The sequence below is a fragment of the Salmo trutta genome, chromosome 28, assembly GCF_901001165.1.
Source record: "Salmo trutta chromosome 28, fSalTru1.1, whole genome shotgun sequence".
Classification (NCBI taxonomy): Eukaryota; Metazoa; Chordata; class Actinopteri; order Salmoniformes; family Salmonidae; genus Salmo; species Salmo trutta.
In genome coordinates this window covers 34,672,756-34,744,844 of record NC_042984.1, presented here as the reverse complement: position 1 = coordinate 34,744,844, position 72,089 = coordinate 34,672,756, and the positions used below count along the sequence as shown (strand labels likewise).

General features: G+C 43.1%; 1 protein-coding gene across 2 annotated transcripts; it reads right to left on the bottom strand.

The window, feature by feature from the left end:
• Positions 1–33,961: 33,961 nt before the first annotated feature.
• LOC115166088 (chemokine-like protein TAFA-5) lies at positions 33,962–71,731 on the bottom strand. Of its 2 annotated transcripts, none has more exons than XM_029719757.1 (5): positions 71,073–71,731; positions 60,814–60,963; positions 56,016–56,143; positions 36,965–37,011; positions 33,962–34,043 (listed from the first exon to the last, which is right to left on the bottom strand). In XM_029719757.1, the coding sequence occupies exons 1-4, from the start codon at positions 71,173–71,175 to the stop codon at positions 36,988–36,990; spliced, it is 405 nt and encodes a 134-aa protein (XP_029575617.1). In that variant the 5' UTR covers positions 71,176–71,731; the 3' UTR covers positions 33,962–34,043; positions 36,965–36,987. The 2 variants fall into 2 exon arrangements, with proteins under 2 accessions (XP_029575617.1, XP_029575618.1); XM_029719758.1 differs by having other exon boundaries at positions 33,998–34,043; positions 36,969–37,011.
• Between the last annotated feature and the right edge of the window lie 358 nt (positions 71,732–72,089).

Sequence of the window (72,089 nt, the reverse complement as noted above, 5' to 3'; positions counted from 1 at the left end):
ACCCCTACAACTCATCCAGAACGCCGCAGACCGTCTGGTGTTCAACCTTCCCAAGTTCTCTCACGTCACCCCGCTCCTCCGCACACTCCACTGGCTTCCAGTTGAAGCTCGCATCTGCTACAAGACCATGGTGCTTGCCTACGGAGCTGTGAGGGGAACGGCACCTCCGTACCTTCAGGCTCTGATCAGTCCCTACACCCAAAGAAGGGCACTGCGTTCATCCACCTCTGGCCTGCTCGCCTCCCTACCTCTGCGGAAGCACAGTTCCCGCTCAGCCCAGTCAAAACTGTTCGCTGCTCTGGCACCCCAATGGTGGAACAAGCTCCCTCACGACGCCAGGACAGCGGAGTCAATCACCACCTTCCGGAGACACCTGAAACCCCACCTCTTTAAGGAATACCTGGGATAGGATTAAGTAATCCTTCTAACCCCCACCCTTCCCCCCCCAAAAGATATAGATGTACTATTGTAAAGTGGTTGTTCCAGTGGATATCATAAGGTGAATGCACCAATCTGTAAGTCGCTCTGGATAAGAGAGTCTGCTAAATGACGTAAATGTAAATGTAAATAAAATCTTTGCTTGTAAGCAGGAATCAGGAGGATAGAATTATGGTCAGATTTGCCAATTGGAGGGTGAGGGAGAGCTTTGTACGTGTCTCTGTGTGTGAAGTAAAGGTGGTCTAGAGTTTTTTTCCCTCTGGTTGCACATTTAACATTTGGAAATTTGGTAAAACAGATTTAAGTTTCCCTGCATTAAAGTCACCGGCCACTAGGAGTGCCGCCTCTGGATGAGCATTTTCCTGTTTGCTTATGGCGGTATACAGCTCATTGAGTGCGGTCTTAGTGCCAGCATCGGTCTGTGGTGGTAAATAGACAGCTACAAAAAATACAGATGAAAACTCTCTAGGTAGATAGTGTGGTCTACAGCTTATCATGAGATTCTCTATCCCAGTCGAGCAAAACTTCAAGACTTCCTTAGATATTGTGCACCAGCTGTTGTTTACAAATATACATAGACCGCCACCCCTTGCCTTACCAGAGGCTGCTGTTCTATCCTGCCGATACAGTGTAAAACCCACCAGCTGTATGCTGTTCATGTCGTCGTTCAGCCACAACTTGGTGAAACATAAGATATTATAGTTTTTCATTTCCTGTTGGTAGTTTCATCTTGCTCGTAGGTCATCGACCTCCTCCCCCTTTTTCACCATCTTCTCTTCACGCAAATGACTGGGATTTGGGCCTGTTCCCGGGAAAGCAGTATATCCTTCACGTCGGACTCGTTAAAGCAAAAAACTTCTACCAGTTTGTGGTGAGAAATCGCTGTTCTGATGTCCAGAAGTTATTTTCGGTCATAATAGACGGTAGCACCAACATTATGTATAAAATAAGTAAAAAAATAAGTTACAAACAACATAGATTAAAAAAAATAGATTAAAAAATAACACAGTTGGTTAGGAGCACGTAAAACATCAGCCATCCTCCACGGCGCCATTCTACACAGATACATCAATATAGTTTGCGATACTTTATGACAAGTTATGAATAACACTGTGTACAGGCAGCAATTCTGAGCGGTTGCCAAGAGGATTCAGTCTACTCTTGAAATAGTTCAGATATTGAACACAAGATGGAGACAAAGCATTAAATAACATTATGGGTGGTCTCTTACTCGGAAGAAGTATCTATCTCTGTGTGTGTGTGTGTGAGTGTGAGTGTGAGTGTGAGTGTGAGAGAGAGAGAGAGAGAGAGAGAGAGAGAGAGAAGGGGGGGGACAGTGAGGGAGAGAGGAGCGACAGAGAGATAATTATCTGATGACCCATTTAGAAGGTTAAACTTAAACATTCTTTTTCTGATGTAGCCTTGTATATACACTTACGGTATACCCATTTACAGCCAGTTAAGCTATCTTGCTTTTATAACTAGATATATGTAAGCCTGTAGCAGTTTAAATAATTCAGTTAGTCTTTAACTGAGATGTTTCAGCAATAATTCAGTAATGTAAACAGAGGAAATATATACAGTACCAGTCAAAAGTTTGGACACACCTACTCATTCAAGGGTTTTTCTTTATTTTGACTATTTTCTACATTGTAGAATAATAGTGAAGACATAAAAACTATGAAATAACACATATGGAATCATGTAGTAACCAAAAAAAGTGTTAAACAAATCAAAATATATTTTATATTAAAGAATCTTCACAGTAGCCACCTGGAATGCATTTCAATTAACAGGTGTGCCTTGTTCAAAATTATTTTGTTGGAATTTCTTTCCTTCTTAATGCGTTTGAGCCAATCAGTTGTGTTGTGACAAGGTAGGGGTTTTATACCGAAGATAGCCCTATTTGTTAAAAGACCAAGTCCATATTATGGCAAGAACAGCTCAAATAAGCAAAGAGAAACGACAGTCCATCATTACTTTCAGACATGAAGGTCAGTCAATGCGGAACATTTCAAGAACTTTGAAAGATTCTTCAAGTGCAGTCGCAAAAACCATCATGCGCTATGATGAAACTGGCTCTCATGAGGACCGCCACAGGAAAGGAAGACCCAGATTTACCTGCTGCAGAGGACAAGTTCATTAGAGTTAACTGCACCTCAGATTGAAGCCCAAATAAAAGCTTCACAGGGTTCGAGTAACAGACACATCTCAACATCAACTGTTCAGAGGAGACTGTGTGAATCAGGTCTTCATGGTCGAGTTGCTGCAAAGAAACCACTCCTAAAGGACACCAATAAGAAGAGACTTGCTTGGGCCAAGAAACATGAGCATAACTGGTGGAAATCTGTCCTTTGGTCTGATGAGTCCAAATTTGAGATTTTTGGTTCCAACCGCCTTGTCTTTGTGAGACGCAGAGTAGGTTAACGGATGATCTTCGCATGTGTGGTTCCCACCATGAAGCATGGAGGTGGAGGTGTGATGGTGCTTTGCTGGTGACACTGTCAGTAATTTATTTAGAATTCAAGGCACACTTAACCAGAATGGCTACCACAGCATTCTACAGCGTTACGCCATCCCATCTGGTTTGTGCATAGTGAGACTATCATTTGTTATTCAACAGGACAATGACCCAACACAAGGAAAAGCAGCCAACAAGTGCTCAGCATATGTGGGAACTCCTTCAAGACTGTTGGAAAAGCATTCCAGGTGAAGCTGGTTGAGAGAATGCCAAGATTGTGCAAAGCTGTCATCGAGGCAAAGGGTGGTTACTTTGAAGAATGAAAAATATATTTTGATTTGTTTAGCACTTTTTTGGTTACTACATGATTCCATTTTTGTTATCTCATAATTTTGATGCCTTTACTATTATTCTACGATTTAGAAAATAGTCAAATTAAAGAAAAACCCTTCAAATCAAATTTTATTGGTCACATGCACATGGTTAGCAGATGTTAATGGGAGTGTAGCGAAATGCTTGTGCTTCAAGTTCCGACCGTGCAGTAATAAATAACAAGTAATCTAACAATTTCACAACAACTACCTCATACACACAAGTGTAAAGGAATGAATAAGAATATGTACATATATATAAATATATGGATGCAGTAGATGGCAAGATGCAGTAGATGGTATAGAGTACAGTATATACATATGAGATGAGTAGGTATGTCCAAACTTTTGATAGGTAGTGTGTGTGTGTGTGTGTGTGTGTATGTATATATATATGTGTATGTATATATATATGTGTATGTATATATATGTGTATGTGTATATATATATATATATATATGTGTATGTGTGTGTGTGTGTATGTATATTTATATATATGTATATGTATATATATAAACAACACAATGTAACTCCAAGTCAATCACACTTCTGTGAAATCAAAGTGTCCACTTAGGAAGCAACACTGATTGACAATAAATTTCACATGCTGTTGTGCAAATGGAATAGACAACAGGTGGAAATTATAGGCAATTAGCAAGACACCCCCAATAAAGGAGTGGTTCTGCAGGTGGTGACCACAGACCACTTCTCAGTTCCTATGCTTCCTGGCTGATGTTTTGGTCACTTTTAAATGCTGGCGGTGCTTTCACTCTAGTGGTAGCATGAGACGGAGTCTACAACCCACACAAGTGGCTCAGGTAGTGCAGCTCATCCAGGATGGCACATCAATGCGAGCTGTGGCAAGAAGGTTTGCTGTGTCTGTCAGCGTAGTGTCCAGAGCATGGAGGCGCTACCAGGAGACAGGCCAGTACATCAGGAGATGTGGAGGAGGCCGTAGGAGGGCAACAACCCAGCAGCAGGACCGCTACCTCCGCCTTTGTGCAAGGAGGAGCAGGAGGAGCACTGCCAGAGCCCTGCAAAATGACCTCCAGCAGGCCACAAATGTGCATGTGTCTGCTCAAACGGTCAGAAATAGACTCCATGAGGGTGGTATGAGGGCCGGACGTCCACAGGTGGGGGTTGTGCTTACAGCCCAACACCGTGTAGGACGTTTGGCATTTGCCAGAGAACACCAAGATTGGCAAATTCGCCACTGGCGCCCTGTGCTCTTCACAGATGAAAGCAGGTTCACACTGAGCACATGTGACAGACGTGACAGAGTCTGGAGACACCGTGGAGAACGTTCTGCTGCCTGCAACATCCTCCAGCATGACTGGTTTGGCGGTGGGTCAGTCATGGTGTGGGGTGGCATTTCTTTGGGGGGCCGCACAGCCCTCCATGTGCTCGCCAGAGGTAGCCTGACTGCCATTAGGTACCGAGATGAGATCCTCAGACCCCTTGTGAGACCATATGCTGGTGCGGTTGGCCCTGGGTTCCTCCTAATGCAAGACAATGCTAGACCTCATGTGGCGGGAGTGTGTCAGCAGTTCCTGCAAGAGGAAGGCATTGATGCTATGGACTGGCCCGTCCGTTCCCCAGACCTGAATCCAATTGAGCACATCTGGGACATCATGTCTCGCTCCATCCACCAAAGCCACGTTGCACCACAGACTGTCCAGGTGTTGGCGGATGCTTTAGTCCAGGTCTGGGAGGAGATCCCTCAGGAGACCATCCGCCACCTCATCAGGAGCATGCCCAGGCGTTGTAGGGAGGTCATACAGGCACGTGGAGGCCACACACACTACTGAGCCTCATTTTGACTTGTTTTAAGGACATTACATCAAAGTTGGATCAGCCTGTAGTGTGGTTTTCCACTTTAATTTTGAGTGTGACTCCAAATCCAGACCTCCATGGGTTGATAAATTGGATTTCCATTGATTATTTTTGTGTGATTTTGTTGTCAGCACATTCAACTATGTAAAGAAAAATGTATTTAATAAGATTATTTCATTCATTCAGATCTAGGATGTGTTATTTTAGTGTTCCCTTTATTTTTTTGAGCAGTATATATATATATATATATATATATATATATATATATATATATATATGCTTCCCCTTTTGTTTCTGGCTGAGGAATGCTGGAAGGTAACTCTAACCCTAAGGTGGAGAATTCATGGATATTGTTAAGTTTTCCTTTAGAGCACAGCATTTAAGCAGTTTGAGTTTGCCTTTATTTAACCAGGTAAGTTGTAGAGAACATATCTTTTACCACTTAATGACCTGACCAGCAAGGATCAATGAATCATGCTGCAAAGCAGCGTACAGAGAAACCTGCTGATACATTGGTTGCTGGGCGCATTTGAAATGTAAGAGCCGGCCGGAGACATTAATTGAAGTGTATCAATTAATTAAATGTTTAGTCTACATTAGGCTTAGGCTATTTTTGTGTGAAATTGTGTATTTAGAATCAGAAACATTATGGTCTCTCTGGCACTACAGTTCATCCACTGGGCACCTCATTCTGATGACAGTATAATTGCTCTCGTCATTTTCACTCTCATTACTCAGCTTCACTCATTTTGTATGAGGCTCTGGTTCACACACACCAGACTAATTAGTCCCTATCCCAATATCTTGTTGCTATATGAAGCTTAAAGGGGCAATCTGCAGTTACCCCTTTAACAAAGCTGTCACCTGTTACTGTTTTGTTAAAAAGCTGAGAGAGAAATTGAAAGAGAGATAGAGGTTGAGCGAGAAGGTAGCCCACCGTTTCATGAAAGGGCACAATGAGAGGAAAGACATCCATTCTCTACAGTACATGCCAAGGGGCCACGGCCCCTAATGAGGCTTCCCAAATAAATTAAAGGTGTCCTCTCAAAGGCGCTCCTCTCGTTCGCTACTTAAAGATAATTAATTATTGGTATCAAATCAATGATTCTATCGCTCAGTGCCTCTTGGTTAAGGCGGGGCAGACGAGTTAATCCCAAATGGCACCCTATTTACTTAATAGTGCACTACTTTTAACGAGGGCCAATAGAGGAGTGCATTATGTATAGGTAACAGGGTGCCATTTGGGACACTGCCAGGGAGACAGTGGCATTTAGATCTGATTAATGAAGTGAACTTCCCTACAGCCTCCGCTGTGTCACCGAAAATCTATTCCATTTCAAAGTGACCTCGGGGGTTCGAGGGAACAGCTTATGCACTCAGCATCCAAATGCACGAAACATTAGCCCCCAGAGCGGGTAGCTATGATTGTTGTCCTGCTGCAGAAGCAAATTATTTGTACTTCTTGTTTTCATTAATCAGGTTTTTTTGAGAGTAAAGTACGTTGGATGAAAAAAATCTGACATGCCTGATGGAAACAGCTAACGCCATTCAAGTTTCCAAATGTCAACAAAACACGCCAGACAAGATGGGATCTTCTAAAATGAATTATGCGAGAAATGGCAGTGGAAATGACTTGATGCCTAAATATTTATATAATAACCATCCTATCAAAGTCAATTTGGAGTCACAAGGTGATATGTTGTGTGGTCCTCCCACTACGACTTGGGAAAGCATGCAGTTTATTAGATTACAGATTAAATAAATTATGAACTTCACAGTGTGGTGAAAGTGCAAGGTGATGAGCTTGATGCTCCTATCTAATAAATATTGAGGCTCATATTCTGGTGACATGATGATATATGCTTGGCTGATGTTTTATAAATAAAAATAATCACTCTTTTGCCTGTAATTATGTCATTATGTAAGCTAACCTACCTGTATTGCATATCTGCAGAGTGGGCACATTCACTATATCACACCATTTTTTTGTGTGTGACAAAACCATCAGTGGAGTTGAACATGTGATGGAAACCCATTTAAGTCATTTTTTCTATTCGGTACTTGGGAATTTAACCGTGAAAGTTATTTGATGTGCACTACGTCATCAAACGAACAGTCTTATCTGCAATAAGTCAATTTGATGGAAAATGTGCATATTGTTTTATACCGATTTTAGAATATTTGCATGTAAATCTGCCTGTCAATTGGAATGGAAACCTAGCTACAGACATAATACGAGGCAAGCTATAATGACACTAAAACCAACTCAAATGCCTTTTCTCTGTCTATAAGGGGATGACGATTAAAGTTGATTGGAATGGTGATACAGATGAAGGCTATTTGTAGGACTTCTAAGAAGACTGCCAGTGGTTATATTATGACTGTAGTAAAACAGTACTTATTTAACATGCATTCAACAGGGCCCTGTAGAACAATTTGGCCCTTTCCATGTCTCATATCAGTCATAATATGCACTGGGCATGAATGGTTGAGTACCATCTAGCAAAAATGATTCCCCCCGTCTTGCACATATCTAATTCATTTTAATAGATAAACATTTGGTTATAGAGGGATAACAAATCACACGTTGTACGAACGTACACACACTTTATGGTCACTCACAATTCCGCTAAGAACCGGTGTCAGAGATGAGAAAACTCTGGTTCTTATGTGGCCCAGTGCAATTTCAGGAAGGATGAACGACACAATTAACAATACTTTATTTGGAAAATGTAGGAAGTAGCTCTTAAAAATGGTGGTACAAAAATGTGCAATGTCTCTTAAAAAAAAAAATATAAAACTCTCCTCAAAAATAGCAATTCCTCCCAAAAAAGGAACTACTGCGTAAAATCCCAAAATCAACATTCAATTTCCAACAGTCAATACTCATCCACATGTAGCCTCTGTTGTCGACTCCGCCCGTGGCGTCAGTTCCTCCACTTTTGGTGAGGCCCTTTCTCCTTAGCTTTCCTTTGAATCTCTTTCTCTCCTCACGTTCGTCCTCTGGAAGAAGAAGACACCGTAACATTGGGTTTTCACCAACAAAGAATTCAGCAGGAGAAGTTCCACCCCCATTAGTTTTCAATGAGGGCCCGCAGAGAAATGTGTTGGGGATTGTGGCGAGGAACCCTTCTAGCGGAGCAGTAGAAAAAGTTGAGCTCTGCTCTATTTTATGCAAATTTCAAGCGAAGCGAAGAGGAGGCGTCGCCTCTGGTGTAAACCCACTGTAAGTATCCGAGTCAGATAGGTAGCACAGTTTCCCCATATTAATTCCCTTTTACTTCTATATCTTTCAGCTCAGTGTTTGCATATATCCTGCATAATCATAAGTTATCCAAAGTGCACACCTTACAGAAGTTAGTTGATCCGTAGGTGATAACGTCGAGAGCGAGAGGAAAAGGGTACTTCCCTTTGGTTCGTCGTTTGTGTTGGGAGCGACGAGTGTTCAGAGACAGGCGTGGATACTGGCTCTGTGCATCCTAAGAATGGGTGGCCACCGGATAGCTGTGAGAGAGGCGCGCTCACTGGCTGTGCGCTTCCGTCTTTTAGGGTGTCCTATTCATTTCCTTCACCTGTGCACAATTAAGAGTGGAAAGAGAGGCACGCAGGAATGCCACCTCTCCATTTGGATTAGAGGATATCAGTGGTGAACGAGTTCAATAGATGGCACTCGTGAGAATTAGGGACACGTGAGATTACCCACTAAAATCATTGAACATCACCCGTGAATAGGTTGGCACAGCAAACATATTTAAAAGATGTGAACACCGCAAACGTGAGGGGGGAAAAAAGGAAGCTCTTTGTTACCAGGCGACACCAACACTATCAACACACGAGTTATCACCCACTCTTCGTTACGCTAGTCTGTTGCCCAGATCTTTGCCTACCTGGCCAACCAATAGCATGGCTCACTCTTGAGGAGGCCCTACTGTGCTGCTTTACTCAGCCTGGCAGGCATGTACGTAGCTTAGCTGGTCCATCCTTTGTCTTATTTGCTCATTCATGTTGGTAGTGGAGTAGTGCATGAGATATTTTAGCATACCACAGTTTTTTTTTTTTTACTATATGCCCACTGGTAAATCAATACATTTTAATCGGTTGTGTGGTCTGAAATGTGTTCCTGTGTATGATCTCCTGTTTGTGTGTGTGTGTGTGTGTGTGTGTGTGTGTGTGTGTGTGTGTGTGTGTGTGTGTGTGTGTGTGTGTGTGTGTGTGTGTGTGTGTGTGTGTGTGTGTGTGTTGGCGAGCATGTGTCACAGTGTGTTAGCATCCAATTGAGAAAACGTGTTACTTCCGCTTGTCATCCTCCCTCGTCCGCTGTCAGGCGTGAGGAGACAGTGATGCAATGCGTCCCGCTCCCTGTCCCAGAAGCCCTGTCACCTGAAGGAAGTGGCATTAACCACCCTGGACAGCCAGCCACCACTGGTAGTTCTACTACTCACATTAGACTCGACTCTTGTTCTCCCTCCCTCTCTCTCTCTCTCTCGCCCTCCCTTGCTTTTTCACTACTGTCCCCCCTCTCTCTGTCTCCCTCCCCCATCTATCTTTCTCTCCCCATCTCTCTCATCTCCCCATCTATCCCGTTGCTCTCCCTTCTGTCCCACTCCACCCTCCTTCCCCTCTCCATCCCCCTCTCTGGTCCTGTCCAATGGCCCAAAACACACAAGTTTTGAATGGCATAGAGAGGGAGCCAACTGTCATCATTTATCATAGTTAATATTAGATTTGCTAATGATGAATAATCCTTATCCAACATAATAAATACGATATGCAACAATAGTGCATCAGCAAATGAAACCCATGTAGCCATCTTGCTCCAAATCAAAGGCTACAACACCACATATCCATCAAGAAGTGTGCCTCGAACAAAACAGATCCCTGCAATAACATGTGAACAGCAGGCAGCACCCAGTCAAGATAATCCACTGATATGCCATTCACTCCCATGAATGACAAATAGTAGTTTTATTATCTCACATTTACATTCCAGATGTGCCTAGCTTTATTACACACTTTCTCTTCTTCTCCTGCTATCAAAGTGTTGCATCATTAAGCGGGATAATGCCATTTTTACAAAGCTGACAGACTCTTTTGTTTTTTTTACAATTCATTTTATGAGCACCAGGGCTGCTGTTGTGGAATCGTGATGAAACCATATGGAGACTGGGCGGCGTAAATGACTTCTTAGGAGTGCAGCGAGATGTGAAGGACGGACTGACAGGAGACGGGAGCGCGGCAAGCACACTAATGAGCTACATGCTTCACACTGAGACACGGGGGAGAGAGAGAACGAGAGGGAGAGAGAGAGAGGGGGAGGGAGGGAAATTGGTAGTGAGAGGAGGACAGAAAAAAGAGAGTGAGAGAAAGGGAGAGAGAAGAGAGAGGGGGATGAGGGAAGGAATGAGGACGAGAGTGAGTGGTGGAGAGGAGGGGTGAGAAAGAAAGGGGGAGAGAAGAAGAGAAAGATGGGATGGAACAGTAAAGTTAGTTGTGTGGGCATGACATTTCGCAACATAAGCATCCAACAAAATACCTTTGAGACTTTAAGTGCATTATGTTTTGTCTCTCCAAAGTGTTCATGCTGTCTGTATAGTTGGGAACAGGTTGTTAAAAGAGAAGGTGTACTATATAGCCATCTCATGCTAAATATAGGTGAGTGATGAGTAGTCACAGAATCTGGCTGACAGACTAGTGTAATGAAGAGTGGGTGGTAATGGGTGTGTTGATTGTGTTTGCTCTTAGTGGAATAGTGAGTGACCATAAAGTGTGTGTGTGTGTGTGTGTGTGTGTGTGTGTGTGTGTGTGTGTGTGTGTGTGTGTGTGTGTGTGTGTGTGTGTGTGTGTGTGTGTGTGGTGTGTGTGTTTGTTATCCATCTGTCACCAAAACTTTATCTATAAAAAATTAATTAGATATGTGCCATACAGGCGGAATAATTTTTTGCTCAATATTACAATTTCTATTTGAAGCCATCTCCTCTGAGCTGATGAATGTAGCCATTTAAATCTCTCTCTCTTCCTCTTTTACTGGCGATAAGAGTTCATTACTATAAGGACTCTCTTATTCACTCATTAATGTAGAAGTCCTCCATTTCAAGCCAGAGAGCTTGGCTAAGTCGCAAATTGCTTGTCCCCGTAATACTTTATTAGGATCTGTAAGTGTGCACTCTCTCTTTTAAACTCACTTTCAGTATAACTCAGTCAATCAATCACATACTCTGTCTCTCGCTCGCTTGTGCCCACGCACGGACACGCATACCCACACGTGCACGCACGCACAGACGCATGCACGCACCTCTTAATCGGTGACTGCTGTAGACCAGGAAAACCACACGGTGCTATCCTTTTCCTCTGCACATTGTGCTATCATCAGAGAGAGAGAGAGAGAGAGAGAGAGAGAGAGAGAGAGAGAGAGAGCGAGAGAGAGAGAGAAATGCCAAGGGCTTCAGCTAGATTTTGACAGAGTATGGGGGGAGTCTAATGTAGTTGGGATTAAACTGCATATTTCTGTCAACAGCTTGAGGCAGGCTGCTGTAAGTGATGAAACACAAAGCTAAGACAATGGAACAGATTAAGATCAGGGGCCTTTATGTGCACCACCTTGCAATGATCATGACTCTGGAAATTGGAAATTGAGTCAAGAGTGATGGACAGATGGATGATGAACTGAAAAGATAGCACTATTTGGAAAACCTTTTTCGGTTCCAGCTAGAACCTTTTCACCCAACGCAGAACCCTTTTAGAACCCTTTGATGAAACAATCAATACGCGTGATAATCAGCAGGAAAGTTTGTCCGCATGGGTGAGAGCGGATGTTCAATTGAAGCGGAAGCTATGCCGTTTTAAGAGTTGTCACCGCCATGTCAAAATTCCAAATCTACTATCTCTTCTAGCTCTATAGCAATGATCTGACCCTGTCGGTGTCGAGATTCAACTGGGGAGAGCTGACAAAAGAGACAAAAGAGAGTGCCAGGTACTGCAGACGCTTTGATCCCATAGTGTGGGAGAATGGTGGGATCTCCTCGGACACAAAATGGACTCCCTGCGGTCTCAATTACCCAGCAACCCATTGATATTATGGCTGCCTCTCCTCTCCACCGTGCTACAGCAACACCAGGACTGCTCAGGCTCACTCATTGACTCCGCCTCTATACCACAGAGATCAAACACACTCGGTATTTCATGATAGTGGATCTCCTGAAGGAATTGGTGATGACTAATACTGCTGCTCATCATCGTCTCACTGCTCAGCCCAGATAACTTCGACTGACCCAAGGTGCATCAGAAGCAACAACCGATCACAATTATCCAGAACCTGGAAGGAAGATACCATCAAAGTAATGTTTTGATGTTTTTTCGACAGAACATACACGACCAACAACCAAAAACACATCAGGGTTTTTATTAGCTTTGGACAACACTGGGGTTTGGATAAATCAATCGACTTGTGTAACAGGGTAGATTCTGTCCATTCCTCACTGGACTCGAACCAGAAATCTCCTGTTCCCAACAATAACTCAGCACTCTAATCAACGTTACTTGTCATCCCACAAAAGACTTGGCCTTTGCAGAGCAAGGGAAACAACTACTTCTTAGTCTCGGAGCTGGTGATGTCTCCGATTGGACGCTACTACTGCACCCACAGCTGACTTGCAAGCCATGACACGTTATCTGCTACACTTGAATTTCTCATGATCTCTTTATGCTGCTTAGTGGTTATTTTCTACTCCAACTCCATGTGATAGAAAATAATTGCAGATATGGACTTTCAAAGGAGTACTTACACTGAGAACACTTGAAGGTCAAGTGAGAGTGTGGGGAAGCCATTTTAAAAAGACCACCGTCTAGTCCTTATTGAAAATCATTTATACAACTTTGGTCTGTGAGGCTTTTCAGAGATAAAATTGTCATGCTAATTCATTTTGATTGCTACATTGGAGTGGCTAAACAAAATGAATCACTGGGCCAGATGCGACCACTGAGGCGTAAAGGGGATATTTCATAGTGAATTAGCCTGATCGACTTGTGGCATGGATCTTTGTGCATTTCTGATCAAATATTCACACATGGGAAATTGCGAACCATATTTTTTTTGTAGCATTAATTTGGATGTTGAATAATTGCCCCATGAGAACTCCGAGAAGGCTGTAATGTTGAATTAACTTTCTCAGTGAAAAAATATGAAATGATGCTGTAACAAGTACGGACACTCTACAAGTCGGAGGTTTACATACACTTAGGTTGGAGTCATTAAAACTCGTTTTTCAACCACTCCACAATTTTCTTGTTAACAAACTATAGTTTTGGCAGGTGGTTAGGACATCTACTTTGTGCATGACACAAGTAATCTTTCCAACAATTGTTTACAGACAGATTATTATAATTCACTGTATCACAATTCCAGCGGGTCAGAAGTTTACATACACTAAGTTGACTGTGCCTTTAAACAGCTTGGAAAATTCCAGAAAATGATGTCATGGCTTTTAGAAGCTTCTGATAGGCTAATTGACATAATTTGAGTCAATTGGAGGTGTACCTGTGGATGTATTTCAAGGCCTACCTTCAAACTCAGTGCCTCTTTGCTTGACATCATGGGAAAATCAAAAGAAATCAGCCAAGACCTTGTAGACCTCCTCAAGTCTGGTTCATCCTTGGGAGCAAACACCTGAAGGTACCATGTTCATTTGTACAAACAGTAGTACGCAAGTATAAACACCATGGGACCACGCAGCCGTCATACCGCTCAGGAAGAAGACGCGTTCTGTCTCCTAGAGAAGAACGTACTTTGGTGCAAAAAGTGCAAATCAATCCCAGAACAACAGCAAAGGACCTTGTGAAGATGCTGGAGGAAACAGGTACAAAAGTATCTCTATCCACAGTAAAACGAGTCCTATATTGACATAACCTGAAAGGCCGCTCAGCAAGGAAGAAGCCACTGCTCCAAAACTGCCATAAATAGCCAGACTATGGTTTGCAACTGCACATGGGGACAAAGATCGTACCTTTTGGAAAAATGTCCCCTGGTCTGATGAAACAAAAATAGAACTGTTTGGCCATAATGACCATCATTGTGTTTGGAGGAGAAAGGGGGAGGCTTGCAAGCCGAAGAACACCATTCCAACCGTGAAGCACGGGGGTGGCAGCATCATGTTGTGGGGGTGCTTTGCTGCAGGAAGGACTGGTGCACTTCACAAAATAGATGGCATCATGATGTGAATATATTGAAGCAACATCTCAAGACATCAGTCAGGAAGTTAAAGCTTGGTCGCAAATGGGTCTTCCAAATGGACAATGACCCCAAGCAAACTTCCAAAGTTGTGGCAAAATGGCTTAAGGACAACAAAGTCAAGGTATTGGAGTGGCCATCACAAAGCCCTGACCTCAATCTTATAGAAAATGTGTGGGCAGAACTGAAAAAGTGTGTGCGAGCAAGGAGGCCTACAAACCTGACTCAGTTACACCAGCTCTGTCAGTAGGAATCTTCCAAAATTCACCCAACTTATTGTGGGAAGCATGTGGAAGGCTACTGAAAATGTTTGACCCAAGTTAAACAATTTAAAGGCAATGCTACCAAATACTAATTGAGTGTATGTAAACTTCTGACCCACTGGGAATGTGATGAAAGAAATACAAGCTGAAATAAATCATTCTCTCTAGTATTATTCTGACATTTCACATTCTTAAAATAAAGTGGTGATCCTAACTGACCTAAGACAGGGAATCTTTGCTAGGATTAAATGTCAGGAATTGTGAAAAACTGAGTTTAAATGTATTTGGCTAAGGTGTATGTAAACTTCCGACTTCAACTGTATATCTCTCTCTGACCCTTAGGCCTACCTCAGGGAGGAAATATTCCAAGGAAAAATATAATCATGAACTAAAAAGTCTAGCTCTGATTCCTTCAACTAGTCATTTTGCACCTGCTATTTTTGTTTGTTGATAATGTATTGATCTGAATAGTTTTCTCTCTATAAGCTGATAAAAATATATTATTACGAGTTGGAGACATAACATCCAAATTCATTCAATAGCACAACCATTTGTTGCATTATAAAAAATAAATCAAAGTTGAGAAGAAAAATGTTGTTTTTGTCATCCCAATATAATCTTCATTCTACCACAAGTAGGGGAAAACCCCATTCCAAACCATATTGTCCTGGCCATCTAACACATAACCACTTAGAGACCAACGACTGTGTCATACATCTCCAGACCAATTAGCAGACAGCTCTGTCATAAAGTCCTCAATGGTGCATAGGGAGCAGTGTTCTGCTGGATGAGACAAGAACAGCTTTCCAGTGAGCCATCTGGACAGAGCCCACCCTGGGGACAGAGGGCAACGCATTTTGGATCTCTCCTTCTACTTCTTTTTCTCTCTCGTCCGTCCGTCCATCCCCCCACCGCTCTCTCTCGGTCTCTCTCTCTTTCTCTGTCCCTCTCTCTGGTAGGCTGCATCACATAACACTCACCATGCGAGACAGAGAAAAAGCCTAACTGGGAAGCATCTCCCACTCACTGGCAACAAGTCGTTGACAGTATCTGTTTGATGTTTTATCCCCCATGTCTATCTCTCTCTATCACTCTCCATCTCTCTGTCACTCTCTCTCCCTCTCGGTCAGTTGTGGGGCTGTTGGGGCCCTTAGGGTATTGATATGAGCAGTGGGAGACTTGTGATTCGCAGACAGGCTCCCGCCTCGGTATTCAGTGAGCCTCAACCCCCCCCTCCCCTCCACACTCTTTAGGCACTCCTGACACCCTCAATCTGTCACAGTTGAAACCCAAGGGACCTGCGCCTCAAATGGGACGGCTTGGACAATGCACGGAGCTGAGAGTTGAGCTAATCGGGATTGGCATGACAAATCTCCTGGAATGCCGACTTTGTTTACTTTTCAGACATTTTACAGTGGAGAATATCTATTTTGTTTGGTTTTGAAGCACTGAAAGACAGTTTGTCCCAGAGGGAAGCATGTGATGTGTTCAATCACCCATATGATGTTAGTGAACAGAAAGAGATAAAGGGAGATGGAAAGGAGAGACAGTGTTTTGGCTCTCCTGGTATTTGTGTTGCATACTACTTACAGCTATCACATAAGCTTACACCAGAAATGAGCTCATATGGACAAGTGAACATTGCAGACTATGTTTAGCCAAAAAGAACAAGAGATCAACCTCAATTACATTCCTATTCATTGCAATTTACTCTCTGAACCTAAGTGTCAACACAGTTAGAGGGTACTTCCTGTCACCTGGTTTAAAGCAGCAGCCTATCACAATAGTTCAGTCGATCTGTGAGAGAGAGATTGACATATTTCAGATGGATAGACACACAGGGGAACAACCATCATTAATTTACCCAAGAGTTAAATGGTGCCACTCAACCTTTAAAATCCAATACAAAAGTCAATAGTCACACAGTGATTTGGACATTATCACTTCCATACTCCATAACCAGGCCAAATGTCACTGCGATCCTATGGGCCACAGGGCCAGTATAGGAATGTCTAGTCCTTGACCAAAAAAAACCACTTGCAATACAGATTTTCCAGTGAGCATGCTTTTTAGCAGCCCTTCGAAGAAGTGGCATTGGAGAGTACTACAGAATGTGTGCATTAAATGTAACGTCTTCTAGGTCAGTGTTGTTTCGCTTATAATACGTTTAATTTCTTATATATTATCTTTATTTTTAACGTGTCCTTTTCTTTAGCATAGGTCTATTAGTCGGGTCTCTTTGAAAATCAGGCCACTTTCAGATAGGAACTTTGTGGTATTACGCGAAAGACTCTTATGTACCTCGCAGAGGTGCAACTTTCACTGGGGATGAGGGGGATCATTGTCATGTGTGCTCCCTCTCTGGCCTTTAGGTCACCAGGCTGCTCGTTATGGCGCACACCTGTCACCATCGTTACACGCAACAGCACATTATGACACTCACCTGGACTCCATCACCTCCTTGATTACCTGCCCTTTATATGTCACTCCCTTCGGTTTCTTCCCCAGTAGTCACTGTTTCTGTTTCATGTCTGTGCGTTGTTCGTGTTTCTTGTTTTGTATTATGTTTTCATTTATTTATTAAACGATTCAATCTCCCTGAACTTGCTCCCCGACTCCCAGCGCACACGTTACAGAATGATGCCTCACCAAAGGGAAGCATCATGGAGTGTTTTTTGTTGTTGTTGTTGTTGTTTTTGTTTTGGAGGTGTTGTCAGGTCCGGGTGTCAAAACCGGAGCTACCTGGGAGGCCTAAGCCGGTTTGTCGGATTCCCATGCCTCGGTGGGTTCGACGGGTTCCCCTGCCTCAGCTGGCTTGATTGGTTTCCATACCTCAGCGGGATCAATAGGCTCCCATGCCTCAGCTGGGTGAACAGGTTCCCGTGCCTTGACCGAGGCATCTGGGGAGGTCTCAGCCGGCTCATCAGGCTCTCACGCCTCATCCGGTCCGTCATGTTTCTGCGCCTAAGCGGAGGTGACCGGTCTGCTCCGGATCCCCGGGATCGTCCCTGTGGTTGGCGTCCTACAGCTGGAGCCGAACGCGCTGGGGAGGGGGTACTGTCACGTATGCTCTCTCTCCGGCGCTCTAGGTTGCCATGCTCCCATGCCTCAGCTGGATCGACAGGTTTCCCGCTCCTCAGCAGAGGTAACCGGTCCGCTCCTGATTCCCAGGATCGTCATTTTGGCCGACGTCCTGCGGCTGGACTCATGTGTGCTCCCTCTCCGGCCTCTAGGTCACCAGGCTGCTTGTTGAACAGAGGCAGCTGCTGTCAGTGTGTTGCGCTATTTCTTTGAGTTGTAAAAGCAAGCAGAAACTGGCTACTCTTTAGTTGACTGATGTAGCTGGCAAGGTAACTGCTGTTTAACTTAAGAGAAAAAAACTAAACTACTGTACTGTTTTTTTTCCCAGTGCTGAGCTATTAGCTAGTGCAACTGACATGTAACGTTAGCTAATGTTTTATCCCCTCTCGACTGAGGTGAATGAATTAGCTAGCTAGAAGCTAACGTACCACAGCCAGTTCAGATCTAACCTCTAGCCATCTGTCAGATAGTAATAAAAGCCACCTCATATCGCTATCTAACAGCTGTTTGTATGGCCATTTTTTGTAGCCTTTGTTTTGTACTGTTTCAACGTAAGTAAATTAACTTGGCTAGCTTTCGCCAGTTGATGTACCGTTAGTGTCACGTCTGCCCCTGCTCCCCCATCATTACTCACACCTGTCACCGTCATTATGCGCATTAGCGCGTCATTGGACTCACCTGGACTCCTTCACTTTGTTGATTGCCCACTCTATATCTGTCTGTTCCTCAGTTTGATCCCCGTGTCAGCATTATTGTCGTTATGTTTCCCCTGTCCAGATGCTGTCCTTGTTTGTTTCATGTAGGTTATTTATTAAATGTTCACTCCCTGTACTTGCTTCTTGTTTCCCAGCATCTGTCCTTATAGTTAGTGAGAGACCTGGCCAAAAGTTGGCTAACGTTAGCTTTTATTTTTACCTCAACCACACTAGACCTGAATCAAATGATGAATCCAGTGACCAAAGGATTGAAGAACAATATTCTGATTTCCCTAGCTAATTTCCTACTTTTCACACAAACACAGTAATAAACAGCTCAACAGGCTTCACTGTCATTGTAGAAAAGGCCCATGGAGTTGGTGGAAGAATCCTTTAATTCATGGCCACTTGCTCAGCTGGGCCAGGGGAGCTTTAATTAGGTCAGGTGGAAATGTCAGACAGATCTCAACTCCATAAAAGGAGGAAATTGCCATCGCCCGATCTCGCTGCTTTCTCTACCTTAACTCTGTCTAATCCATTAGTTCTTTGTTTCCATGAATCCACCACACACTACTTAGTAAATATACCACTTCATGGTTAAAGTAATTCCTGCCTCAGTCTCATCCATTCTTCTGTCACCTGACCTGTGACCACCTGTTCACCTTCACTGTCAGTCATCCTACCTGTCCAGCTACCCACACAGATTCCACTAATCTTTCAATGGTCCTTCGAGCCGGATGATGACAGAACCAAAGACAGGTGAAAAGGAAATGGAGGAGAAGGAAGAATTGTCTCCACTGGAAGGAAGAAGAGAGGAGGAGAGATCAGCTGAGGGAAAGGTATTGGAACAAAGAAAAGATCCAGGAGCTAAGCCTAAAGCAACAAAGAAGGCTTCATCCTCAACCACCAGCAGCACCAGAAGAACCAGGAGGCACGGATGGTCTCATCCTTCCTGGAGAGGAACGAACAGGGAGTTGACCTGACCACCCCTCCACATGGACCTGACCTGTATACCTTTCTTTCCCAATCTGCCCCTCTGGTACAACATGGCACACAGTCCCCGGAGGCTCCGAGGTCAACAGCCAACATGGAGCACGGGGGACAGGCCGCTCCGCCAACGCCCTCAATGCCAGTGACACAAGTTAGCATTCCTCCTTCATCTAGACAAAGCATCACTCCTTTGCCTTTCCGTCAATTACCAACCACGGCAAATCGTTCTTCTCGTCCAGGGCCTGGGCCAGGCCAGTCATCAAACATCAGGTGGGAGGGCTCTCACCCAATTCCGGCTGCCACCAATGGAGGGTATGAGACAGTAGGGGACAGGCCCAATGAGGCCACAGTGAGCTCATCAGCAGTCCCGGGTTTATCCTTCACGCAACCAGAAGAGGGAGCCAACATTATGAAACTGCTAGTAGCCTCAGCCTATGGAATTCCCAGACCCAAACTGCCATACTTTGAGAGCGGAAAGGAGAGTGAATTTGTCCTTTTGGAAATGGCATTGGAGAGCCTACTGGGTATTCACAGTCATCTGTCAGAACTCTCCAAGTACCAAGTACTGATGGATCAATTGCGGTTTCCCAGTGCATACAAGCTGGCCCAATCCTTTATGCACTCCGCAACACCATATACTGCCACTCTCCAGGCCCTGAAAGCGAGATATGGTGAGCCACGCCAGCTAGTCCAGAATGAACTAAACAACATCCTGAACACGTCTCCAATTAAAATGGGAGATCATGCTGCCTTCCAAGAGTTCTCCCTGGCTGTCCAATTCCTAACCTCGATACTCCAATCCGTTGAGGAGAAGACGGGAACGAGCTGAAATGTGGCTCCCACGTGGACAGGCTTCTTAGCAAGCTTCCAGCGTACCTCAGAGACAGTTTCATTGAACATTGTTTGAACAAGAGCATCCTGAAAGAGGGCTCAAGAAGCACCTATGCTCTCAGAGACCTGGCCGCATGGTTGCAGGTGAAGGCGAGGGCGAAGAGCATCGCTCACCAGGCCACAATCTCAGCCATAGCTTCCGGGGGAAGGAAGGAGTTTGAATGCCAGGAGGGACAGAAAAGGACAAGAGCCCACTCTAGGACTGAGATGGAGCTGCATACTGGATACCCTGGGGTACAAGCACCGCTCAGCCCTGAGTACCGAAACCCCCACTCTGCGCACCATCTATCGGACCCTGGCCAGTCAATACGATCCCCTTGGGTATATCCTGCCATACACAATCCGGGCCAAAATCTTAGTCCAGGACCTGTGGCAGACCAAGAGGTACTGGGATGAACCTAGTGGAACTATGGATCTGTTGGGAAACAGAGTTATCGGAGCTCTCTGAAGTCCAAATGCCAAGATGTTATGTACCACCCTGTGCTGATCAACTGGGATCATGCCTGGAACTGCATGTGTTCTGTGACGCTTCAGAGCGAGCTTATGGGGCGGTTTCCTATCTAAGAGTGGAGGATAAGGCAGGCCACATCCATGTCTCCTTTGTCATGGCCAGGTCCAGGGTCACACCCAAGAAGCAGTTGTCAATGCCTAGGCTGGAACTCAGTGCTGCCCTTTCCGGAGCCCAGGTGGCCTCTACCTTGCGAGCCGAGCTCACCTTGTCAATTCAAAGGGTCATCTACTGGAGTGATTCGACCACTGTATTGACCTGGCTCAAGTCGGAGTCCTGTAGGTGTTCGTCGGAACTCACATTGCAGAAATCCAAGACCTAACAGAAGTCCAGGACTAGAGGTATGTTGTCAGCGTAAACAATCCTGCTGATGACATTAGGGTAAGGGTAAAACCCTTAAGGAACTGGCTCAACCCCATCGCTGGAGCTTGGGACCACCATTCTTGTCCCAACCAGAGAACGAGTGGCCGACAGCCCCTGGGCGTGCGGCCCCTCCGCAACCAACTGAAGCTCATGAGTTAAGGAAGTCTGCCCAATGCTACAGTATCTCTACGGAACCAACAACCGCTCTCCCTGACCTAGTACAATCCAAAACACTGCCGGATCTGATCGCCGCCACAAACCAGACCTCAGATGTGGTGGCTTCCATACCCACCTCCCTCGCGGCAGAGACACTACTCCTCCAGCATGCACAAGCAGTTAGCTTCCCTGAGGAGCTAAAAGCTCTGAAAGCCAGTAGGGAAATGGCTAAGGACAGCCGTCATCTCTCTGTTACCCCAGAATATGACCAAATCCTCGGAGTGATCAGAGTCGGAGGGAGACTGCACCAAGCAGAAGTCTTGGATCCCGATGCTATCCACCCAATTATCCTTGACTCCAGACACCCTATTACCAGCTTCCTCATCAGAGTTATGATGAGAGGCTTCTCCACCCAGGGCCAGAGAGAGTCTATGGGGAGATGAGGCAGAAGTACTGGATACTTGGAGGACGAGGAGCCATTCATAAGCACCAAAATACCAGAGATGGCGGGCCGGAGCCACTGTGCCCAAAATATGCAGATTTACCCCCTGCTCGTTTGCGCCTCCTCAAACCACCCTTCTGGTCAACAGGAGTAGATTGTTTTGGCCCTTTGACAATCAAACTAGGTCGTCGAGTGGAAAAGCTCTGGGGCATTCTATTCAAGTGTTTGACAACTATATGTGTCCACCTGGACCTACTGGAGAGTTTGGATACTGAAGCCTTCCTCATGGCCCTGCGGCGGTTTATCCCCCAATGGGGGAAACCCTACGAGATCCTCGCTGACAGGGGCACAAACTTCAAGGCAGGAGAAGCCAGGCTGGAGGAAGCCTTCCAAGCCATGGAAACCAGCCTCCAGGATCAGCTGATGGGCCAACAAATCTCATTCAAATTTACCCTCCAGGAGCTCCTCATTTTGGAGGAACATGGGAGCGAGAGATCAAATCTGTAAAGACGGCCTTACGAGTCGTCCTGGGGGACCAAACTGTCACTGAAACTGTCTTGCGGACTGTCCTGATAGACGTGGAAGGGATACTGAACTCCAAACCCTTGGGATATCTCTCTGCAGACATCGCTGACCCCGATCCGGTTACACCGAATATGCCCTTGATGGGATGCCGAGATGCGTCACTTCCTCAAGTCATGTATGCTGATACCAACCTCATTGGCAGATGCCGGTGGCGACACAGCCAGATCTTGGCTGACCATTTCTGGGCCCGATTAATTCGGGATTACCTACCAAGCTTATAGCACAGAGAGAAATGGCGGAGAGAAATGGCCAGCCTGGAAACTGGCCAAGTCATAATGATGGTGGACCCTCAGCTGCCTTGAGCCTCCTGGCCGGTGGGCCGTATCACTAAGACCATGCCTGGGACCGATGGTCGTGTTAGATCAGTGGAGATCCAGGTAAACAACCGGACGTATATCCGGCCAGTCGCCTGACTAATTCCTCTCCCTGAGATGACAGAGGACGAGGAGCAATGAGCCTTTTTGAGGAGTGTGGAATTTAACACATTTCTGGGGTGGCTGTAGAAAAGGCCCATGGAGTTGGTGGAATTCATGGCCACTTGCTCAGCTGGGCCAGGGGCGCTTTAATTAGGTCAGGTGGAAATGTCTGACAGATCTCAACTCCATAAAAGGAGGAAATCGCCATCGCCCGATCTCGCTGCTTTCTTTCCCGTAACTCCGTCTAATCCAAAAGTTCTTTGTTTCCATGAATCCTATGACTACTTAGAAAATATACCACTTTATGGTTAAAGGAATTCCTGCCTCAGTCTCATCCATTCCTCTGTCACCTGACCACCTGTTCACCTTCACTGTCAGTCATACTACCTGTCCAGCCACCCATTCAGATTCCACTAATCTTTCAGTCATTGTGCACAGTCGGTACACAACACTATGCTCATCATACCTTAGCAGGATCAGATGGTGACAGGTGTCCCAGCAGGGTCAGAGGGAAGACCAGTCTACGGAGCTCAGGTGAATTATGCGGTATATTAGCAATATCAGTGAATGATCCAAAGTTCCATCTTGAGTTGATGGGTAGACCTACAGTAGCTTCAGGACAGCAGCTTAAGCTTATCGCTACGGTCTTGGATCTGGGAATAATGGTCATTTCAATTATTGAACCATTGATTCTATCCTTGGATAATATAATGTATATCTGTACACCAAGGTATTTCTTTGTCATGCCTCATCTGAGCAGGATCAGATGGTGACAAGGGTGTCAGAAGGGTCAGGCAGCCAGGGAAGACCAGTCTGTGATGGAGCTGAGTTGAATTTTTGCAGAAACAATACTTTATTATCTCTGTGCAGCAAACAATGGACAAGCCAGATGCTTCAAATATTGAAAACATTTTAAGGCAGTCTGACAGACTCCTAAAGTTGATTTCCAAACTGTATCAATGGTTGATAGAGGCTTTTGCCGATGACACAATACATGCAAAACAAAAATGTGAGGAAGACCTGGTAGAAGCTATTGATGATGATGATGAATGCATTTACATTTACATTTACGTCATTTAGCAGACGCTCTTATCCAGAGTGACTTACAAGTTGGTGCATTCACCTTATGATATCCAGGGGAACAACCACTTTACAATAGTACATCTATATCTTTTTTTTGTGGGGGGGGGGGTAGAAGGATTACTTTATCCTATCCCAGGTATTCCTTAAATAGGTGGGGTTTCAGGTGTCTCCGGAAGGTGGTGATTGACTCCGCTGTCCTGGCGTTGTGAGGGAGCTTGTTCCACCATTGGGGTGCCAGAACAGCGAACAGTTTTGACTGGGCTGAGCGGGAAATGTGCTTCCGCAGAGGTAGGGAGGCGAGCAGGCCAGAGGTGGATGAGCGCAGTGCCCTTCTTTGGGTGTAGGGACTGATCAGAGCCTGAAGGTACGGAGGTGCCGTTCCCCTCACAGCTCCGCAGGCAAGCACCATAGTCTTGTAGCAGATGCGAGCTTCAACTGGAAGCCAGTGGAGTGTGCGGAGGAGCAGGGTGACGTGCGAGAACTTGGGAAGGTTGAACATCAGACGGGCTGCGGCGTTCTGGATGAGTTGTAAGGGTTTAATGGCACAGGCAGGGAGCCCCGCCAGCAGCGAGTTGCAGTAATCCAGACGGGAGATGACAAGTGCCTGGATTAGGACCTGCGCTGCTTCCTGTGTAAGGCAGGGTCGTACTCTGCGAATGTTGTAGAGCATGAACCTACAGGATCGGGTCACCACCTTGATGTTAGCTGAGAACGACAGGGTGTTGTCCAGGGTCACGCCAAGGCTCTTAGCACTCTGGGAGGAGGACACAATGGAGTTGTCAACCGTGATGGCGAGATCATGGAACGGGCAGTCCTTCCCCGGGAGGAAGAGCAGCTCCGTCTTGCCGAGGTTCAGCTTGAGGTGGTGATCCGTCATCCACACTGATATGTATGCCAGACATGCAGAGATGCGATTCGCCACCTGGTTATCAGAAGGGGGAAAGGAGAAGATTAATTGTGTGTCGTCTGCGTAGCAATGATAGGAGAGACCATGTGAGGATATGACAGAGCCAAGTGACTTGGTGTATAGCGAATGGATGTTTGAATGCCCAGTCATGTTCACATCATCTCAGACATAAATTACTGCAGTTTAAGATCATCCAGAGAACATACTATATGCCAGTGAAACTGGAGTACATGCACTCAGAAATGTCATTCCTCTGCTGGAGGTGTAAAACACAAAAGGGGACATATTTGCATATGTTATGGTCTTGTGAAGGCTTGCTGAATTCTGGCAAAGAGTATGTTCTTTTATCTCAGCATGTCTACAGATTCTCTCTTCTCCCTGTTTTTGTTTGCTTGGAAATGTTGATACTGGAGACTGTTATCAGAAGAAACTGTGTAACCTAGCATTTATAGGGGCTTACAAATGCATTGCCATTAATTGGAAGGTTGGTTATCCTCCCACAATGTCACAATGGATTGCAGAAATGTCAAGTTATGTATCACTAGATTTGATTTATTACACAATTAAAGGTTTACTGTGCAACTTTCATAAGTTGCACAGTATATAAGAGTATACTGGAATACAGTATGAAAAAAGGAGTCTTTATTTAAAACATGCCCACGTCAGGGGAGATACCTATTTAAGTAGTCCCTAGCTGCTGGGCTGCTCAGTCCTGGCTCTGGTGGTCTGCCGTCCTGTGGGTTGTCACTCTGGCCTTGGCCTAACACCCAAAACCAATAATTCATGTTTCACTAAGATCCTAAAGCTGAGTGGGGTGTGTTGGGTTTGAACCCCCTAGGGGCAGGACGGGGTGACCCAGCTAGATTGTGTGCAAGTAAAAAGAGCTCTACAGTACTATTAGGCATATGATATTAATTATACTGACCAAAAATATAAATGCAACATGCAACAATTTCAAAGATTCTACTGAGTTAGAGTTCATAGAAGGAAATAAGTTGATGGAAATCAATTTATTAGTGCAATGCTTTCTTTAGGAGAAGTAACAGAGTCAGGCGCAGGACACAGGGATGAGTGCAAACAAAACATTTTACTCAAAACTATAATCAAACTTCACCCACAGTAATAAAACATAGCTGGGAGAAACACCTCCAACAACTACAAAATAGAAAACAATCACGGACAAGACAAACAGGAAAGCCAGAGGGTTAAATAATGAACATAATCAGGGAATATGAAACAGGTGTGTATAATTAAGACAAAAGCAAACGAACAGGGAAACATAGATCGGTGGTAACTAGTAAGCCGGTGACGTCGACCGCCGAACGCCGCCGAACAAGGAGAGGGGGTGACTTCGGCGGAAGTCGTGACAATTAGGCCCTAATCTATGGATTTCATATGAATAGGCAGGGGCGCAGCCATGGGTGGGTCTGGAAGGGCATAGGCCCACTCACTGGGGACCCAGGCCCAGCCAATCAGAATACATTTTTCCCCACAAAAGGGCTTAATTACAGACTGAAATACTCCTCAGCACCCCATCCTATGCTGTTTAATCAGCTTCTTGATATGCCACACCTGTCAGGTGGATGGATTATCTTGACAAAGGATAAAATGCTCACTAACGGTGCACAACATTTGAGAGAAATAAGATTTTTGTGTGTGTGGAACATTTCTGGGATCTTTTATTTCAGCTCATGAAACATGGGACCAACACTTTACATGTTGCATATATTTTTTCTGTGTTTATGGAGGATTTGCTGTTTCTGTGTGTTAATGTATATTTGAGGTATATGTGTTTTTTTTTTTTTTTTTTAACTTTTGTTTCCATACCTTTCCCTTGGGAAGGTGGGAAGGAAATTGTGTTTGGAGAGAGTTGAGTTATGTACTAGACAGTGTGCAGGCTCACTGGGTAGTCTGGCTGAAATTTGATATAGAGGATGTCTTAATAAAGACAATCAAAAGTCTTAGTATTTTTTTAAAGAATTGTTCATTTGTTAGGCTATTGGTTCGAGGTGCAACACAATATTGATTATTAATAATTTTGTATCTAGTTTAGTCTTATCAGTCACTTAAACATATTGAATAATGATCTCTTACCTAGCTGGATGACTGTGGGCATTTTTGCTTACTTTACAACATATTGGATTGTGTAGAAATGCGGGAAATGAACTTTAGATTGCCAAAAAAAGTCACCCCCCAGACCCCTCGCCACCCAACTTTCTAAAAATCAAAGCTGCGCCCCTGGTACTTTGTACCAATGGAGCAGCTTGTCCCATTACAGGGACAATCTGGGATTCTGAAAAATAAACAACAAAGCCACTTGTTTTGGTCCAAAACAGGATGTACCAATCCAGGATTGCCCCTTTCAGGCCCCCAAATGCAACCAATAAATGAGAATCAGTCAATGGGTTGAATGAGCACATCATGGCACACTATAAACATCCAAATACTACAGCTTGAATCCCCACTAGGGTGGGGATCCTTATAGCATGAGACCAATTAGGAGACAGTTTATGAGGAACTGGGATTGCAATGGCATGTATACCAACAGAACTGGGATGGCAGAAGCATGTATACCAACAGAACTGGGATGGCAGAAGCATGTATACCAACAGAACTGGGATGGCAGAAGCATGTATACCAACAGAACTGGGATGGCAGAAGCATGTATACCAACAGAACTGGGATGGCAGAAGCATGTATACCAACAGAACTGGGATGGCAGAAGCATGTATACCAACAGAACTGGGATGGCAGAAGCATGTATACAAACAGAACTGGGATGACAGAAGCATGCATACCAACAGAACTGGGATGGCAGAAGCATGCATACCAACAGAACTGGGATGGCAGAAGCATGCATACCAACAGAACTGGGATGGCAGAAGCATGTATACCAACAGAACTGGGATGGCAGAAGCATGCATACCAACAGAACTGGGATGGCAGAAGCATGTATACCAACATAACTGGGATGGCAGAAGCATGTATACCAACAGAACTGGGATGGCAGAAGCATGCATACCAACAGAACTGGGATGGCAGAACATGTATACCAACAGAACTGGGATGGCAGAAGCATGTATACCAACAGAACTGGGATGGCAGAAGCATGTATACCAACAGAACTGGGATGGCAGAAGCATGTATACCAACAGAACTGGGATGGCAGAAGCATGTATACCAACAGAACTGGGATGGCAGAAGCGTGTATACCAACAGAACTGGGATGGCAGAAGCATGTATACCAACAGAACTGGGATGGCATGGTGAGTAACTTACAAACAGAAACAGCTCGTGGTTTTAAAATTATTGAAATGACTGGTCTGGGATTTTAGACTAGTGCTTTTGGTTGAGAACATTTTTGAATACCATTCTCATATCATTAAATTGTGTGTGTGTGGTCATGTTTTTGAATCCACACCTAAATACTTTGTGTGTCATGCTCAAAAGGACAGCGATGCTGCAGTACACAGGCTAAATTCAGCCCAGCCTCTCCTTGACTCACTAAGTGAGGGGAGTGGAGGATGTTGTGCTCTGCATAAACGCTTGCAGCTAAATAGACTTTATAGAGACCCATAAAAAAATACCATTAAAATTCACAACCCAAGGAGCGTCGCCTGACCCCTTGAGAATGATAAATTAGCCATGTTGCTTGTGCAAAACGACCATTTTACACCGCTATCTTCTTTCTATTCTTCCCAGTCTCACTGCACACTGAAAATGCCCCTATACACGCTATACTCCAGCATTTTGGATTTGAGGCGATAGCACAGAATGTCACCTTTAATTTGAGGGTATTTTTTATATATCTGTTTCACCGTTTAGAAATTAAAGTACTTTATGTGTCTAGTCCCCCCATTTGAGTTTTTTTTTCATAAGTATTTGGACAAATTCACTTATAGTGTATTAAAGTAGACAAAAGTTGTATATTTGGTTACATATTCCTAGCACACAATGACCACATCAAGCTTGTGACTCTACAAACTTGTTGGATGCATTTGCAGTTTGTTTTGGTTTGTGTTTTAGATTATGTTTTGCCCAATAGGAATTGAATGGTGAACAATGTATTGGGCCATTTTGGAGTCACTTTTATTGTAGATAAGAACAGAAGATGTTTCTGAACATTATGGATAATCATGAATGAATCGTGAGAAGGTTAGAGGAATAAATAAAGGCTAACCTCCCTACCCTGCCTGCCTGGTAATGGTGAGAAGTTTGATATCAGACCATTTCTTACCTGAATATGTTACTTTACTTTGATTTGTCTTGCCTTCCAGGTTACCCACTTGGTCATTTTGTAAATATATATTATGTTCTGGAAGCATTACATGCACCCATCTCATGGTTATTTAATTATTAGAGATATACAAATGTTGTTTTTTTGCACCCATCATGCGTCATGTCCACAATGGTCATGTGAGGTGAAATGTGTATATTTTGGGACGTGAACACTCAGTGTGTTTGACCTAACGAAGAGCCGTTTGGGATGGAAACGTTGTCAATAAAGAGGTGAATTGGGAGCTTTAACAGTGTGCGGGCCTTCTTGTTCTATAATGGTGAGAAGTTGGCATTTCTTGGGGGGTATAATCTTTGTTCAGATATGTATGAAAATACCCTAAAATAAAAGGTTACATTATGTACTGGCGCCTTACAATGAACAATTGAGCTCAAATGCTAAAGAATGGAGCCAAATGTTCAAATTGTAGCTTCTCTGTCCAAATACACTGAGTGTACAAAACATGATGTAGATTGACCAGGTGAATCCAGGTGAAGGCTATGATCCCTTATTGATGTCACCTGTTAAATCCTCTTCAATCAGTGTAGTTGAAGGGAAGGAGACAGGTTAAAGAAGGATTTTTAAGCCTTGAGACAAGTGAAACATGGATTGTGTATGCGTGCCATCCAGAGGGTGAATGGGCAAGACAAAATATTTAAGTGCCTTTGAACAGGGTATGGTAGTAGGTACCAGGCGCACCGGTTTGAGTGTGTCAAGAACTGCAGTGCCGCTGGGTTTTTCACACTCAACAGTTTCCCGTGTGTATCACGAATGGGTCAACACCCAAAGGACATCAAGCCAACTTGCAACAACTGTGGGAAGCATTGGAGTCACTTTCGACACCATGAAGTCCATGCCCCGGCAAATTGAGGCTGTTCTGAGGAGAAAGGGGGGTGCAACTCAATATTATGAATGTGTTCCTAATGTTTTGTACACTCAGTGTAAATACAGAGCGGATATAGCTATAATCAGGCTGGTTGTATGTTTTGAAGCAAGGTTTTAAACTGAAAGGTTCGCTGCTTTCTTCTCATTTCTTCCCAAGTAGAACAGGGTGGTGGTGGACCACATTTAAAGTCGCAAACAATTGTAATAAATGCAACAGTTGGACAATAGATGAAAATACTCCAAACTTTTAGAATAATCTTATAATCCATCAGATATTGACTGAATCATTTCACATAAAACATTTCACTGGCATGGATAAATAATTAAGCTCAGATATTTTGGTGGGAATTCAGGTATTACATTTACTTAGAATGCGCTCATACATTTTCTTATTGTTTCAGGTATTTTTTTATGTTCTGTGTTAAAATAAAGAAAATGACATGTGCCTCATTTGCATAAATACAGCAGGTGTATTTGCATAGGCTATATGAATATATTTACATAAAGGGGAGAACAGGGCTGCAACCACCAAATAATTACTCTGTCTAGGCCTACCTGAACTCACCTGTTCTGTCTAGGCCTACCTGAACTCACCTGCTCTGTCTATGCCTACCTGAACTCACCTGCTCTGTCTAGGCCTACCTGAACTTACCTGCTCTGCCTAGGCCTACCTGAACTCACCTGCTCTGTCTACCCTACCTGAACTCACTTCCTCTGTCTAGGCCTTCCTGAACTCACCTGCTCTGTTTAGGCCTACCTGAACTCACCTGCTCTGTCTAGGCCTACCTGAACTCACCTGCTCTGTCTAGGCCTACCTGAACTTACCTGCTCTGTCTAGGCCTACCTGAACTCACCTGCTCTGTCTAGGCCTACCTGAACTCACCTGTGCTGTCTAGACTGTTCTGTTGCATAATTCAACAAGTGTGTCAATAGCAGGATACCGTTGGATTAAAACATCAACAGGCTTGGCTCTAGATTACACCTATCCAAACATACTTCACATTGTTTGCGAGATCAAACATGATCACTATAATCCGAGTGTTCATTTTCGAAAATTGTGTTCATTTCAGCGCATCTAATTTGTAAACATTTCAATTGTAGCAAATTCTAACTTTTTTCAATTCCACCAAAAAATGAACAACCACCAAAATAAAGTTCTTTCATCTCTTTCTTGCGATGTAAGTGTCGAGACGGTGCATTAAATGCCCGACGAAGCTTTAGTGTTCTTACCGAGTCAACGGAAAGACAATTCCATTGAGCCCGTTTCAGCTATTATTAGAGTGTGTTTGACAGGTCATTACAAATGTTTCCGCGGTCGTAATGTTAACGGGGGGAAAACAACAGGCACACGCAAGAGTATGAAGAGTCGCAGGAATGAAATCAAAGCAATCAATCCAGCGAGATTGAAGTGACGCGGATGTTGCATCCCTCATAGAAAAAGGAGATACCTCAGAGAAAGTGAAACGAAATACTTTGTTCTCTAACTTTGATTGCTACCATATCTTCTCTTCAAGACTACATAGAATAGGGATCATCAAGTAGATTCAGCAGAGGGCTGACTTGTTCTTGAGCGGATGGTCAGGGGGCGGGAGAACATAATTACAAATCATTTGTAGACTGCAAATTGACCGCAAGAAGTCTAAACCGATAGCATTTGACTAAAACATAATCAATTCAAACCTTGCTTATATTTGTATATGATCACATACATCTCTCTGTAACGCTCAGAAAACTTTTGGGGCCAAATAAAATCACCCGCAGGCCAAATTCAGCCCGTGGGCAAGCCAGCTAGGGAACCCGGTCATAGAACTTTCATTGTGTCATGCATCTGATGTGGATTCAGAGATTCATCCATGGAATCAGATCAAATCAAGGGGACATTTTATTTGTGTTGGTTAAAAAAACCTAAGACAAAATAGTGAAAGAAAAGGACATGGGTACAGATGGGAGTAATTAAAGTGTAATTAGATGAGAATTGTGGCGCTCTCTTCACACACCAATCAAGCACACACAAATGGACACAGTGAACACGTGCACACACACCCACACCTGCGCTCATAGACATGCACACACACATACACGCAAGCACACACACACACTCATGCACACCTACACACATATATGCACGCACACCACACACACTTAAAGGCAATTACATTAGCCCCCTGGATGGAAGGCCCTTTTCATTCCCATGTCATTCAAAGGAGCATCCACTATATGAACATACAGTATATTAACATACAGTATATCAACATACAGTAAGTATATCTTTCTGGTGAAAAATAATAACTCCATGTCAGTGATATACAATGTCCTTATGGTCTCATTCTTTCTGTGACACTCACTCTCGTAATCTCGTAACATAAATTAAGTTCAGAATATCCATGGGACATTATACACTGAATGTATACATTACACACAATATAAACAGCAGCACTTTGCAAGTAGCATACCTCCATACATCAATTTCATATAAAAAGATAGGCAATTTAAAACATAACTTTGAAATAATGAATCAGTACTACACATTGACAACTATTACTGCTTTTAACTTATGTGACATAGATCTTTCAATATAAATACACTTCTGTATTAAAAACACATGGTTCCTCTGTATGATGCTTTAAAGCTGAAATCCGCATAAGGTGAAACAGCTCCATCTCGACCCAGAGCTTTTGTTAGCGTTTTTTGTTTTGTTGATGAAACGGAGGAGATGAGCATCTAGCATTGTGGTAAAAGACATTTTACATTTTTACATTTTAGTCATTTAGCAGACGCTCTTATCCAGAGCGACTTACAGTAGTGAATGCATACATTTCATTAAAAAAAAATTCTCCGTACTTACTCCGTAAGACAATTGCAGTAAATACTCTGCTGTTCTGTCGGGCGTGCAATGATGTGCAGTGATGTCCGAGGGAAAAAACAGTGCTCATTGTTTGAAGTAACTTTCTTTTAATATCGCAAACGGACGTGGCAGCTCCACCAAGTACAGATTCCAGCTTTAAATCATTGAGCATCCCCTAAAACATGATTATACCAGTTTGCAAGATAGTGAGCTTCAGGTACAGTTCTGACAGAAGTACAGTACAGGATGTGTCAAACTTAAGAACAAGATTGTGTCAACTATTTCCTATTTCACAGTGTATATCAGGAGGCACAGACACCCAGACGCACGCACACACACACAAAATAATTAGAACACAGGATAAAGAGCCAGGCAGGTGTAGTCTGTCAGTAAGTGTCTCATAAAGATCTCCTATAGTAGTGATGTCACGTGGGTGGTTTCTCCACAGACAGTATTAGGGAATCCTTACTTGCAACGGTCCCATCAGTCGTAGGCACCAGATAAACAAAGCTGTCAAGTTAGATAGTCACTGACAATCCATCCAAAAGTTTCTCCTCCAGAACTGTAAATGTATATCATATATTTGATCCTTCTTTCACTGTAGAGAATGACAACAAGAGAAGAGCATGATACTCTTCTCTTGAGATTTCCTCATTTTCTCTATATATTTTCATCCCAAAACCTCTTGGAACCCAATCCCTCAGATAGCCAAGACAGGTGGTGGTGTTTCTAGGAGGATGGAGAAATATGGCTAAAGACTGGCACCCATTGGCATCATATCCTGGTTTCACTAACCTCCTGTGTCCACCAAACCTATCATGGCTCTTCAATATGACAAACTCACGCCTTAACCAAACAGACTATTTACATGAGTGAAAAGACCCTGAATGGTTCTCGTATCAGTACTCATAAAATAACTGTAGACTAGTTTAAACCAAGTTACCAAAAATGCCTTCACATTGTGTTCCATAGGGGTAGGTGGCGAAATGGTTTCCTTACACATGTTTCGACTCCCAGTCCTATCCTGCTTGCCGTCCTGAAACAACACAGGTTATATACAGTATACAGTAGGATTTGTCATTCAGTTTGTGATATGGTTCCAATAACGATGCTGTGGCGAGTTGCTTTCATGGGCAGGTACGGACTTTTGGACCAATGAGGGAGCAGAGGAGTGTCACTGTCACATAGTAGGGCTCCTCTGATTGGTGGTGGTGGTGTGGGGGGAGGGGGGGGGGAAGTAGTGGTTTGAGCACAAAATTGGCGAATGGACACAAACTGTGCTTGCCTGGTCATTGGTCTCTGTTCCCCTTCTGCCATGACTGGCAATAAACCTGGGATGGGGGTAGGGGGGTTAGAGAGAGAGAGAGAAAGGGGGGTAAAAATGGAGTTGAGTAAACAAGGCACTCATGGTTGTTCACTGTCATTTCAGGATTACTTTGAATCTTGAGCGCAATATGGACTCATAATAAGAAAAAAGAAAGAAAATTCACAAGTAAGATGAATATACAAAACACTCATATTAATATAAGTACTGTATAATGAAGGCTAGCACAGTTTATGTAGAATAACTTTGAACAGGTCTCTCTATTAAAATAGTCTGTACCTCAACGAGATTAACCTGTATAAATAAAGGTTATAACCTGTATAAATAAAGGTTAAATCAAATATCCTGTTTTAGTCATCCATATCTATTTTTGCATGCTAAAATAATTACATTGAGTTCAATAACAATAAAACCATATACAGTTGGAGTCTGAAGTTTACATACACTTATGTTGGAGTCATTAAAACTCATTTTTCAACCACTCCACACATTTCTTGTTAACAAACTATAGTTTTGGCAAGTCGGTTAGGACATCTACTTTGTTCATGACAAGTAATTTTTCCAACAATTGTTTACAGACAGATTATTTTACTTATAATTAACTGTATCACAATTCCAGTGGGTCAGAAGTTTACATACACTAAGTTGACTGTGCCTTTAAACAGCTTGGAAAAATCCAGAAAATGATGTCATGGCTTTAGAAGCCATGTAGCCAAAATTGTAGACCTCCACAAGTCTGGTTCATCCTTGGGAGCAATTTCCAAACACCTGAAAGTACCATGTTCATCTGTACAAACAATAGTATGCAAGTATAAACACCATGGCATCAAGCAGCCGTCATACCGCTCAGGAAGGAGATGCGTTCTGTCTCCCAGAGATGAACGTACCTTGGTGCGAAAAGTGCAAATTAATCCCAGAACAACAGCAAAGGACTTTGTGAAGATGCTGGAGGAAACAAGAACAAAAATATCTATATCCACAGTAAAACGAGTCCTATATCGACATAACCTGAAAGGCCGCTCAGCAAGGAAGAAGCCACTGCTCCAAAACTGCCATAAAAAAGCCAGACTACGGTTTGCAACTGCACATGGGGACAAAGATCGTACTTTTTGGAGAAATGTCCTCTGGTCTGATGAAACAAAAATAGAACTGTTTGGCCATAATGACCATCGTTATGTTTGGAGGAAAAAGGGGGATGCATGCAAGCCGAAGAACACCATCCCAACCGTGAAGCAAGGGGGTGGCAGTATCATGTTGGGGGGTGCTTTGCTGCAGGAGGGACTGGTGCACTTCACAAAATAGATGGCATCATGAGGCAGGAAAATCATGTGGATATATTGAAGCAACATCTCAAGACATCAGTCAGGAAGTTAAAGCTTGGTCGCAAATGGGTCTTCCAAATGGAGAATGACACCAAGCATACTTCCAAAGTTGTGGCAAAATGGCTTAAGGACAACAAAGTCAAGGCAGAACTGAAAAAGCTTGTACGAGCAAGGTCTACAAACCTGACTCCGTTACACCAGCTCTGTCAGGAGGAATGGGCCAAAATTCACCCAACTTATTGTGAATGTGATTAAAGAAATACAAGCTGAAATAAATCACTCTACTATTATTCTGACATTTCACATTCTTAAAATAAAGTGGTGATCCTAACTGACCTAAGACAGGTAATTTTTACTAGGATTAAATGTCAGGAATTGTGAAAAACTGAGTTTAAATATATTTGGCTAAGGTGTATGTAAACTTCCGACTTCAACTGTAAATATGCCATACATTTAAATGTATAATTCCACGTAATAAATGATCTGTCGTGTCTGCACACTCGTATGTCTGTCTGTCTGTTTGGTTTGTATTTCTGGTATATCTGTATGGTCTGTCTCTCTGTCCGTCCGTCTGGCGTGTCTGTCGTCTGTTGTGTCTGTCTGTCTGTCGTGTCTGTCTGTCTGTCTGTCCGAGTGCCAATTCACTGTGGCAATGGTAAACTTTTACACCCTAGATTGTCCATATGAATCTTTAATATGAGTCTGCAAAGAATTTCATGAATTTAAAGCCACCCGGAAAATTAATATTTATGATGCCCCCAATTCTCATTCTCTCCCTGTCTCTGGTAATTGTCTGTGATTCATTTTGTTTTCTCTGTGGAAGAAGGTAAATCCATCTTAGAATATAGACTGTGACACATAGGCATGGAGATTCGGCAATATCACCCACTTTTACGGCCATTGTCTTTTTCTAGGCTGGTATTCACACAACACTGCACTATGGACAAACAACATTGTTATTGTTACACATAAAAGGTATTTTCATGGAATAAATTAACAAAATAAGCAATCAGATGAATTGCAGTATCCAATGTTTACCGTGAAACAAAACAAGAGTTCAGATACAGTATGTTTCCCCAGTTCAGGTTTTCTGCGGTGGTGTGCTTGTTTGACTTAATATGGCTCTTTAGTTTTCTTTCCTTCTCAGTCCAAAAATAACTAATTCTCTCAACTCCACCTGGTATTTCCCTAGTCCTCTTAAACAACGCAGCCATTTGAAGTAACATCATCCTTTGAAGTAGCCTCTTTGGGCTTTGTTAATTTGTAACCCTCTGCATTAGGTTACTTTGTACCACTATATCTCCCTTTGATCTTTCTTTTGGTCTTTATTTTTTGCATGCATCAAAGCCATTTTCTCACAGGAAAATGCAGCCACCAATTGTGTATTTTCGATGTAAAAGAAAAAAATGTAAACCATGAGTAGGTGGGAGTTGTCCTTTACTATAAGCACCATGGAAGTTTTACCTTTTGAACTCCAGTGATTAGTTAGTATTGGGAGACGTAACAGTCTCAGATGTGCAATTCTGCTTACCCCACAGACTAGACAGCTGGCAGTGCAAAAAAGAAACAACATCCACTTTGAGAGAATGAATGGAGCCAGACTCACCTACCCACTGAGTTCTTAATTCCTTACGATGGCTCCTTAGGCAAGGGCTAGAAAGAAGATACAAGAAAAGAAGAGGTTGAAAGGCAAAGAAACATCAGGACAGACAGTTCTCCTTTATCAAAGTATAAACTATCATGCTTTTCTTTCCAGTAAAATGGCCAGGAGCATACAACATGTCCATTTTGAAGCAAAGATGGCAAATTATATCTGAGGCTAGATGATAGAAACTTAAGGACTTATCAAATGTTGTATTTTTTCTGACCTTCAAACTATACAATACCAGGAAGTACTAGCAGGTAAGGTGGGTCCATACGGGTCTCTGAGCCATGGGTTCCTGAGGAACTTCCTTCCAGTGTCATAATAGAACAATTACAATATACTGTATGTCCAGTTAAAATCTATACTATAAATCTATATTATAAATCTGTAGCAAAACAAAAATAGTTATATATATATATATATATATAAAAATACAATCATACAACTACAAAAAACAATCTATATCTAGAAAACGATATGCTCGCTGCAGGTAGTTTAATAGTAAAATATAACTTTTTCTTTCCATTTTACTCTAGTATTTTTGTGTCTCTCATTCATTCCCCACAGCTAGAAAGCACTTGCTGTTGTTTCCTTCCCATTTTCGAAGAAACTCGTGACGGCATCTAAACTGGTAGAGGGGGCCGGGGGGGGGAGATACTTCTGAGGAGCTAATGGCTAAGCTGAGCATAATCAGGAAGCTAATGGGCTGTGCAGCCAGTCGAGGCCGTGGTGCAGTGGTAAATGCCCCCTCCCGCAAGGTCCGAGCAAGGTCACCCCCCCACGTCTCTGTGGGGCACCCTGCGGGGGGTGTGCTACGCCAGTTGCCATGGCATTCCCCGGAGCCTCTCTGCTCTGCTGTTCTGAGCTCCTGCAGCAACAACGGGTACAGCTGGTATTCTATTGCCCACCCGTCTGTCGGCTGGTTGGTCAGCCATGTCGCTCTGTCAATGTTCTCTGTCGTGTCTGCCCACCTGCATGTCTGTCTTGTCGGTCTGGTCTGTCCGTCCGTCCGGCGTGTCTGTCTGGGTACCCTACCTAGTGTTATCAGAGAAACACTCCTCCGAGTGGTGCTGATCCATCGCACCTCTCTGACAATGTCATCTAAATGCTAAATACTTCTACTGCATCTTTGAATCAAAACAAGAAAAGGGGTGAGAGGGGGGAAAAAAGCTTATAGTATCTATTGAGCACAAGGTTTCTTGATTTTATTTATTTTTCTTCAGTTGAAGGCTGAATGCCTAGAACATTCTCTACTGGTGGTGTGTGAGAAGAATTCCAAGACCTTGCTATCTATTATTAAAGTACAAGAATCGAGGAGAAAGCGAAGTATTGATATACCTGACTTTGGCACTTTTCCATAATTTGCTGTGAAAGAAGCAACCCCCCTCCCCCCTGCCCAAAAGGCGAATCATGATTGCCCTGGTACTTCAACAATAGAGTGGCCTTCTCTTGCTACCGCTCTTAGAAATCGATTGTGGGGGATACTAACTCAGGCTAAAGTGCTGAAGTGGCAGTGGTGCTAGCTTGGCACCATTAACTGCTCACACTAATTAAAAGGCTAGTTGGGCCCAGAAGAGGAGGAGGTGTGGGAGAGACAGTGGACGGCACTACCGCCAGCCAAACAAACAGCTTAGCAATGCCTACTGTTCACAGGACAAGAAACCCATGGACATCACAGACAAAGTCCTCTCCTTAGGCTACAAAGAGATAAAAAGAAAGATTGGGAGAGGGACAGACAAAGATAAAGATACAACAAATGTACGAATGAGTTTTTTCACTAATTAGCTATGATTTTGTTTTATTTAACGGCATAAACCCTGTCCCTGAGCTCCAGGGGCTGTATGTGTCAAGCGTCCAAGAAAGGGCTGATCCATGTAATATTATTCATTTCGATCTAAAAAAGAAAACTGATCCTAGATCTGTACTCATACACTGAGATACTTTGTGAATATAGGCCATTAGCTGTTCCATGGCTCAGCTGTTGTTGAAAAAGTATACTGACGCTTAGCACTCTCTGAGGAGTTGGATCACAGAAAAGATTCAGTAATAAATGTAAAAAAAATCATAACCTTAAAAAAACGGCTTCACTGTGCTGCTAACAGCTTTGCTTCTTCAACTGTCCCCTTACCAGGCTCGACCCAATGGTCCTCTGATCGCTAACACACGTGACCACCCACTTGACAATTTACAAAATAATCTGATTCAGCACCATTGGTGACATTTCTAGCTCTGGGGTGATTGTATCTGGTACGATCTCACTCCGTTACATTACAAATACTGCTACATTAAATCCAGTATTTCTATCTGTTTACTCAAGTTAGAATGCTGTTCATCGACTACAGCTCAGCCTTCAACACCATAGTGCCCTCCAAGCTCATCATTAAGCTCTGACCCTGGGTCTGAACTCCCTGTGCAACTGTGTCCTGGACTTCCTGACAGACCGACCCCCATTGGGGAAGGTAGTCAACAACACCTCCGCTGATCCTCAACACGGGGTCCCCACAGGGGTGCGTGCTCAGCCCCCTCCTGTACTTCTCGTTTACCCATGACTGCGTGGCTACACACAAAGGAGCTGATCGAGGACTACAGGAGACAGCAGAGAAAGCACAACCCCATCCACATCGACGGGGCTGTAGTGGAGAGGGTCAAAAGCTTGTGATTAAACAGTTTCACCACTAGCTGTCTCCACCCAGTACCCTGACCTGAACCTCAAAACCTGTTACTTGACGGCTACCACCCAGTACTCTACCCGGCACCTTAGAGACTGCTGCCCAATGTACATTGAGTCATTCAACACTGGTCACTTTAATAATGTTTACATACTGTTTTACCAACTTTATATGTACACTGAACAAAAATATAAATGCAACATCTAAAAAGTGTTGGTCTCATGTTTTATGAGCTGAAATAAAATATCCCAGACATTTTTCATACGCACAAAAAGCTTATTTCTCTCAAATTTGGTGCGCAAATTAGTTTACATCCCTGTTAGTGAGCATTACTCCTTTGCCAAGATAATCCATCCACCTGACAGGTGTGGCTGGCATATCAAGAAGATGATTAAACAGCATGATCATTACACAGGTGCACCTTGTGCTGGGGACAATGAAAAGCCACTCTAAAATGGGCAGTTTTGTCACACAAGGTTTGAGGGAGCATGTAATTGGCATCCTGACTACAGGAATGTCCACCTGAGCTGTTGCCAGAGAATTGAATGTTCATTTCTCTACCATAAGCTGGCCTCCAAAGTCGTTTTAGAGTACTTGGCAGTACGTCCAACCGGCTTCACAACCGCAGACCACATGTATGGCGTTGTGTGGGCGAGCGGTTTGCTGATGTCAAAGTTGTGAACAGAGTGCCCCATGGGGTTATGGTATGGGCAGGCATAAGCTACGGACAACAAACAATTACATTTTATCGATGGCAATTTGAATGCACAGAGATCCTCATACTCATTGTCGTACCATTCCTCCGCAGCCATCACCTCCTGTTTCAGCATAACGCACAGCCCCATGTCGCAAGGAACTGTACACAATTCCTGCAATCTGAAAATGTCCCACTTCTTCCATAGCATGCATATTCACCAGACATGTCACCCATTGAGCATGTTTGGGATGCTCTGGATCGATGTGTACAAAAGCGTGTTTCAGTTCCCACCATTATCCAGCAACTTTGCACAGCCATTGAAGAGGAGTGGGACAACATTCCACAGGCCACAATCAACAGCCTGATCAACTCTATGCGAAGGATATGTGTCACGCTGCATGAGGCAAATGGTGGTCACTCCCGATATTGACTGGTTTTCTGCTCGACACCCCTACCTAAAAAAAAATATTTAAAAAAGACTGACCAACAGATGCATACATGTATTGCCAGTCATGTGAAATCCATAGATTAGGGCCTAATTCATTTATTTCAATTGACTGATTTCCTTATATGAACTGTAACTCAGTAAAATCGTAGAAATTGTTGCGTTCATATTTTTGTTCACTATACAGTATTCTAATCATGGCTCATCCTATATAACTAGTGCTATACACACACACCTTTTCTATTCACATACTGTCCATACACATCATTTTATTACGTTATAGTGCTACTCTAAAATTGATTAAATTGTCCCCCCCAATCAATCTACACACAACACCCCATAATGACAAAGCAAAAACAGGTTTTTAGAAATGTTTGCAAATTTATTACAAATAAAAAAACGTTATATTACATTTACATAAGTATTCAGACCCTTTACTCAGTGCTTTGTTAAAGCACTTTTGGCAGCGATTACAGCCTTGAGTCTTCTTGGGTATGGAGCTACTGTGATGTGGTAAGGTTGGACCCAGCTGTAGAGAAGAGACCAGACGAGGAATCAGTGGTTAAGGATAAACATAATACTTTACTGAGAAACGGTAGTCGCAGGAACACAGTGCACTCGAAAACTCACTCAGGAAACAATCGCACACGGTAAACAATTCAAGCTTCTGTAAAAGGACAACATAAAACACACCTCTTTTAACAGGTAAATCATAATGAGTAAACTGGACACAACGGAGTGTCGTTAATGTCTCTAGGACGGTCTCTGCCACCCTCTGGTAACAGGTGGAACCATGACAGCTACGAGCTTGGCACACCTGTATTTCGGGAGTTTCTCCCATTCTTCTCTGCAGATCTTCTCAAGCTCTGTCAGGTTGGATGGGGAGCGTCACTGCACAGCTATTTTCAGGTCTCTCCAGAGATGTTCAAATCGGGCTCAAGTCTAGGCTCTGGCTGGGCCACTCAAGGACATTCAGAGACTTGTCCCGAAGCCACTCCTGCATTGTCTTAGCTGTGAACGTAGGGTTGTTGTCCTGTTGGAAGGTGAGTCTGAGGTCCTGAGTGCTCTGGAGCAGATTTTCATCATGGACCTCTGTACCATGCTCCGTTCATCTTTCCCTCTTTCCTGACTAGTCTCCCAGTCCCTGCAGCTGAAAACATCCCCACAGCATGATGCTGCCACCACCATGCTTCACCATAGGGAAGGTGACAGGTTTCCTCCAGATATGACGCTTGGCATTCAGGCCAAAGAGTTCAATCTTGGTTTCATCAGACCAGAGAATCTTGTTTCTCATGGTCTGAGAGTCTTTAGGTGCCTTTTGGCAAACTCAGAGCGGGCTGTTATGTGCCTTTTACTGAGGAGTGGCTTCCGTCTGACCACTCTACTATAAAGGCCTGATTCATGGAGTGCTGCAGAGATGGTTGTTCTTCTGGAAGGTTCTCCCATCTCCACAGAGGAACTCTGGAGCTCTGTCAAAGTGATCATTGGGTTCTTGGTCACCTCCCTGACCAAGGTCCTTCTCCCCCGATTGCTCAGTTTGGTCGGGCGGCCAGCTCTAGGAAGAGTCTTGGTGGTTCCAAACTTTTTCCATTTAAGAATGGAGGCCATGGTGTTTTTGGGGACCTTCAATACTGCAGATTTTTTTTTGTACCCTTCCCCAGATCTGTGCCTCGACACAATCCTGTCACCTTTCCAAATCATGTCCAATCAATTGAATTTACCACAGGTGGACTCCAATCAAGTTGTAGAAAAATCTCAAGGATGATCAATGGAAACAGGATGCACCCGAGCTCAATTTTGAGTCTTATGACAAAAGGTCTGTATAGTTATGTAAATAAGGTACTTCTGTTTTAAAATGTTTATACATTTGCAAAAATGTCCAAAAACCTGTTTTCACTTAATCATTATGGGGTACTGTGTGTAGATTGATGAGGAAAACAAATAATTTAATCAATTTTAGAATAAGGCTGTAACGTAACAAAATGTGGAAAAAGGGAAGGGGTCTGAATACTTTACGAATGCACAGTATATTATTTATATTCCGGACTCAGGTCCGGAAGCAAATTTCCTACATTTCTATCCATTTTGCCATGTGGTTTTGTACTGTGTATTTACAGTACATACTATATTCTCGAGATAGCTCAGTCTAATATTTATACTACTGAACATTGCATTTTATTTACACTGTTCATTTATTTATATACTGGATTCTTGACATAGCTCACTCTAATATATCTACTGCTGAACATATCATTATTAGTATATCTCCTGCTGAACATATCATTCTTAGTATATCTACTGCTGGACATATCATTCTTAGTATATCTACTGCTGAACATTTCATTCTTAGTATATCTACTGCTGAACATTTCATTCTTAGTATATCTACTGCTGAACATATCATTCTTAGTATATCTACTGCTGAACATATCATTCTTAGTATATCTACTGCTGAACATATCCTTCTTAGTATATCTACTGCTGGACATATCATTCTTAGTATATCTACTGCTGGACATATCATTCTTAGTATATCTACTGCTGGACATATCATTCTTAGTATATCTACTGCTGAACATATCATTCTTAGTATATCTACTGCTGAACATATCATTCTTAGTATATCTACTGCTGGACATATCATTCTTAGTATATCTACTGCTGGACATATCATTCTTAGTATATCTACTGCTGGACATGTCATTCTTAGTATATCTGCTGCTGAATATATCATTCTTAGTATATCTGCTCTAAATTCATCTAGTGTATATGTGGTGTATATACACGTATAGATTGCATATGGATTACTGTTACAGTGCTATTTGGGTTGTTAATTGTATTCGTTCTGACATTTCTTAATTTCTTTCTTTTAACTTTTTGTATTATGTGTGTATTGTTTTGTAATGCTAGGTATTACTACACTGTTGGAGATAGAAATACAAGCATTTCACTGCCCCGGCGATAACGTCAGCAAATCTGTGTACGTGACCAATACAGTTAGATTTGATGTACCCCTAACAGCATGGTTGCATACTGCGTAGGGGTATACTGCGTATGCAGTATGCAGTACTGCGCCAGAGTTTGGGCAGCACTATATTAACACCTGTGGCGACCTGTCATTTAGGTCAGAGCCCCAGCTCTTTTGAGCCCCACCTGTTTAGTTCTGAGATAATAAAGCCACATACAAACATGATCTCTTTCTTGAGTAAGGCAGCTTCAAAATGCAGGTGTTTCAGCCTAGCTCAGTGCTTTCTGTGGTGGAGGCGCAGCCAGCAAAAGCACAGAGCGTAGGCGTTGGTAATCTTCTCTAGTTGCGCAGTGATTGGTTCAGTCTTCTGCTACTCATGGGGACATTACGTCACCGCAGAATCTACAGGGAGAGCTAGGCAGTTCAAGCCCCCTTGGGTGCTGCCATAAATTGACAGTATAAGTGCTGGTCCAAGAAGACTCAAGGTCATTGGCCACAGATACAATTATGTCAAATCACGGTATACCTAGCTTTGATTGGACATCACACTTTCAAAACCTTAGCTAGACAAGCAGTCGACATCATGAATCACGTCGACAATCTATTGGCAAATATTCAACAATGAGTGGTTTGGAAGGAATCAGTGGCTAACTGCATGCATTGCAAAGCAATCACTACTCTGCGTCCCCTGCCTGCTATTCAGTGGCAATGGTGTGTTGTCCAAGTCTGGGTTTAAGGGTTTAAAACATCTGTCAGAAAGGGTCTCTTTTCCAAGCTTAAAAGGATAAACATTCACACGCAACACCATGGGCCAGAAAAGGTTGAATACAATGGCCATGCTGTCAATCTAGCATGACTTCATCCAGAGAATGCCAGACATTGATGTCACAAGAAGGACCTTCCTGTTCAAGTGAGCACAGCACAACAACGGTGAGTCCCAAAAGGGATATACTGTATGTATACTGTAGCTAAGAAAGTAATACGAAGTGTATATTGTGTAGTAAGCTGTTAGTAGCCCATGTGTCTCATCTTAAGATTTTGGTCCCTCTCCCCTTCAGAACATAGCCTACTGTTCTGACTTGGTGGTGCACATGTAGCCTATAGCCTGTTTTAGGGAGCTTTCATTGTCTGCTTATATGCCCCCATTATAGAATACTGTAAGAACATCCCATGTCCTGACTTCTGTCGCTGTCCATTTCAAAAGTCCTGAACAAATAGGTATATCGACTACCTCGTTCAAATGTCTTAATAGAAATTACAGCATGCCTCTTATACGCTCATCGTTCCCTTATGCCATAGTTTGTACATCTCAATTGTTATTTTTATATATACAGTGAGGGAAAAAAGTATTTGATCCCCTGCTGATTTTGTACGTTTGCCCACTGACAAAGAAATGATCAGTCTATAATTTTAATGGTAGGTTTATTTGAACAGTGAGAGACAGAATAACAACAAAAGAATCCAGAAAAACGCATGTCAAAAATGTTATAAATTGATTTGCATTTTAATGAGGGAAATAAGTATTTGACCCCCTCTTAATCAGAAAGTTCTGTCTCCCAGGTGTCTTTTATACAGGTAACGAGCTGAGATTAGGAGCACACTCTTAAAGGGAGTGCTCCTAATCTCAGCTTTTACCTGTATAAAAGACACCTGTCCACAGAAGCAATCAATCAGATTCCAAACTCTCCACCATGGCCAAGACCAAAGAGCTCTCCAAGGATGTCAGGGACAAGATTGTAGACCTACACAAGGCTGGAATGGGCAACAAGCCCATCGCCAAGCAGCTTGGTGAGAAGGTGACAACAGTTGGTGCGATTATTTGCAAATGGAAGAAACACAAAAGAACTGTCAATCTCCCTCGGCCTGGGGCTCCATGCAAGAGCTCACCTCGTGGAGTTGCAATGATCATGAGAATGGTGAGGAATCAGCCCAGAACTACACGGGAGGATCTTGTCAATGATCTCAAGGCAGCTGGGACCATAGTCACCAAGAAAACAATTGGTAACACACTACGCCGTGAAGGACTGAAATCCTGCAGCGCCCGCAAGGTCCCCCTGCTCAAGAAAGCACATATACATGCCCGTCTGAAGTTTGCCAATGAACATCTGAATGATTCAGAGGACAACTGGGTGAAAGTGTTGTGGTCAGATGAGACCAAAATGGATCTCTTTGGCATCAACTCAACTCGCCGTGTTTGGAGGAGGAGGAATGCTGCCTATGACCCCAAGAACACCATCCCCACCGTCAAACATGGAGGTGGAAACATTATGCTTTGGGGGTGTTTTTCTGCTAACGGGACAGGACAACTTCACCGCATCAAAGGGACGATGGACGGGGCCATGTACCGTCAAATCTTGGGTGAGAACCTCCTTCCCTCAGTCAGGGCATTGAAAATGGGTCGTGGATGGGTATTCCAGCATGACAATGACCCAAAACACACGGCCAAGGCAACAAAGGAGTGGCTCAAGAAGAACATTAAGGTCCTGGAGTGGCCTAGCCAGTCTCCAGACCTTAATCCCATAGAAAATCTGTGGCGGGAGCTGAAGGTTCGATTTGCCAAACGTCAGCCTCGAAACCTTAATGACTTGGAGAAGATCTGCAAAGAGGAGTGGGACAAAATCCCTCCTGAGATGTGTGCAAACCTGGTGGCCAACTACAAGAAACGTCTGACCTCTGATTGCCAACAAGGGTTTTGCCACCAAGTACTAAGTCATGTTTTGCAGAGGGGTCAAATACTTATTTCCCTCATTAAAATGCAAATCAGTATATAACATTTTCGACATGCGTTTTTCTGGACTTTTTTGCTGTTATTCTGTCTCTTACTGTTCAAATAAACCTACCATTAAAATTATAGACTGATCATTTCTTTGTCAGTGGGCAAATGTACAAAATCAGCAGGGGATCAAATACTTTTTTCCCATATATATATATATATATATATATATATATATATATATATATATATATATATATAAATATATATATAAAATATATATATATATAAAATAAATAAAATATATATATAAAATATATATAAATATATATATATAAAATATATATAAATATATATATAAAATATATAAAATATATATATATATAAAATAAATAAAATATATATATATATAAAATATATATAAATATATATATATAAAATATATATAAATATATATATATATATATAAAATATATATAAATATATATATATAAAATATATATATAAAATATATAAAATATATATATAAAATATATATATATATAAAATATATATATATATAAAATATATAATATATATATATATATATATACACCATTATATAGTATCCCTTCCTCATGGTTACAGACCCAACAACATTATGTAGTATCCCTTCCTCATGGTTACAGACCCAACAACATTATATAGTATCCCCTCCTCATGGTTACAGACCCAACAACATTATATAGTATCCCCTCCTCATGGTTACAGACCCAACAACATTATATAGTATCCCCTCCTCATGGTTACAGACCCAACAACATTATATAGTATCCCCTCCTCATGGTTACAGACCCAACAACATTATATAGTATCCCTTCCTCATGGTTACAGACCCAACAACATTATATAGTATCCCTTCCTCATGGTTACAGACCCAACAACATTATATAGTATCCCTCCTCATGGTTACAGACCCAACAACATTATATAGTATCCCCTCCTCATGGTTACAGACCCAACAACATTATATAGTATCCCCTCCTCATGGTTACAGACCCAACAACATTATATAGTATCCCTTCCTCGTGTGGAAACGCACAAGCTAAATTATAATACACAAAGTAAGCAAAACCAATTAAATGCATCATTCCAACATTGCCTAAAATGATTAATAAGATACTAATGAGATAATATATATATATATATTAATTATAGATAGATATATATTAATTATAGATAGATAGAGATATATATCTATCTATCTATCTATCTATCTATCTAAATATATAAATTATAGGTATATCTCATTAGTGGATACTATATAATGTTGTTGGGTCTGTAACCATGAGGAAGGGATACTATATAATGTTGTTGGGTCTGTAACCATGAGGAGGGGATACTATATAATGTTGTTGGGTCTGTAACCATGAGGAAGGGATACTATATAATGTTGTTGGGTCTGTAACCATGAGGAGGGGATACTATATAATGTTGTTGGGTCTGTAACCATGAGGAAGGGATACTATATAATGTTGTTGGGTCTGTAACCATGAGGAAGGGATACTATATAATGTTGTTGGGTCTGTAACCATGAGGAGGGGATACTATATAATGTTGTTGGGTCTGTAACCATGAGGAGTGATACTATATAATGTTGTTGGGTCTGTAACCATGAGGAGGGATACTATATAATGTTGTTGGGTCTGTAACCATGAGGAGGGGATACTATATAATGTTGTTGGGTCTGTAACCATGTTTGCCAGTGACAGTCTCTTCCCATTCCAATAATAATTTTTTTTTAAACAAAAAGTTCAGTAATAGAACCATGCAATTCCAGTTGATATTGCGAGGGTTGTTTTGTTTGTGTCGGTATATTGTCTATAAAAGTGGATCCTCGTGATTGTATTTTCCTTCGTTTTTAGACCACATAAGCCTAATAAAATACTTGAAATGGTAGGCTAACCACATCTCTCTCGCTCTGTGTTTGGTGACTTAAAGAGTAAAGTTAAATTCCGCAAGATGTTGAGGCCTTATCTGAACTAACATCTATCTGAATTTCTTTCGGTGTCCATTTTGAAAGTGCTGAATGAATAGGCCTACCTCGTCGCAGATCGTTTGCTTGCACTTGCTTATACTTAGAGCTAAGTGTTAAGGATACAACAAACAAAAATTATGAATTTACTGAACATAAAATGTAATGTTTGTGTATGGTTCAAAAGTCATAACTCATGTCGTCGTTTGTTATTATTCTTATCGAGTTCCACAAATCCACAAGGAGTCAGTAAAAACCATATTTATTTAAGCAAGTCAGCCATGGTTTTTTAAAAAGGCAGTAAATGAGGCTGAATGATCTATTATGCTGCCAGACAAGGCTCCGCTGATAGCCAGGTGTAGCAGTGTTAAGGATTCACTCCATGGTGCTGAAAATAAATCCCTGCTGTTGGAACAGCTTTATGTAGGCCCTAACAGTTTATGGGCACCGTTTGTCACCGTTATAGTGTTGTTTTTTTGTAGTGGCTTTGCTGGCATGCATACATTTTTTGGTTCAGTTTGTCCCACCAAGGTTTACATGCTTAAATCGCCACTGATTAACACAAGCGGTAGTTCAGACGAGGACACCAATTCTCACCCTCACATTTCCCCCAGCCATTGTAGACACTGCAGGCACTTTGCCATCACAGCGATGACTAAAAAACCCTATTCCTTCACCAACCCCCTTCCTCCCGCATCAAAAGTGGACTGCACTGCACAGTGATGTGCTAGCGACCTAGGGTGGCCTTCAGCGGGTTGGGTTATTCATTGAAAGACTCATCCAGCTCTGAGCAACTTACAACCAGTACAGCTACTATTATTCAGCCCCCAAATACACAACATGCCAGCGTGCATGCTATCAGACTCAGCCGTGGAAAACGCACGCCCGCATGCACATTTGATCTCCAATCCAAAATGCTGGAGTATATCAATTAAACGTTTTAACTTCACTGTCCAAATAAACACATCGGGGAGTGTATGCATAGCGATCAGTGGTGGAAAAAAATACTCAATTGAGTAAAAGTAAAGATACGTTATGACACAAGTAAAAGTCACCCAGTAAAATACTACTTAATTAAAAGTATTTGGTTTTAAATATACTTAGGTATCAAAAGTAAATGTAATTGCTTAAGTATACTTAAGTATCAAAAGTAAAAGTATAATTCGTTACAAATTCCTTCTATTAAGCAAACCAGATGGCACAATTTTCTAGTTTTTAATTTATGGATAGCCAGGGGCACACTCCAACACTCAGACGCAATTCACAAACAAAGCATTTGTGTTTAGTGTGTCCAGCAGATCAGAAGCAGTAGAGATGACCACGGATTTTCTCTTGATAGGTGTGTGAATTGGACCATTTTCCTGTCCTGCTAAGCATTCAAAATGTAACGAGTACGTATGGGTGTCAGGGAAAATGTATGGAGTAAAAAGCACATTATTTTCTTTCGGAATGTAGTGAAGTAAAAGTTGTTAAAAATATAAATAGTAAAGGGGTGTAAAGTAAAGATACACAAAAAAAATGACTTAAGTAGTACTTTAAAGTATTTTCTATTTAAGTACTTTACACCACTGATAACGATGGAGACTGAATATGTATCGTCATAACCTAGAATGATCATGCCACTGGACATACTATTGGGGGGTACCAACTGTGACTAATCGATGTGTAGTCAAATCAAATTTTATTTGTCACATGCCCCGAATACAACAGATGTAGACCTTACCATGAAATGCTTACTTACAAGCCATTAACCAACAACGCATTTAAAAAAATAATACAAGTTCAGAAAATATTGACTAAATAAACTAAAGTAAAAAAATAAAAGAGTAACAATAACGAGACTATATACAGGGGGGTACCGGTACCAAGTCAATAACGAGGCTATATACAGGGGGTACCGATACCGAGTGAATAAGGAGGCTATATACAGGGGGTACCGGTACAGAGTCAATAACGAGGCTATATACAGAGGGTACCGGTACAGAGTCAATAACGAGGCTATATACAGGGGGTACCGGTACCGAGTCAATGTGCGGGGGTACAGGTTAGTCAAGTTAATTGAGGTAATATGTACATGTAGATAGGGGTAAAGTGACTATGCATCAATAATAAACAGTGAGTAGCAGCAGTGTAAGGGGGGGGGGGTCATTGCAAATAGTCTGGGTAGTCAATTGATTAGCTGTTTTTTGGTCCTTGACTTGGTGCTCTGGTACCGCTTGCCATGCGGTACCAGAGAGAACAGTCTATGACTATGGTGGCTGGGGTCTTTGCCTTCCTATGACACCGCCTGGTATAGAGGTCCTGGTTGGCAGGAAGCTTGGCCCCAGTGATGTACTTGGCCGAACGCCCTACTCTCTGTAGCGCCTGGTGGTCGGAGGCCGAGCAGTTATCATACCAGGCGGTGATGCAACCAGTCAGGATGCTCTCGATGGTGCAGCTGTAAAACCTTTTGAGGATCTGAGGACCCATGCCACATCTCCTTTGTCTTGATCACTTTGAGGGAGAGATTATTGTCCTGGCACCACACTGCCAGGTCTCTGACCTCCTCCCTATAGGCTGTCTCATCGTTGTGTCGTCAGCAAACTTAATGATGGTGTTGGAGTCGTGCTTGGCCACGCAGTCATGGGTGAACAGGGAGTACAGGAGGGGACTAAGCACGCATCCCTGAGGGGCCCCCATGTTGAGAATCAGCGTGACAGATGTGTTGTTGCCTACCCTTACCACCTGGGGGCGGCCCTTCAAGAAGTCCAGGATCCAGTTGCAGAAGGAGGTATTTAGTCCCAGGGTCCTTAGCTTATTGATGAGCTTTGAGGGCACTATGGTGTTGAACGCTGAGCTTTAGTCAATGAATAGCATTCTCACATAGGTGTTCCTTTTGTCCAGGTGGGAAAGGGCAGTGTGGAGTGCAATAGAGATTGTGTCATCTATTGATCTGTTGGGGAGGTATGCGAATTGGTGTGGGTCTAGGGTTTCTGGGATGATGGTGTTGATGTGAGCCAAGACCAGCCTTTCAAAGCACTTCATGGCTACAGACATGAGTGCTACGGGTCGGTAGTCATTTAGGCAGGTTACCTTGGTGTTCTTGGGCACAGGGACTACGGTGGTCTGTTTGAAACATGTAGGTATTACACACTCAGTCAGGGAGTTTGAAAATGTCAGTGAAGACACTTGCCAGTTGGTCAGCGCATGCTCCGAGTACACATCCTGGTAATCCGTCTGGCCCTGCAGCCTTGTGAAGGTTGACCTGATAAAAGGTTTTACTCACATCGGCTATGGAGAGCGTGATCAAACAGTCATCCAGAATAGCTGGCACTCTCATGCATGCTTCAGTGTTGCTTTCCTCAAAGCATGCATAAGTAATTTAGCTTGTCTGGAAGGCTCGTGTCACTGGTCAGCTCGCGGCTGGGCTTCCCTTTGTAGTCTGTAATAGTTTGCAGGCCCTGCCACAACCGACGAGCGTCGGATCCGGTTTAGTAGAAGTAAAGATGGTCTAGAGTTTTTTTTCCCTCTGGTTGCACATGTGACATGCTGGTAGAAATTAGGTAAAAGGGATTTAAGTTTCCCTGCATTAAAGTTCCTGGCCACTAGGAGCGCCGCCTCTGGATGAGCATTTTCTTGTTTGCTTATGGCCTTATACAGCTCTTTGAGTGCGGTCTTTATGCTAGCATCGGTTTGTGGTGGTCAATAGACAGCTAAGAAAAATATAGATGAAAATTCTCTTGGTAAATAGTGTGGTCTACAGCTTATCGTGAGATACTCTACCTCAGGTGAGCGTAACATCAAGACTTCCTTAATCATGCGTGAGTTCCAAATATCTCTAATGGTCGCCCCAGCGTGAGTTTTTTTATGCACGTGATGTTAGAACATTCTCTCCATTCCAGAATGTGATTGTTACATAAACAACAACACTGAATGGCTCAGAGTGAGAGTGAGAGGTTACCGTGATTGACTGCCTGCACCGCCATTTGAATCAATAAATCACTATCAGAAAATGTTTTGTGTGGTATTATTGATATATTTACTATTTTATTCACGTTTTTCAATTACCGGGGATAAATCATGCGTTCATGGTATGTGGGCCCGACGTCCACAGGTGGGGGTTGTGCTTACAGCCCAACACCGTGCAGGACAATTGGCATTTGCCAGAGAACACCAAGATTGGCAAATTCTCCACTGGTGCCCTGTGCTCTTCACAGATGAAAGCAGGTTCACACTGAGCACATGTGACAGACATGACAGAGTCTGGAGACGGCGTGGAGAACGTTCTGCGGCCTGCAACATCCTCCAGCATGACCGGTTTGGCGGTGGGTCAGTCATGGTGTGGGGTGGCATTTCTTTGGGGGGGCCGCACAGCCCTCCATGTGCTCGCCAGAGGTAGCCTGACTGCCATTAGGTACCGAGATGAGATCCTCAGACCCCTTGTGAGACCATATGCTGGTGCGGTTGGCCCTGGGTTCCTCATAATGAAAGACAATGCTAGACCTCATGTGGCTGGAGTGTGTCAGCAGTTCCTGCAAAAGGAAGGCATTGATGCTATGGACTGGCCCGCCCGTTCCCCAGACCAGAATCCAATTGAGCACATGTGGGACATCATGTCTCGCTCCATCCACCAACGCCACGTTGCACCACAGACTGTCCAGGAGTTGGCGGATGCTTTAGTCCAGGTCTGGGAGGAGATCCCTCAGGAGACCATCCGCCACCCCATCAGGAGTATGCCCAGGCATTGTAGGGAGGTCATACAGGCACGTGGAGGCCATACACACTACTGAGACTCATTTTGACTTGTTTTAAGGACATTACAACAAACTTGGATCAGCCTGTATTGTGGTTTTCCACTTTAATTTTGAGTGAGACTCAAAATTCAGACCTCCATGGGTTGAGAAATTGGATTTCCATTGATTATTTTTGTGTTATTGTGTTGTCAGCACATTCAACTATGTAAACAAAAAAGTATTTAATAAGATTATTTCATTCATTCAGATCTAGGATGTGTTATTTTAGTGTTCCCTTTATTTTTTTGAGCAGTATATATATATATATATATATATTATTTTTTTTTTTTTTTCATGTCGTCGTTCAGCCACGACTCGGTGAAACATAAGATATTACAGTTTAATGTCCTGTTTGTAGGATAGTCTTGAACGGAGCGCATCCAATTTTTTCTCCAATGATTGCACGTTGGCCAATAAGACGGATGGTAGAGGCGGGTTACCCACTCGCCGCTAAATTATTGCGTCCCCTGTATCGGCGTCTCTTCTTCATGTGAATGACAGGGATTTGTTCGAGGTGAGCAATCCTTTCCTACTCAACACAATCCAGACCATTGCAGATAGAAATTAACAAACCCCATTTTCGAGAGAATCCATCGACATTCGACCTAGATGTTACGCCTCAACAGAACACAATACACCACAGGTCTACTACTTTTACAACAGACAGTCAGCAGAGGAAAACGGAGCTGATTAAAACAAAAATGACAGTTCAAAGAGTAGGCAATGACAGAAGTTGAAATGGGAAACGGACTGAAAGTGCTTTAAGTGACAAGGGAAAAGAGTGTGTTCAGAGAGGGTCTCTGACAGGAACAAGAGAGGGGTAAACATACGCCGAGGAGAAAAGAAAAGGAACAAATGTATGAATTTATAGAGTGTGGCAGCACCAGAGAAGTCACTTTATTTATCCTTACAGGGGGCTGTGCCCAGGGACACATCAGTTACTGTGGATGAAGTCATGAAATCCACAGCACTGTCTCTTAAAATGGAGCCAACACTTAAAAGGCCATTGTAATGTCAATGAGAAGAGGGAACAATAGCGGAATCATATTGAAATGATTTCAACAGTCATCTTTCACTCTTAGTAATCTTTCTTTCTACATTTACTTCCATCTATCCATACTTCCACTTCTATTTCTCTTTCCACACACAATTCCTCTCCGTGTGCTGATTCAAGCATATATTTACAGATAATGATTAGTTACTCCTTATACAACTGGAGAAGAAATCAATACATTATAATCAATGTACTAGATTATCAACAACAGCCTGTATGAAATCCAAAGGGAAATCCAGGGGCCTTTGCCTTTGAGCTCATCTGAAGTCGGACTGCTCCAATTTTGAGCAGGGGATATCAAAGCAACTTTGGGCATTAAGAAACGAGGCATGCTGGTTTACGTAGTCACCACCATTAAACCATGTTTTACGAAATGGTCTTACGTATTTTAGTTGGTCAGATTAATCAAAGTCCAAGATTCAACAGCAACACTTTTTAATGCATAGGCTTGCCAAAATATGGCTAGTTTCCTGGACCCGCATGAAGTCTACTGCTTTACGAAAAAAAAAGCTCAATGGAGAATCTTCATTGAGAGTGCTTATTAGTCCAGGTTCCGGGAAATGGGTCCTGAGAGTCGACAAGCATTTAGTGCTGGCTAACAACATGAGGGAGAGGGAACGGTTGGCAGAAGAACAAAAATGTGCTAAATGTGATGCAAGTCTCTGTGACCCATTGGGTGATCCTGTGTGTGCTGTTTCGTTTGTCGAGAGCCAGCAATTTCATCCAAAATGCATGACTGCAACTTCCTCTAGCCCTTACGACATCCCAAAATACATTTCCTACAGCATCTATTCTTATATTCTCCCTTAAATGAAATAACACTACAGTAATCATAAAAAAGTATCAAACAAAATATGTATAGTTAGCATAATTCTAATTAGTGTCCTTAAATATTATACAATACACACAAAGAGCGTGTCCAATAATAACTTGTCCAATGGCTACATTTAGAAAGGGGTGCAGGTGCAGGGGGGAGTGTATGTGACAGCCGACACGCCCACATACACACTTTGCTTGGCTGCACGCCCAACTGTAGCCTGTGTCACTCCTGCTCTCTGCCTAGCTCTCTCGTCCCTCTCTCCCTCTCCATCCTAGTCTGTTCAGCCCTCGTTACGTGTATTTCTCATTTGCATCCATCTTGAGCATTCTTCCTCCGTATTGTGGTCTGTCAGTCAGTGGCTCTGCGCTTCATCCAAGGCCTCATCATCAATACACAATATTATTACATTCACAAATCGGGTCCTTCAACAGCTAATGGACAAAACATACTGTATGTATAATCTGCATTTTCAGCCAATGACAAACAGTAAACTGTCAAACCCAGATGATGTAGTGATGAGAGTGAAATGTGCAGTAGTTGCCTGCACCTCCCAGACAGACTATAATACACACACTGAAACCTAGTGGACATGATGCAGTCACTGGATGACCTTTCACCCTACGTACCTAAAAATGAGGACAGCACTGGATCTCTCCATGTACACAGGCATGCAGGCAGGCAGGCAGGCAGGCACACACAAACTCTCTCACTTGGTGTATCATACTTGTGAATCAAAGACATTTACAAAGGATGTTGACAGCACAATTTAACAAGCTTATAAATGCCCCCTCTCTCCATCCCTGTTCCAAAGCTAATGGCAGTTGTATGTTTCAATATGACTCCATGAGGCTACATATTACCGTGACTGTCTTGATACGGCCACTGCCTTTGGTACAGGTCCAGCCAGAGCGGTTGAAGAGGAGGCCACACACCTCCCCCTCCAAGCAGGGCGCCATCTCACACCACTGTCTGCCCCTCACGATACGCGCTGAGGGGATAAAGAGAGAGAGAGAGAGAGAGAGAGAGAGAGAGAGAGAGAGAGAGAGAGAGAGAGAGAGAGAGAGAGAGAGAGAGAGAGAGAGAGAGAGAGAGAGAGAGAGAGAGAGAGAGAGAGAGAGAGAGAGAGAGAGAGAGAGAGAGAGAGAGAGAGAGAGAGAGAGAGAGAGAGAGAGAGAGAGAGAGAGAGAGAGAGAGAAACTAGGTTAAATTAGCTAATGTCATCAACCTTTTAAAGTCACACTTTATTTCAAGTGCATTTGAACACAAATGGCTTGATGGGTAGTGACACTGTCAAACATGCTATACAAATATAAAGTTCACTGTATATTAGCTCACTATGCTAATCGGTAGATGCTAGTGCTTTGTCACTGACCATGTTTCAACAACCAATGACAAGCCATACCAACATGGTCTTCAATGAGAGAGAGAAAGAGAGTGAGAGATAGATATAGTGCATTCGGAAGATTTTCAGAGCCCTTGACGTTTTCCACATTTTGTTAGTTACAGCCTTATTCTAAAATCTATTACATTTTCCTCATCAAACTACACACAATACCTCATAATGGAAAGCAAAAACAGTTTATATTTTTTGGCAAATTTATAACAAACAAAAAAGTTGAAATATTATATTTACATAAGTATTCAGACACATCCCCACAGCATTATGCTGCCACCATCATGCTTCACCGTAGGGATTGTGCCAGGTTTCCTCCAGATATGATGCTTGGTATTCAGGCCAAAGAGTTCAATCTTGGTTTCATCAGACCAGAGAATCTTGTTTCTCATGGTCTGAGAGTTTTTAGGTGCCTTTTGGCAAACTCCAAGTGAGCTGTCATGTGCCTTTACCGAGGAGTGGCTTCCGTCTGATTGGTGGAATGCTGCAGAAATGGTTGTCCTTCTGGAAGGGTCTCTCATCTCCACAGAGGAACTCTAGAGCTCTGTCAGAGTGACCATCGGGTTCTTGGTTCCTCCCTGAACAAGGCCCTTCTCCCCTGATTGCTCAGTTTGGCCAGGCAGCCAGCTCTGGGAAGAGTCTTGGTGGTTCTAAACTTCTTCCATTTAAGAATGATGGAGGTCACTGTTTTCTTGGGGATCTTAAATGCTGCATAAATGTTTTGGTACCCTTCCCCAGATCTGTGCCTCGACATAATCCTGTCTCAGAGCTCTATGGATAATTCCTTCTACCTCATGGCTTGGTTTTTGCTCTGACGTGCAGTGTCAACTGTGGGACCTTATATAGACATGTGTGTGCCTTTCCAAATCATGTCCAATCAATTATATTTACCACAGGTGGACTCCAATCAAGTTCTAGAAACATCTCAAGGATAATCAATGGAAACAGGATCACCTGGGCTCAATTTCGAGTCTCATTAAAATTGAAATTCCAATTAGGATCTGGCTCAAAATATTCCAATATTGAATTTACCAAATGGGACAAACAACAAATCGATGTTTGTCCCAACAAAATCAAAATAACGTATGTAAGAGCAGAATTGGGCAAATACTCCCTTCCCTATTCAAATAAAAAATAGCCATACAATTTGACATCCATCTAAAAACAAGCGACCACACAAAACATTTCATCACACAGCCCTACAATGTCAAGAGATGAAACAAGAGAAGAGGCTGATTGGAAAGACGCCACAAAAAAAATCAAAATAAACTTCAATCCTATTTGGCTCTAAACAGACAGCACACGGTGACCACTGTGACTGATAGAAAACTGAGGAAAACACTGACTATGTACAGACTCAGTGAGCACAGCCTGGCCATAGAGACCGGTCGTCACAAGCAAACCTGGCTGGCCACTTTGTGCTCACTCTGCTCCCGGGGAGAGTTGGAGACAGAGCTGCATTTCCCTTTACACTGTGACAGATACTCAAAACGCAAGATCATATTTATTTCCCAAAATGATCATTCATTGCAAATAATTTGTATCTATAAAAGCCTACTACAATTCATTGTACTTATTATTATTCTCATTACTATTGCTGTTGTAGTTGCTCTTAACGTTAATAACAAAGCCACTACTACTAGGTCGTTGTTATATTTGTACTTAGACAATTAAGTCATTTAACTTGCCATGTCAATTAAGTTTATTGAATTGAGAGAGAGATTTATTTTTGCTTTTGTACTTTAACTCTTTGCACATAATATGACATTTGAAATTTCTTTGGGAACTTTAGTGAGTGTAATATTTACTGTTCTTTTTTTATTGTTTGTTTCACTTTTGTTTATTATCTACTTCACTTGCTTTGGCAATGTTAACATATGCCAATAAAGCCCTTAAATTGAATTGATTTTAATTGAGAGTGAGCGAGAGGGGAGGGAGGGAGCGAGAGAGGGAGAGAGGGAGCGAGAGAGGGAGAGAGAGAGAGCAAGGGAGCGAGAGAGAGAGAAATAGCTTCTTCACAATCAGTGGCTCTTGATTAGATTCTTTGAAAGTCATCTGTCTAGACACTAGATGGTGTCACCATAATGACGGCCACTCTCTTGTGTTCTCTATATAATCTGTCCGGACGACATTGAATTAGCATTAGGCTTTGTTGACGCTGATCAACACTGATTGTTCCTCACAGTGTGTGTGTGTGTGTGTGTGTGTGTGTGTTCAAGCTCTCTCAAAGGTTATCAGTCCTCTCAGGACCTGGCATGAGCTGTCGTCCCTTTCTGGTCCCTCAGGGTTTACGGTGGTGGGGGGCAAATTGAAAGAGAGTGAGAGACAGAGGGGCTGCAGTGGCAAATATCCACAATGAGAGTAAAGGAGTTTGTGTCCCTCCTGATTGTGGCGCTAAAGGATAACCCCTTGTTGATGTTTTCAATAATTGCTTGTATCATGTTGTTCCTTCGAGTCAGCTATCACTGCCCTGTGTAGGTCTGTCTTTCCATGGGACTAAGTATACACGTGCACAGACGCAAGCACGCACACACACACACACACACACACACACACACACACACACACACACACACACACACACACACACACACACACACACTGCAAAAAAGGATCTCTGGCTGCCTGAACACCAACTGTTTTCCAATATCATGTTATGAATGGGAATGGGTCAAAAAAGCTTTAAGGAGAAAAACATTTCAAGTTCCCTTTCAATTCCTCCGTGATTCCTTCAACAGCTGCAAAAGTCTAGCTATCCTGCCCCTGACACTGCAATTTCCCTCTGCGAATTGGATCGTCAGCGCCATCAGCCGTAACAAAGCATAGATTGATCAGTCATTCGTAAACATAGTTGTGAGTATATCATGTAACAGCTAAACCCAATTGCTGAGGGGCTAAAGAAATTAAGCTGAGTTTGCAAAGTTGGCCGATTTGTGCAGAGAGACCAACAGAGCACTAAAGCACAGCCTGGCTGAAAGACAGACTGAAACAGCTGGGTTGTGTCCAATAAGGGAGAAAACATTTTGAAACACAGTGAAACGGGTAGGCGCTACCTGAACTCGTCTAAATAGTAAACATTCATTTTCTTTTTCAGTTGCAAAACGTTTCAGAACGCTGTGCCGTACAGAACACAGCCCATAGGGCACTACAGAGTGAAGAGCTGTGACTGACACCTGGGTGGCCTTCCAGTCACTCTCTGTTTTCACGGCCCCCCCACCCCCCAGACAGGCTGGATGCTGGCCCAGGGTTATCAGCTTCTGAAGGTCCTATGGGCCAGCTCTCTCCTGCAACTGTTCCTGCCTAAGAGCTCATGTGGCCATCTGTCCCCTAGCAGACCCTGCCAGCCAGGACCACTGAGAGAGAGAGAGAGAGAGGGAGAGAGAGAGAGAGAGGGAGAGAGAGAGAGAGCAGGGAGAGAGGGAAGAGAGAGAGTGGGGAGGGAGGGAGGGGGCAGGAGAGAGAGACCGGTCTGGATTGTATAGAAGAAATAGAGAGAGAGAGAGAGAGAGAGAGTGTGTCGTAGAAATATATAGAAAGAGAAACTGACACAAATTCGTCTGCCGACCTGACCCCGAATAACCGTCAGATATCATCTCCAAATCGTCGACATTTCCAACACTATACCAACCACATCCCGAAAAAACGTTTACAGGCAAAGTTCCCCAACCCAACCCCGCCTCGACACAAATCAACTAGTCTTCACTACATCTCTGTGCTGTAATTCCATTCAGAGATGTGACAACAGAAAGCGTTCGCGTTCTCCATAGTGGCAGCCAGTGTGCTACAGGTCTGCATTTAATGGACTGGCTATTAACGTCAGCGAGAGCTGCAATGGGCAGCCAGTAATAATCCATTTCATGCTGCTGTAATCATAGTTCTCTTTTAGTTAAGCAGCGTTGCTGGAGCGTTATGTGGAGCTGTCTGAAGAGACAGTATTACAAAGACAGTGTGGTACCAGATAGGCACACGTTATGCCAGATATGGCCTGTTGTTTATGTACTGTTGAGCAGCGCAGATTGAGGACAGGGGAGGAGTCGTGTGGTTGACCTCTATGTTACATGAAGATGATCATAGAGAGATAACTGTTAGGGTTGCAAAAATTCCCACATCTCCAGAAGTACCAACTGGAAGATTCCTACAATTAGGAGGGAATAAGCAGGAATTCCTAGACTCCTCCAATCCGGATTATTGGAAAATCTGTGGATGTTACCTGAATTTTGCCACCCTAGACACAGCTTAATTTAACTACCTTTGTTCACACTCACCGTCGACGCAGGCAGGCCTGGCTCGCGTGGTGCCCGCGATCTGGCCTCTCCTGCAGGCACAGCGGGCAGTCTGACGGTCGATGGTGCGCCTGGGCACGCTGCTGTCTCTGTTGAGCGTCACGATCTCACACGTGCCCACCGCCAACTGGCCTGCAGAGACAACAAGGGGAGAGTCCATTACATTTTCTGCATCTCAAATGGCACCCTATTGTGTAGTGCACTACTTTTGACCAGAGTCTGCACTATTTAGGGAATAAGGAGCCATTTCAGACGTGGTCTACGTTACATTACAATCACTCAGCAGAAGCTCTCATCCAGACCTGGATTCAGATAGTATTTGCTTTCATTCCAATACTTCAGCTGCACTTGATTGAGCTTGCCTGGCGCATTGGAATCAATGGAATAGTGCCCTGCTCATCTGGAATCCCAGGCCGACTCAATCAACTTTAGATCATAGGTGGTTCTTTACATCTTTCCCAGAAAATAAATACTAAGATGAACAAGGTTGCTCCATGAAGGTGAACTTTTAGCTCTACTTCCTGGCTTGAGGCACTATATTTCACCTCATCCCCACAATGCAATTCCAACAGGAACAACACTGTTGGTATCTGGTCAATAACCTCACACACAGCTGAGTCAGACAGACTCTCCTGCGCAGCCTTCCCTGCTGAACGTCCGATAAAACGATTAGTGAACAATGCAAATGTAGCAGAAGAGTTTGAACATCAAGCTGCCTTGTTAAAGTAAATGACGGTACATACTAGGAAAGATCCCTGCATGGCCTTCTACAATTACAGTCCGTTTTGAACTGCTGTTGTTTAGGTTTGGGAGGAACATCCACAAAGCCCAGAGAGTAAGTCATCTCTTGCAGTGTATTCTGCTTCTACCTGGTAGTACTATAGTTATTATCAGTCTGGTGATGAAGACTGATGAGGACCCAGGTGGTCCCCCTTAAGGTCCTTTCTCCCAATCCATTCACTCCCATGGCCACTTAAAGCAGTAGCCTTCCACTTCCATCCCTCATAACGCGCTCCACACTTATCTCTACCAGTCAACCACTGAATTTAGATAGGAGCATTACAACACAATCAGATTCAAGTGAGGATTCGCACAGGCTATGTGTAATTTAATTTCACACACTGACACACAGGCACGCATTCACAAAAATACACACACACACACACACACACACACACACACACACACACACACACACACACACACACACACACACACACACACACACACACACACACACACACACACACACACCCACCACTCCCCCCCCACATTCAGCACATCCCCGTCCCTGTGCCATCAGATATTAGTGCTGAGCGATTAACCAACATTTCAGTTATTTTTAGGTTTTTAAACAACTAATTGACTGACGTCAGTTCAATTATTTTAATTCCATGCAGTTTCTTTCCTTCTTCTGTGAGCTGGATGCGCAGTTTTTGTAGAAATAAATCATGGCCAATATTCTACATAGCTTAGCGCAGAAAACGTGGTAAATAACTACAATGGCCATAATCCATTGTGCGCGCGCCTACGTGACCAGTCTGTGTGGAGCAGACATGGAGACAGAGAGAAGAGAGAACGTGCTATCAAGAGGGATAGAAAGCAGTTGCTTTGCGAGGTATCGCTACCTGAAAATACATGATCTAAGTGATTGACAGTTGGCATTCTGCAGTCATAAAAGTATACCATATTTACTTTGAAGAACAACAAAAATAGCGATTTTGTCAGTCAGCATAGGGCAGCAGCTCTATAGAGATGAGATGATGACTTGGAATGAAACAATAAAGTAATCAAATAAAACAAATATTTTGATTAAAGTGAAGTAATAAAATAATCAAACCGACCTCAAAAAGCACTAATTGTTCTGTCCTAATATGCTGGACATACACAGGGCTCCGGTCCCCACGTTACAACAGCTACCAGATAAATGGGACCATGTGCAATAAGCCTAGAGGATACGGAGGGAGAGAGAGAAAGATGGAGAGATGGAGAGAGGGAGACAGTACAGAGCATTACAGGCTTCTTAATGTGCCCTAAGCCACTGCAGCCCATTCCATCACGCCGAGCAGCAGTTCATTCAAATGACAGGGGGTTTCTGTCACTTGGTGATGTGAAGGCGCATGGCCTCGTCTCTATTTCAGATGATGAAATGCACATACTGTGGGGGCACAGAGTGAGGTATGGCGGGGGGGGGGGGGGGGGGGTCGCCCACGCTCTGGTTTCCATCACACATGACACCTACATATGTAGGATCTTAATTTGATTACACTTTTGTTGATAATTTTTTTAAAGGCTTCTATAGTTTTTAATTCCCACTTTAAAATGTCAGCCTTGATTCTCCCTAAAAAAAATGTATCAACCCCTACACAAAATGATAATTCACATAATAATTTACATTTCATGTTGCTGCAGGATTATTTTCCTGCAGTAGAAAACCGGCTCAAATTAAGATCCTACATATGTACAGGCGCTGGCACAAATGACCTTCACTGACTCTCTCACACACACACACACACACACACACACACACACACACACACACACACAGAGAAAAAGAAATGCATGGATCCACACAAACCCACACACACACGCTGTAATACAGAGATGCATGAATACACACATACACACACATGCATGGAGAGTACACACACACACACACACACACACACACACACACACACACAAAAGTATGCACACACAAACCGCAAAGCAAATGTATAGTGAGCAGTGTTATTTTGACTCTGCACTGCTTGTGTGTTTGTGTATGATATACTGTATATACAGTGGGGGTCCGAAATGATTGACACCCTTGATAAAGATGAGCAATTATGACCGTAGAAAATAAAACATTTAAATACTGAGCTATTTTGTATGCTCCCAAAAAAATGGGAAATGAAGTTATTTTATACTAATACAATTGCTCTGAGAAAGAGATTTTGTTTAAGTAATCATTGTTTTCTCTCAAAAAGGTAGAGGTCAAAATTATTGACACCCCTAAAGATTCTTATAAATAAAGTAGTCAAAAGTTTAGTATTTGTTCCCATGTTCCTAACATGCAATAACTACATCATGCCTGTGACTCTACAAACGTGTTGGATGCGTTTACAGTTAGTTTTGGTTGTGTTTCTGATTATTTTGTGCCCAATAGAAATGAATGGTAAATAATGTATTGTGTCATTTTGGAGTCACTTTTATTGTAAATAACAATAGAATTTGTTTCTAAACATTTCTACATTAATGTGGATGCTACCATGATTACGGATAATCTTGAATGAATCGTGAATAATGATGAGTGAGAAAGTTACAGGGGGTCAAAGGTCATACCTTCAAGACATGCTGACCTCTCACCATTACAATAACGGGAGGTTAGCATTTAATCAGGGTATAATCATTGACCGTCATGTAACTTTCTCACTCATCATTATTCATGACTCATTCCGGATTATCCGTAATCAATTATGACCCCAACCTTTTTGAAGAAAAAAAAGATAACTTGTTTAACAAAATCTCTTTCTTTGAGCAACTGTATTAGTATAAAAGAATTTCCCCAAAATGTTTTTGCATATAATATAGCCCAGTATTTGAAGAACAATGCACATGCCCCGCCCACCTGAGGATCTGTCTTCAGCTATTTATTTCCTGTGTTTGAAGGGTGCAGAATCCACTTGTCTCTTAAATCTCGCTTGATTGATTGCTTTCATTTTACTCCCGCGACTCTTTCATACTCTTGCTTGTGCCTGTTTTTTTCCCCCCCGTTAACCTTACGACCGCGGAAAAGTTTGTAATGACCTGTCAAACACACCTTGGTAATGGCTGAAATGGGCTCAATGGAATACAGTGTCATTCCGTTGTATCTATAAGAACGCTAAAGCTTGGTCTGGGATTTAACACACAATCTCAACACTTACATCGCAAGAAAGAGAAGAAAACTTTATTTTGGTGGTTGTTCATTTTTTGGTGGAATTGCAAAAAGTTTGAATTTGCTACAGTTGAAATGTTTACAAATTAGATGCGCTGAAATGAAAGCAACTTTCAAAAATGAACACTTCGGATTATAGTGATCATGTTTGATCTCGCAAACAATGTGAAGTATGTTTGGATAGGTGTAATCTAGAGCCAAGCCTGTTGATGTTTTAATCCAACGGTATCCTGCTATTGACACACTTGTTGAATTATGCAACAGAACAGTCTAGACAGCACAGGTGAGTTCAGGTAGGTCTAGACAGCACAGGTGAGTTCAGGTAGGCCTAGACAGAGCAGGTGAGTTCAGGTAGGCCTAGACAGAGCAGGTGAGTTCAGGTAGGCCTAGACAGAGCAGGTGGGTTCAGGTAGGCCTAGACAGAACTGGTAATTTCAGGTAGGCCTAGACAGAGCAGGTGAGTTCAGGTAGGCCTAGACAGAGCAGGTGAGTTCAGGTAGGCCTAGACAGAGCAGGTGGGTTCAGGTAGGGTAGACAGAACTGGTGAGTTCAGGTAGGCCTAGACAGAGCAAGGGAGTTCAGGTAGGCCTAGACAGAGCAGGTGGGTTCAGGTAGGCCTAGACAGAGCAGGTGAGTTCAGGTAGGGTAGACAGAACTGGTGAGTTCAGGTAGGCCTAGACAGAGCAGGTGGGTTCAGGTAGGCCTAGACAGAGCAGGTGAGTGCAGGTAGGCCTAGACAGAACAGGTGAGTTCAGGTAGGCCTAGACAGAGCAGGTGAGTTCAGGTAGGCCTAGACAGAGCAGGTGAGTTCAGGTAGGCCTAGACAGAACAGGTGAGTTCAGGTAGGCCTAGACAGAGCAGGTGAGTTCAGGTAGGCCTAGACAGAGCAGGTGAGTTCAGGTAGGCCTAGACAGAGCAGGTGAGTTCAGGTAGGCCTAGACAGAGCAGGTGAGTTCAGGTAGGCCTAGACAGAGCAGGTGAGTTCAGGTAGGGTAGACAGAACAGGTGAGTTCAGGTAGGCCTAGACAGAGCAGGTGAGTTCAGGTAGGCCTAGACAGAGCAGGTGAGTTCAGGTAGGCCTAGACAGAGCAGGTGAGTTCAGGTAGGCATAGACAGAACAGGTGAGTTCAGGTAGGCCTAGACAGAGCAGGTGAGTTCAGGTAGGCCTAGACAGAGCAGGTGAGTGCAGGTAGGCCTAGACAGAACAGGTGAGTTCAGGTAGGCCTAGACAGAGCAGGTGAGTTCAGGTAGGCCTAGACAGAGCAGGTGAGTTCAGGTAGGCCTAGACAGAACAGGTGAGTTCAGGTAGGCCTAGACAGAGCAGGTGAGTTCAGGTAGGCCTAGACAGAGCAGGTGAGTTCAGGTAGGCCTAGACAGAGCAGGTGAGTTCAGGTAGGCCTAGACAGAGCAGGTGAGTTCAGGTAGGCCTAGACAGAGCAGTAGAGTTCAGGTAGGCCTAGACAGAGCAGGTGAGTGCAGGTAGGCCTAGACAGAACAGGTGAGTTCAGGTAGGCCTAGACAGAGCAGGTGAGTGCAGGTAGACCTAGACAGAACAGGTGAGTTCAGGTAGGTCTAGACAGAACAGGTGAGTTCAGGTAGGCCTAGACAGAGCAGGTGAGTGCAGGTAGGCCTAGACAGAGCAGGTGAGTGCAGGTAGGCCTAGACAGAACAGGTGAGTTCAGGTAGGCCTAGACAGAACAGGTGAGTTCAGGTAGGCCTAGACAGAGCAGGTGAGTGCAGGTAGACCTAGACAGAGGAAGTCTTGTAGTTGCAGCCCTGTTCCACCTCTTTATGTTATATACAAATACACCCAGTGTATTTATGCAAATTAGGCACATATCATTTTCTTTATTTTAACACAAAATATAAAATATATACCTGATACCATTAGAAAATGTATGAGTGCATTCTAAGAAAAAAACATGGACATTTGACAATAAATTTAATAACTGAATTCCCTACAGTAGATTAACACATATTTTAAAGGACACCAGCTGGTGTGAGTGTGTGTGTGTGTGTGTGTGTGTGTGTGTGTGTGTGTGTGTGTGTGACTGCGTGCATGTGACCGTGTGTGTGTGTGTGTGTGTGTGTGTGTGTGTGTGTGTGTGTGTGTGTGTCTGTAATGTTCAACCTACTGTCACCCACTATGAGTTCCTGTTGTAAGCAAGTAGGCCAGAGGAGCGCTCCAACATATTAATGCACATCTTTTAGTCATGATGACATGGCTGGCTGCAGTTCAAACTACCGCTATGTAACTTCATCTGCATGTGTGACAAGATCTTGGTCTCATACCTTGTACGTTGAGATCATGTGATTCAGCAATCGAAAGCACACAACCAGCAGCCCTACTGTATACATGCCCCCACTTCAAAGAGGACCGTGAAGCTGAGTCATTTGATTTCCAAATGACTTTGGGATGATTTGTGAATAAAAATAAGAGTAAGCTCATAGCCTACCCATAACACTCAAGAGTATGTAGGGGCCAATCATTCTCTTTGCTTTTTGGTCATCAATGCTTTTAACATAAAAGTAATCCAAGCCCAGATTGTGGATTTAAATCTCTCCTGGATCATACTTTTCTTAGGGAAGGAGGCATTTTTATGTTTTTTTTTTTGTAATTTGGGTAAACTATACCTTTAAAATGCAGGAGGGAGGTCCTTTCATAGAATAGAGTCGATCAAAAAGACTGGGGCTGATGACAGGAAACAGACTAGGACAATAACGTTTCACCCACATTCTCCCCGACATCAACAATTTGAACCTCCAATGCATTCCACAGACAAAATAACTCAACACTCAACCCAGAGGAAGGCAAACAGCTGATGCTATTCAGGGACCTGTGAAATATGGGCCTTGGCGTGCAGCAACATTGATTTTGCCGTAAAACCCTTTTCATTTTTCCATAAACATCCCCATAGTTTTATGACTTCATTACCTATCAAAACAGGAGTAGTGGTTTACTCACAATTTATGGAGCAAAACCGCCCCCCCCTGTAACTTGAACCACTGAACAGAACTTCTGGAGGAGACTGAAATCTTCCTATCAATTTCACAAAGCCTTCTCCACTGAGCTTCAAATGGACAAATACAATGGACCTAGTAGGCTAAAGCACAACACGCTGTTGTAACCCCACAGCTAAAGTCAGTGGTGATTCTAGCTTGTATGGCTCCCTGGGCGAACCCCCCCCTTCAACCCCCACGCCCCCCCCCCCCCCCAAAAAAAAATAAACAAATATTCAGACACTTGGAACAACACAAATAAATAATCATAACATTTAAAACTATATAAATATAAAATATATACAAAAATAAGACCCATAAATATAAAAAAGAAGTAACGAAGACAAATAGAAACTAATTTGTGTTGATTTGGCACTCGAGCATCAACACATTAACCATCCCCCAACACTGTCAACCAAGAGTCAAGACTAAACCAATTCACCTTGGTGGTGTGCAGACTGGTTTTATATTATTCTTAATGATTTTGCACAAACCAGAAAAAAATGCAACAATATGTCTGTGAAACTACATATTCACAGTATTATGAATGAATTGTGGTTTATTTGGTAGCATTTCGTAGTGTGACTGATTTTACTAATTGCATTAGTACTGTACAAAGTAACACGTGCGCTATTTGATAGATTCCCCCGCTCCCCCTACCTCGGGCTTCCAGTGGGGAGACCTGAGGTCAACCTACCCCTGTCGCCCTCCCCATCTCGTACTTCTGAGTGGGAGACCTTTCAGGCAGTAGCCTGCCTAGCTCACAAACTACAATCAGGGCGCCCACTCCGACAAGGTTAATTGACCCACAGTCCCACACGGTGACATGATATCATTGACGTGATGCGCAAATGAGCGATAGAAAACCGATGTGCAAATGTCACCATTTCGACTTTTGTTGTGCGGGCGCCCCGTGCCGCCCCGGGCAAGATGCCGCCCTGGGCGGCCGCCCATGTCACCTATACCTAAATCCACCACTGGCTAAAGTGACACACTTACCTTTCCATCATCACCACATTTGATGCAGATACAGTCCAAGAAACACACACCTCCACCTCAAAAATCTCTCTCTCTTCTGACCCATATACACAACAAAGGGGGTGAGGTTGACAAAGCGAAGAGGGAGGGGAGCTGCTGGTCCACTGAACAACTGGTGGAATTGGCTCTGGTGAGGGAAATCCAGACATTTCCAAATTTAGCGTTGAATAAACTGGCGAGCACGGAGAGGAGCTTGACAGGCCATCCATCTGTGTGGGGCCGGGGCCCAATGGCATGAGAAGGCCAGGCTACTGTACTTTGATTTCCTGTCGCTGTGACAGATGGTGCCGCTATGGAGGGGAGGCGATGCAGCCAGTCATGGCAGGATTCACGACCGCCCCTGCCCCCAAGACCTCTCTTTGTTAGGCTACCAGGGGCCACCCAGGGAGGTGGAGATCGGACCTAGGAGCACTGAGTGAGTATCTGTGCATGGTCAGGTGTGATTGAGATATGTGCACCGTCGTACAATAGGGAGGCAGAGGTATACATGTATCTGACTTGAGTGACGGGAAACTTGAGAAGACTTCAAATGCTGGAGGAGCGCCCAAATCAAATCAACCCCTATACTTACCCCCTATGAAGGTGTGGAGATTTGAGAGGACTGGACAGGTGTAAAGCGATATGGATATTATTTCCATCTAGGCAATCAGAGGGTAAAGTGAAGCTACAACCATATCTACCCCTCTCAAAGTCCATAGCGGGTAGGGACAAGTGGTTGATTTGGGATCGACACAAAGAGAAGTCTAAACAATGTATCCAGATAATCAACATGGCTGCCAAAGGACATCCTGCTCTTTGTGACTGTGAATCTTTCTTGGTTGGTGGAGAATAACAACCTAGTAATTTATCCCAAAGCCGAACTACTGTACATAGAGAGAAGGTCAAAGTGCAGGTTTGATCCGTATCCTGAGGGCAGGCCATAGTATTCCATAGTTCAGGGGTTTATACTGTAGAGTCTAGGGTATAAATGATCTGTGAAGAATCTATGTAGTTCATATGAAGATGTTATGTAGGCCTATGCTATACAAAGCCTTTAGACATACCCTGGGGTTTTTTTCTGTAGCTTCAATTATTTACCGAACGGGAGTGGGTTGTGAAAAATGAAACTACATTGATTGCTTCGTTTCTACACGTCCATAACAAGGCTATTCATGAATAATTTCAACATCATTATTATTGTAATAGACTTAAAGACAGCATCCTTTTGTCAATCATTTTGATATCATTGGTTTGAGAGAGGAGGAGCTGAGGAAAACATAGACATTTGCCTTGTGAACCAGAGAGCAGAAAATAAGCAAGGTAGTAATAAATAACCTGAATAACCAGGTTCTAAGCTCTGTTAGATAAGACTACAGAGTTCCAAATTGGTTTAGTTCAGGGCAGGAGCCTATGTAGCAGAGGGAAACGTGTTTTTGCTTCCCATTCTGTGGATGAGTGAATGTGTAATTGCACTACTAGTGCATACATAATTCAACAGGGTAGACTACTACTGTCATGGCATGGCAAGGAATTCATATAAACTAGTATGAAATCATAAGGCACATGAAGAATAATAGACTTGGGCTAATGGTCAAATATATAGGCTTCATCATAGCCAGGGATCCTCCACAGAATACATGACAGGAGCATTGCTTCCAGCATTCATCTTTTGAGTAGCCTAACAAATAATCCCCTAACACACTCGACAACTAGTGGCTGCGGGCAGGCCCAGGGGTGGTTTTATTTTGCCTCCCAAGTTTTCTAAGCAATTCTTGAAAATTGATCATTAAATCTTTTTTTTTCATTGTTGGACATGAAAGACTGTAAAAACAAGCTCCAAGTGGTTTACATTTTGGAAATCTGTTTCCAAGTACAGTATTCCCACGCATAATAGAGAGACGTGTGATCTTATATTAAAGTGTAAGCAAGGTTTGAAATGATTATGTTTTAGTCAAATATTATATCGGTTGGGGCTTCTTGCGGTAAATTTGCAGTTTACAAATTATTTGGAATTATGTTCAGTCCCAGACCATCTGCTCAAGAAAAAAATCGTCCCGAGGCTGAATCAAGTGAATGATCCCTGGTCTAGAATACCAACCCAAGAGAGGGTCATTTTAATGTAAAATGCAATAAAACAAAGCAAAACAACAACATTTTGTAACAACAATTATACACGGAGATCAAGCAGTATCAAGACAATGAATGATCCATGTGTAGCTGTCCTGTCTCCTTGCATTAGAAATGCCAGTAAGAAGAGTAGCCTAACCGTCGCATGCATTGCATCGCATCATGTAGATGCACTTACCCTCTCTCAGGAGATGGGAGTAGATGACCCACAGGAGCAACAGACAGCAGAGCGACGCTCCTCCACCTGCCGAGAGGTTCTTCATTCCCTTTCCCGACTGCATCCTTTCTCCCGCGTCTCGGTTTATCCCTCGTTTTTCCCACTTTTAAGGTGGTGTTCAAATGGTTGAAGACTTATTCCTATGGTGTTTCGATAGCCCGCCGTTGGCATCTATTTTCCGCTGTAAATGAGTGGAGGACAGTTCAATAGAGTAGCCTATGATTGACACGATCCCTTATTAGCAAATTCCCTTCTTATCTTTTTCTGTGACTGTCAATGATTTGCAGTGAGTGCAACGCCGATCGAAGCTTCATAGCAGCCCAAGTTGAATCTAAATGAGATGTCCATTTGGCAAGTTTCAAACGACATACAGGAGTCAGGAGAGGATTCTCACGAAACATCACCATATGATATGAAGTTAATACTCTTCATAATCCCTGGTGGAAGTTCCAGGTTTATTCCATATACCGTATGGTTTCTCCATTCACGGATTGCAGATCGAGAGACTCAGACTCAGAGTTCAAGCAGCCTACTACTGCAAGACGCGGAGGCAAACACCAAGACCTCCGCAAGCATCGTCAGCTTCTTTGCGCTTGAGCGAGAATTCCCTACGACGACGCACTAGCTCATATTCACTGTTTCTTTAGTTGAAAGGCCAAGAAAAATAGAAGTTCGGCTACTGCAAAACAAAACAGGATATAGTCTAGTTATGCAATCGACTGCAATAAACATCAACATAAAATCCTAAAGGTCACAAATACACCGTGTTGGGAGTAGTGGACTACATTTAGCCTAGTTCAACTAGTAGCCTAGGCCTAATTTAACTACATTTTTTGCAGTAGCTTGGTGGTAGTTTTAAAGGCCCACTGAAGTCAAAAACTAGATTTTCTGTGTTGCATATTTCCACACTATGAGGTTGGAATAATTGACTACTGTGAAATTGTGAAAATTATGATAATGCCCTTTTAGTGTAAAAGC

Excerpts from the sequence above, each read along its gene's own strand:
- LOC115166088 (XM_029719757.1), bottom strand. The coding sequence starts at position 71,175 with ATGCAGTCGGGAAAGGGAATGAAGAACCTCTCGGCAGGTGGAGGAGCG. Across the intron at positions 60,964-71,072 it reads CTCCCATCTCCTGAGAGAGG|GCCAGTTGGCGGTGGGCACG; the intron begins GTAAGTGCATCT and ends TTGTCTCTGCAG. Across the intron at positions 56,144-60,813 it reads CAGGCCTGCCTGCGTCGACG|CGCGTATCGTGAGGGGCAGA; the intron begins GTGAGTGTGAAC and ends TTATCCCCTCAG.